Here is a 68850-nt window from a genome sequence, read left to right as displayed (position 1 = left end):
GGATGAATGAATAAGCAAAATGTGCTACATGCATATAGTGGAGTATTATTCAGCCATAAAAAGGAATGAAATTCTATACATGCTACAACATGCATGATCCTTGAAAGCGTTATGCTAATTGAAATAAGTTAGACACAAAAGGACAAATATTGTATAATTTCACTATATGAGGTACCTTGAACAACCAAATTCATAGAGAGAGAAAACAAAAGAGGTTACCAGCAGCTGTGAGGGGAGAGAATTATTATTTAATGCATATAGTGCTTCTGTTTGGAATGATGGAAAAGTTCTGGAAATGGATATTGGTGGTTGCTCAGCATTGTGAATGTACTTAATGCCCGTGAATTGCACTCTTAAAAATGGTTAAAATGATAAATTTTATGTTATGTGTATTTTACCATAATTTTACACCTCCCTCAAAAAACAGGAAGAAAAAAAGAGGAACTACTAGAAGAGTAAAGGCCAAAGATCAAAATAAGAGTTAAGAATTTAGAAAATATGTATTTTTATTTTACATTTTTGGATAGGGAATACAATATCTGATTCAAAAGCCAGAATGATGTAAAAAGATACACAGGGAAGAGCCTGACCCTTGGTCCTTTCTCCTGTCATGCCCTTTCCACCAGCCGCTCCCATTCCCACCTGCCCATCAGAGACCAGTGTGACTGCTTTCTGTATTCTTCCAATGCTTCTGTAGCAAACAGAAGCAACTACAAGTAGATAGTCTCATCTTTCCCTCTTTCTTACACGAAAGGTAACATACTCGGTTCATTGTTTGGCATCTTGCCTTATATGTGAGTCTTGAGGAGTGAATGAAATATTTTAAATGCAAACTCAAAACTGATGATTTCACACATTTATAGACGAAAAGGACACAAGCATATTTTCTTTATCCAAGTTGCACTTTTTAATAAGTGCAGAGAAGTTCACTTTTTACTTTGTTAACAAAAGTTAAAAAAATAGAGAGAGAAAAGAAATTTTAACTTCAAGAAGCATTAAGGATGGCTGACTAGGCCTGGGAGAGAAGTTTACAATGTGCAAAGCCCCTTTCAAAGCAGCCTTAGTTCCATAGGCAGCTAAGAGATTACCACCTTGTAAAAAGAAAGGAAGAGATGAAACCTCCCCACCTTTGAGTTATCTGTCCCAGAAAAGGGAACACTTGGGGTGGGGGTGGTCTCTAGATGACCACTACTGTCTGGTTTCAAGGGCAAGGCTCTGTTCTTTTTAATTTAAGAAATTCACTGGGCATCCCAGGAGACTGTGTGTTGAACTCCATGAATCGTTATATCCCTGGGTCTCCTTCTCTTCTCCCGACCTTTCCTCACAAAAGATAGACAAAACAAGCAAAACCTAGCCCATCATCTTCCCAAACTATTTTGGTCACAACAACTTTGGCCATTAAAATCGAGAGAAAGAGAGAAAGAGAAAGACACCAGAAAACCAACTGCTGCCTTTTAAGGTTCTATTTGAAAACCAACAAACAACAAAAAAACCCTTTCTGTTTCCTCAAGATAAATCCAAAATTGAGAATTGTGACAATGGTAGTGATTATATGTTAAGGTAGGTAACATATATTAAAATAATCTGGTTCCAACCTTTAAAAAAATCTTAGCCACTTAAGCATTGCATTCATTCAAGTCATTCATGTATTCAATGCTTTTTATTCAAGTACCTTTTCGAGCATCTTTTATATGCCAGAAATGGGGACACAACAGTGACCAAGGCAGCAAATAAATTCCCTGTGTTCATGGAATCAGCTTTCTGGCTGGAGAGACAGACCACAAAGAAGTAAACAAATAGACACATATATTTAGGCAGTGACAAGAGCTGTGGAATAACAAAATAAAGCAGGATAACAGGATGGGGAAGGAGGAAGGAGGAAGCTCTCTTAGATATGACGGGGAGGAAAGGCCCCTGTGAGGAGGTGACCAACTCCACAAAAGGGAGAGGGCCGGTCCCTGGAGATTGTGAGCAAGGGAAATGAACCTGGGAGAGAATGGCAGAGGACAGACAGGCTGGACCAGGCTGAGGGGAGACTGAGGAGGGGAAAAGGTCAGAGAAGCATGAAGGGGATAGACAAGTGTGGTCTAGGTTAGGTTAGGGATCAGCAAACTGTGACCCAGAGGCCAAATCTGGCCTGCTGCTTGTTTTGGATGGCCGGTGAGCTGAGATTGAGTTGTACATTTCTATTTTTTTAATTTTTCTTCCCTCCCCCACCCCCAACTTGGGTTGAAGCCGTTGTTTCTCAGTCTAGTTGTGTAGGACGCAGCTCTCTGGCCCATGCTGGTATTATGAGCCTTGTGCCCCCCCGCCCCCCCCCCCCCCCCCCCCCCCCCCCCGCTGTGGCAGTCGGTCACCAGCGGGCAGCTCACAGCAGCTCACGCTATCTTCCGGTGGCTCACTGCAGCCCAGCTCCAGGTCGAGCCGTTGTTCACCATCTTAACGGTAGAGGGCGCAGCTCACTGTCCCATGTGGGAATCGAACCAGTGACCTCGGCGTTAGGAGCATGGCGCTCCAACCACCTGAGCCACCGGGTTGTACATTTTTAAATAGTTGGTAAAAAAAAATTAAAAGAAGAATTTATGACAAGTTTCCCCATAAAAAGTCATGACATTCAAATTTCAGCATATTTACTCTTTTTTTTTTTCTGGTTGCTTTCGTGCTACAATGGCAGAGTTGAGTAGTCGTGATTGAAATCAGAGGGCCATGGATCTCTACAAGCACTCTCCTGGTGTTCCAATTTTATGTGTTTGGCGTGGAACACTTTCTCCCTGGTGGTGGCAGTCTTCTGCTGGTACAATTCTTGTCTCCCTTCTAGACTGCCCTCTTACTGGGAGCCCTGCCTTGCCATTCCTGTTATATTCCACCAGCACCCAGCTGTGTGTGGGGTACAGTAGATACTCAATTAATATTCAGTTCATTGATATATACTTTAAAAGTATTAATATAACTTAGTTATCACTACACTTAAGGTATTCTATATAATAATACATTCATGTGTCTCTAAAATTTAAAAGGGTATCAGTGAAAAATATCCCTAACTTTCTTACACTTTTCTTACACTTACAATATAATAGTTTGGCATTATTTTGGAGAGCCAGCAATACTCATCATAGTCCAGACCCACAACTAGATATCTTAAGGAAACTCATACATGTGTATACCCATAAGAACAGTCATAGCAGCATTGTTCTTAATAGCCTCAAAATGGGGGGAAAAAAATCAAAACCCAAATATGCATTGGCATTAGAATGACTAAATTGTGGTATATCCAGGATGAAAAAGAACTCTGTATAATGGTAGCTCCCCCAAAACGGATGACTCTCGCCATGCTGAGTAAAAAAATCAGGCACAAAAGAGTATACATTTTGTATGCTTCCAACCATATCGGGTTCCAAAACCGAATCATATTGTTTGAGAACATGTGTAAGTTGTAAAAGTAGAAAGAACAGCCAAGAAATTATTATCATAAAGTGAGAATAGTGATTACCTCTGAACGGGAGAATGTATGATGAGAAAGGAGCCCTTAGGGGTTTCTGTGGTGCTAGCATTGTTGGTTTTGTTTTTTTAACTAGAGACCATTACCTGGGTGTGAGCTTTATAATCATTTGTGAAAGTATACATACAGTTGATATTTCCTATATGTAGTTCACAATGTAAAAAACGTAAAGAAAAAATTTCCCTACCTTTCCCTTCTCTTTCCCCCAGATGCCCCTCTTTGGAGGCAACCACTGTGTGTGTGTGTGTGTGTGTGTGTGTGTGTGTGTGTACACAACACACACATCATATATATATATGTATATACTTGTGTGTGTTTCTTGTTTTTTTAATATACAACTTATAGAAAATATGTCACTTTGAAGTAAAAAGGGAAAGGAACAACCCATAAAGATGTAAGCTATGGTTACTGGCCAGTTATTTTTCACTCAGCAAGTGGTTACTACCATACGTTCTCCCTGCCCCATGTACCGCTCACTTATCTAGAATCTGCTGTGTGTCCGAGTGTTTCCATAAGCTTAATTTCATTTAATTCTGTTTTTCTAACAACCCAAGTGAGGCAGGCACTGTCATCATCACCATTTTACAGGACAGGAAACTGAGGCTCTTGTGCCTTTGCTTTGGGGCTTCCTAAGCGTCACACCGATGGCATTGAGACCTCACCAAGGGTTGTGTTGGAGGTTGTCACGTTGCTGCCCCTGACGTGGGCGCTCTGACAAGCCCCTTTCTCATTCCAGGTGGCCCTTTGCACCCAGGTGGCCCTGGGCATGGAGCATCTGTCCAACAGCCGCTTTGTGCACAAGGACCTGGCCGCTCGCAACTGCCTGGTCAGCGCCCAGAGACAGGTGAAGGTGTCGGCCCTGGGGCTCAGCAAGGACGTGTACAACAGGTAGAAGGACATGGGTGGGGCGGGGCAAAGGGCAGAGGACAGATGTAGTCTGGGGGGTGTGGGAAGGGCTCATGTCTGCTTAATCCAAAGCGAGAGATGGTCCAGGAAGGGGCAGAGCCTTCTCATCCCCTCCAGAGGTGTGGCAGGCGTCCCAGCCAGTGGGCCACACGTCCCTGACATTTTCACATTTTCTCTAGTGATAAAAAATGATAAATCCTTTCTAATAACTAGTCAAATTTTATAACAGTTTATGTATAATTAAACTATTCATATGTTCCCTCTATACCTTCCTGAATTCAGTAATTATTATTTTGCAGTAATTATTATTTTGAAGTCTATGATTTAAAGCTCAGCACCCATAGCCAAAGATTTGCTCTGGAATGCCTACACACACTGCATACTGCCTCCAAAAACTTCCCCTCAAGTCACCCCAGTTCTGAGTCACCCCAGTTCCTCTGACTATTGCTTTAGTCATGATTGATTTATCACTAGTAAAGCTTTTGAAAGTTTCTTTCCATGTAACGTGTTCTCCTTTTTCACCTTTTTTAAAACCAATACTGGAAGTGTGTGTGAGTATTAGCTTTTTTATTTACATGAGCATCTAGGCAAAGTTTGATTCTTAACAGAATTTGTAACCATCAAACCCCACACGACGCCTCCACATTTCATCCACTCTACCTCCGTGCTCAGCATAAATGCTGCCGATTTCTCCGAGTGCCCTGATGTAGAAACGTTGGGTTACGTAGAGCTTGGGTGTGAGACCCAGATCGAGCCTGAGAGTGGGATCCCAGGCCCTGTTCCTCCCCCACTGTGTGAGCCACAGGGGCTCCACCCCAACCCCCCCGTGTATGGTTTTCTTCTGCAGTGAGTACTACCACTTCCGCCAGGCTTGGGTCCCGCTGCGCTGGATGTCCCCTGAGGCCATCCTGGAAGGTGACTTCTCCACCAAGTCTGATGTCTGGGCTTTTGGTGTGCTGATGTGGGAAGTGTTCACCCACGGAGACATGCCCCACGGTGGGCAGGCCGACGATGAAGTGCTGGCAGGTAGGCAGTTGTGTTTCCAGATGTTCTCCAGGTGGAGCGTTTGCTTAATGTCCTGGGGCTGGCTCAGCCTTCCTTCCTTCTCGGGGCTGCTATTAGCAGGTACAAAGATATGACCACTCCAGTTGTTGAAATACTGAAATGCTTTCATGCTGGTTGGTAAATAGTCCTTGCCCCCATGCATTGGCTATCTTCTGCGCTGTGTGGACGGACCCTGCCCCAACCAGGCCGAGAGAGCTGGGGCCAGGGGAGTTAACCAGTTTGGTTGTAAGATACCTCCAGTATACCCACTCCTTGAGTTAGCGCCCACCCACCACTGGCCTGTCACCCCACCGCGAGTCGCCCTCCCATGGCGGTTTATGGGAACTGTAGGCTCCACAGACAATGGACAGGTGGTTACAAGTTTTAACTAACACTCCTCCCGCCACCTTCCTGCAGACTTGCAGGCTGGGAAGGCCAAACTCCCACAGCCTGAGGGCTGCCCTTCCAAGCTGTACCGGCTGATGCAACGTTGCTGGGCCGTCAGCCCCAAGGACCGACCCTCCTTCAGTGAGATCGCCAACACCCTGGGAGACAGCCCCGCGGAGAGCAAGCCGTGAGGAGGGAACCCAGGCAGCCTGTGCGTCAGGATGGCGTGGGCCGGGGAGGGCGTCCTGAAGGGTGCCCGCAGCATGATGGGCCCTGTCCTCCTTGGCCCTAGGGGCCCCACCCTGGCACCACAGGCGCTGCTGAGGTCTGGGCAGGGCCTGGGCTTTCCTCCCCTTCCTCACTCTCGGCCCTCTGGGAGGCCGATGGGGACCCAGACGGGGTGACTAGAGCTTCGGGCTGGGCAGCTTTCTCTGCCACCCTCCCCCCATCAGGGACATGTGGATGCCTCAGGTAACCCTAGTTCCTGGCCTGGGCTTCCTCCCCGTGACCAGGTCCAGTTCTGCCACTCATCTGCCCACTTTGCCCAGGGAGGGCTAGGCTGACGATGAGCTGGGTTTGAGGTGTTTCTCAATATACTCAACTCCTGGGTAGTTCTGGCCCACGAGGCCCACGTCAGGGTCTGTGCCGGGATCACGGAGGACAGCCAGTGAGTCCTCCCTGCATGGACTTGTGCACCTGACCCAGACCCATGCTCCTCCCCACCCTTCTCCCCTTTCCTCATCCTAAGTGCCTGGCAGATGAAGGAGTTTTCAGGAGCTTTTGACACTATATAACCCGCCCTTTTTGTATGCACCTTGGGCGGCTTTTGTATGTATTTGCAGCGTGGGGTGGGTGGGCTTGGGAGGGAGTGGTGGGCCCTGGAGGAGATGGGGAGGGGGGCCACCCCTGCCTCACACCTTTATTGTTGTTGTTATTTGTTTGTTTGTTTTGGTTTTGTTTTTTTTTTTTTACACTCGCTGCTCTCAATAAAGAAGCCTTTTTTACAACTCGGTTCTGACTGTTAATTCCCTGCCATTGTCCTTGAATCATGTCCTGTCTTCCCTCACATATCAGAAGGGGCCATGTGCCTTCACTGAGTCTGGTGGGGCTGAGACAGGGATAACTGGCAGATGCGGGTCCTTCTCTCTGGTTCGGGAGGCAGCGAGAATGTGGGCTCAGGAGGCAAGGCCACCTCTTGTCTGCAGGACCCTGTGTGGCTTCTGACTGCCAGCTACTTACTGCTGCCTAGCCTCGTCCTGGCGCTCAGGTGGGGAGAGTGGAAGTGTGAGGTGGGACAAGTTAGAGTAGGACAGCAGGAGTAATGACAGATTCAGATCTCTGAATCCCTTTAAGACTTGAGGTAGATGGAGTGGATAATATCGAGCAAAGGCATGACGCTAGTGCCTCGTTGCTCCCGGGCCCTCAGCTGGTTTGATTCGTGCCTCTCAGTTACCTAGACTTTGTGGCGTCAGTTATATTCTACCGTATTCCCGTAACTTCAGCCTGGTTCCCCATCCTAAAGAAATGAGTCCTTGACTCGGAAATTGCTCTAATTAATTCTGTTCCTTACTAAACTTCGCAGCAATTAAAAATAACAGCTAATATTTATTGGATACTTGCTCTGCCCCAGTCACTTTGCTAAACACTTAACGTGCATTATCTTATTATTATCTCATTATCTCATGTTATCTCCGTGACTACTCTGTTAGCCAGATGTTACTGTTCTCATTTCATAGATTAGGAAACAGGCCCAGGGAGGCCAGGTAGTTTCCCCAAGGTCACACAGCAAGTAACCGAGCCACTTACTTGATATACAGTGTGTTACATCCCTCAGGTGTGTTGGAGTGAAAAAAAAAAAAAATTCTCTAGAGCAGTTGTTTTTCAAACTGGGGGTTGCAACCAGTGTTTTAAAAACATGATACATGATAGAAACTATCTGAGTATATTGTATACCTTAAGGGTAAGCTGTTACAAAATGTTGTTGGTAACATTTGATACATGTTTGTGTATACTGGGTTACATAGTAGTCATCGATTGGGGTGGTGATCCTGCATGATAACCCCCAAATCTCAGTCACTTACAACAATTTATTTTTCTCCCTCATGGATCTGCAGATTGGTGAGGTTTAGCTGGTCTTGGCTGGACCTAGCTGAGTTCAGTTGGGGTTGGCTCCAGGCTGTAGGACTAATTTGGGTCTATTCTACTGGTCTCGGCGCATACTCTCATGCAGGGGAAGCAGCACAAGAGGTCAAGCCAAGGCACATAGGCACATTTAAAACCACAAGTCTGTTAACATTTTATTGGCCAAAGCATGTCACGGGTCAAAATGCAAGCAACAACAGTAGTAGGTTTTGCAAAGTCACATTGCAAAGGGTGTGGTTGTTTAATTCCAACACAGTGTGAAGAATTGGAAGCAAAAATCGGATTCACCACAGGTTGCGATGTAACTATGATTTCATAGCATGGGTCGCAGTTGGAAGTATTGGGGAGTCACTGCGCTAGGTCATTAATCCTTGATCCTTGTCTCACTCGTGGTCTTGCTTGATCACACTGCAGCAGCCAACGTTGCTGGCCACAGCTGCCTTTTGTAGACTCCCCTCTCTTGACTTGGATGATGGTATGCATGCCGTCTCCCCCTTCTCTGACCAGGCCAGCCCCAGCTGAGGCTTCCTTCTTCTGCTTGCCCCAAAGATTGTTGTTCTCTTGAATTCTGTCCTTGGCCTTCCTCTCTCTACAGTCTCCCCTGCAGGAATCTCATCTCTCCTCCCGTGGCTTTAATTGGCCCTGTAGTGTGTGGATAGTTCCTTCCCAAAGTATTAGCTGCAGTTCCAGCCTCCGCCTCAAGCTCCAGACACACACTCCCCATTTCCTACAGGACATTTTCCTCTGCTTGTTCCTGTGGGCCCAAACTGAATTTCTCTCTCTCTCAAACCTGTTCCTCTAGCCAAGTTCCCTCTTTCCAGGAATGGTACCAGTGTTTGGAGGATAGTCACCCTTACTCAAAATCTCAGTCCATCATGAGTCTTCTCTGTGGATCCCGCTCCCCATCCAGTCCGTCACCAAGAACCACACATTGGACCTCTGCCCTGTTTATAGCTTTGCTTCATTTTAAGAGTAAAAAAATGTATGAAAGTAATACTGATCATGGAAGAAGTCAAGTGGTACAGATTTCTATCTAAGCAAAGAACACACTCCTCTAGTCCCCAAACTCCTCTCCAGTGGCTGCTTACCACAATTAGTGTTCAGAGAATGGCTTTCCAGATTTTTCCTAGGCACACTGATGCATGACCCCTTTTCTTTTTTTTCCTTTTTTTTTTTTTTTTTTAGTTTATTGGGAAGACGATTGTTCACGACTCCTTTTCCTTTCCATTCCCTCTAATGCTGCTTTCACCGTCGAGAGCTCTTCTATGTCAAGTTAAGAATAACTGCATAAAGGTTAACTCCAAATGAAAATAGTTTTAGAGTGTTGGTAATTTCTTTATAGTACTTTTTAAAAGCAATCCATCGGTTTGGTTGTGATATTATTTAGGTGACAATAATCAGGAGAAGGAAATGAAGGTCAGGGTGGGATCTGGCTGGAATTCTGCTGCCCTTCTGGAGGTAGTGCATGATCTGGGGTGGATGTGAGCTCCCATCTTCCAGGGGATGACGTGATTTAGGCCTTATCTGAGAGGCACCAAACTCACATTCCAGAGAGGCCAGGCAGGGGATTATCTGAGCTCAATGGGCTGTAGGGAATCTAGTGAACCTGAGAGCAGATGCCTCTTCTATGGCCACCATTCATCTCAGCGCTAGGCTGTCATTCTGTGGGTACATAGGCCTGGAGTGGCTAAAAATTCCAATTTTTTGAGAGAGACTGGATATTCAGATTTTTATGTAAAATCTGATTTAAAGATATTATACAAACAAACAAAACACATCTATGAACCAGTATCTGATTTTGACTTCATCCACATCCAACAGTTTCGGCTCCGGAATTGCAGTAATCCAATATAGTGTGGGTATAGGTCCCCTCCCCGCCCCTGCTCCCCAGTGGTGACAAAGAGCTGTGAACATGATGCCATCCCAAGAAGGTGAAGGTGCTGTGGCACTCACACTGGTGTGCAGTGGCCCAAGGGTTGGGTGAAATCAGAGAGAGAGCAGCCTATTTGAAGGGAAGCTGAGAACTGTTCTCTACGCTGTAGACGCAGCAGGCAGCAGTTGTCCCCTGGGGTGCCGCTGCTGAGGGGGTCTTTAAGCTAGGGGTCTCACACATAAACGTCTTTAGAAGCCAGGTAGGAATGGACCCCAGGGCTGTGGTTGTAAGACTGTGCTGCTCAGACAAATCACGGTCCCAAGTACCATCTGTGGCCCCCGAAGCCCTTCTGGAAGCTATTTATCTATTTGACCTGTTCTTTCTCTTGGGCTAACACATTCCATATGTTTAAGTACCTGTTGTGTGGACTAAATTAGGAAAACTGTTGGGAAATGGGGAAGAGGAAGGCTCTTAATTCCTGTATTTTGATGAATAAGCCCATTTTAAAATATATATATATATATACATATATATAACACACACACATATCACAAATCACTTGAACATACTTTATTTCAGTATTTCTCAGTCTTTGCATTGTGACTCACAGTAAGATAGGCAGTTGACATTGTCATCCAGTACACATATACATTGAACCATGTGAAATTTACACTAACCCACCCTTTTTACCTATAAAATGGAACTTTTATATCGTATACCTGGAAATAATTCAAACAATTTTTATGCAACAATATTTACGCTTGCCTTTTGTGATACCCATTAATTTATTTTAAATGCTGGTTGCAGTACACTAAATTTTCACGACCACTTCATCTTCCCAACAATTTTTAAGGTAGGAATCCTCACCCTTTCCCATCCTATTAAACCCCAGAGGGTGTTTATCCCAGGAGTGAGGTGATTGTCCCAGGTAGCTCCTATTAACTATTCACTGACCACTTACATACTCGGCGCTTTAGTCTGTATCGCATTTAATCTGCCTTAAGAATCCCGTGGGATGGGTACCAACAATGAGGAACATGGCGTTTGGAGAGCTCAACACTTATTTCCAGCACGGGGCTAAGAAGAAGCAGATTCCAGATTTGAATAGTTTCTGTAAGAGCAAACCCCAAGCTATCTTCACAGACTTGGAGCTCAGATCCAGACCTAGACCCTGAACCTGGCCTTTTCAGCACCCTAGTTTTTTTTTATCCTGTGGGCTTTCCTTGGCTTTCCAGAGAAGGGCGCGCGCGCGCGCGTTGCTTAAACTTTCTCCTCGGCTACACTTTTTCCCAGGCCTTTGCACCGACTGAGGGGTGGGCTTTCTCCCTGGAACCACCCCCTCCCCCAGCCGAGCGCGCAGCTGGAAGTCTTCACTGATCTCCATCTCTTCTCCCTTCCCCCAGCTGGGACGGGGAGGCCGACTGTCTCTCCGGTCTTTTCCAGATGTACGTCTGCCAGAGACCTACCCAGTATAAAGGATGATGAATGAGGACCGGGGAGCCGGCCTGGTGGGAAAATGTCGCCTTTAAAAGAGACGGAAAGGGAAAGGAAGTCGGGGGGGAGGGGAAGGGTTGCAGCCGAGTGGCGGGGGCGCGACGAGTCTGGACATCAGGGACCCAAGCCCCCGCTACTCGGCGAGTAACTTTGCCTCCTTCAGGAAGGAGTGGGTGAGTGCTCCAATTCCCGCACCCCCTTGGAATTTGGGCTGTATATCATTTACTGCAGTCCGCACATTCCACTCAGGAACTACACCAGTGTTTGCTTCCAGCCCTTCCAAAGCCCAGTTCCCAGTGCTGCTCTCTCTTCTCCGCAAGATTGCGCTCCAGTCTCCTCCCAGGCTTCCTCACCGTAGCTCCCTCCCGATTCTCTCTGGTCAGGGGGGCGGAGTCGTACCTCGTCTCCTGTTCCTTTAAGAGGCGTCGGCTCCTCCCCTTTCGGAGTCGCCGGCTGACGCGGGATGACTGCAACGAGTTCGGTATGTCTATGCAAATAGGCGCCCCCTGTGGGCCAATGGGGAGCGGAGTTGCCGGAACAGCGGACCAATGGGGCGGGAACGCAGGGGCTCACCATATAAGGAGCGGCCTCGCCATAAAAGGAAACATTGTATCTCTTTATATGGGGGGAAGGGTCGGGGGATCCCTCGCCGCCTGCGCGTGGTCCCGGCCCCCTCCACCCGCCGTCCCCGCCGCGGCCAGCAGCCTCTGCCCCCGGGGGGACGCTGACGGCCGCCGGGCGCGCCGCCGTAGCATACGGACAGGGGGCGCTCCGCGCAGCCTGGGGCAACCCGGGCCACAGGGGCAGGAAAGTGAGGGCCCAGGTCGGCCGGGGCGTGCAGGGGCCCCGGGTTCGCAGCGGCGGCGGCGGCAGCGATAGCGGCACTAGCAGCAGCGGGAGCGCCGGATTGAGCCGGGAAGCCGATGGCGGCGGCGGCGGCGGCTCCGATTCCTCGCTGACTGCCCGTCCGCCCTCCTGCATTGAGCGCCATGTTACCGAGCCAAGCTGGGGCCGCGGCGGCGCTGGGCCGGGGCTCGGCCTTGGGGGGCAGCCTGAATCGGACCCCGACGGGGCGGCCGGCTGGTGGTGGCGGCGGCGGCGGCGGCGGCGGGACTCGCGGGGCTAACGGGGGCCGGGTCCCCGGGAACGGCGCGGGGCTCGGGCCCGGTCGCTTCGAGCGGGAGGCTGCAGTAGCAGCGACAACCACCCCGGCGCCCACCGCGGGGGCCCTCTACAGCGGCAGCGAGGGCGACTCGGAGTCGGGCGAGGAGGAGGAGCTGGGCGCGGAGCGGCGCGGCCTGAAGCGAAGCCTGGGCGACATGGAGATCGGCATGGTGGTCAGTGGGCCCGAGGCGGCGGCAGCAGCCACCGGGGGCTATGGGCCGGTGAGCGGCACGGTGAGCGGGGCCAAGCCGGGTAAGAAGACTCGCGGCCGCGTGAAGATCAAGATGGAGTTCATCGACAACAAGCTGCGGCGCTACACGACCTTCAGCAAGAGGAAGACGGGCATCATGAAGAAGGTACCGGACCGGGAGTCTGGCCGACCGTGGGGGACCGGGAGGGTGGGGACTCGCTGGGGGAACCGGAGAGGAAGGCAGAGCCGAAGCGGAGGTGAGAGGCGGCGAGTCCGCAGGAGGTGTGTGGGAGGGGATGACTGTTACCCGGGTAGGGTGAAAGGGGAGGGGCCGCCAGGGAAATGTGGGGAGAGGGGAGATGCTGCTAACGTCCGGAAAAGAGGGTAAAGGCGCCAAGGTGGGAGTGACGGGGCCGAGAGAGGAACAGAGCCCTTGCAGAGTGTGAAGGGGTGAGGAAAGGTAATGAGAGACTGCGAGGCTGCCCCGGGGGTGCTTAACGAAACCCCTGGGTCAGTAGGTCCAGTGGGCTCTGGTGTTCCGGGAAGGGCGCTGGAAAAGCTGGTAGCAGAAGAAAAGGTATGGAGGTGAGGAGACTGGAGCAGTATAACAACAATGAGTGAGCATGTGTGGGAGGAAGGTGGGCACTACTGAAGTAGTGCTGGCTGGAAGGACAGGCAGGGCTGATGACGGAATGGGGCTCAAGAGCCCCAGGTAAGGGAAACAGGGCAGGATAACTGATGCTGCCTAGAGAAGCAGGTCCAAACCCAAGTCCTGCTGTGGCCATACATCTTCCACGCATCCACTGGAAGCCCGCACACTGCCTGCAGGACAGGCTTCAGAATCATCTGTCTTTCAGACAAGTGGCATTTCCAGCCCTAGCGAGAATTGGTGCATGGAGTTTCGTGGGAAGGCAGGGAGTTTGCTGAGGTATGTAGAAATCCTCCTCTTAAGTAGTCGATTATCCAGTGGAAAGGGGTGAGGAAAAGAGTTGTCTTAGGGTGTATAAGATATGGGAAGGCATGGAAGCAAAGGAACTGGGAAACAAGAAGCTAGAACCCTGGGAACATTGGCTGGTGTTTATCTGTCCCATATAGAAATCAGAGCTGCTTCCAAGGTGGGTTGTGGAACTTTGGTGGGAATGAGGATGCCATCTATGGGGAGCCCTTGAAGGTCCCCTTCCTGGGCTCATGGCAGGGCAGTAGCTGCTAATCTAGCCCCCAATTCCCATCACTCCAGACATTGTTGTATCAAGACAAAGGAAGAAAAAAAAAGGGTAGCGTAGTATGATAGGGCACAAGGACAAAATGGCAACAGGTTAGCACCTATGCAGTTTCTGGGAGGAAACAGGGCATTTTAGAGCTTGGGTGGCCCCTTATCCCTAATGTCTTATATGATTTCCGGTATAGTAGTGAGTTCATACTGGTCCCTGTGACAGTGAGGAGGGGGTGGAAACCATCTCTCTGTGAGGGCACCAAGTTGTAGTGAGAAGCAGCTACCTGGGTCTCTGTGTCTCCTGAGGTTAGATGTCACCAGGGGACTGTGAGTGTTTGCTTGCAGTATCTGCAGGAGCTGCTCCAAAACATGGGGTTTTTGTGCTTTCCATCTTACTGTCAGATATCCTGATAGGACCCCCTCAGAATCACTGGAGAGGAAGGTCTTATGGGAGTGGGGGCTTGAAATCACTGTGTATTTCCTCTCCTATTTCCCAAGGAAGGTAGAGGTGAAGAGTTTTGCTGACCTATACCCGTCTCCTCCCCCTACCCCCAGGCCTATGAACTGTCCACGCTGACAGGGACACAGGTGCTGCTGCTGGTGGCCAGTGAGACAGGCCATGTGTATACCTTTGCCACCCGCAAACTGCAGCCCATGATAACCAGCGAGACTGGCAAGGCCCTGATTCAGACCTGCCTCAACTCGCCAGACTCTCCGCCCCGCTCAGACCCCACCACAGACCAGAGAATGAGTGCCACGGGCTTTGAAGAGACGGACCTCACCTACCAGGTGTCGGAGTCCGACAGCAGTGGGGAGACCAAGGTTTGTTTGGGTCCCCTATCAGGGGAAGGAAGGGGAGGGACTGGACTGGACAGGTGATAAGTGCCCACTGATGTGGAGTGGAGCCCGGTTAGTACCCCTCATCCTCGGGGACAGGTGTCCATCCTCGCTCTCCTGACAGGAGGCTGGCCCCCTAGATAAGCGGGCGGCCTCCGTGCCCATATAAGGCCGGCTCCGGCTCCACGCCGGCCTCCCGCCTGCAGCCCGCCTGCCTGGCAGGGCCCTTGCATTCCTCCCGCCAGCTGTCTCCCCGCTGGGGGCGGGGGCGTAGCTTAGCCCTGCCCTCCCGGCAGGCCGGGTCACTGGGGACTAGGAAGTGAGCACTCCTGGGTCCCAAGGTCCTAGGAACCCAGCACTGTCGGCAGGAGGGCTGGCTGACTGGGCTGCAGACGACCTTACTAACCAGCCGTCTACCTCTTCAGGATGTCCGGGCCCGGGCACGTTAGGGAGTGTATTCCCGGCTGCTAGCGATACCGGCCCTAGTTACGCCTCCCCCTTCCTTTTCCCGGTAAGGAGAGGGGGCGGGGCTTCCTCCCCAGCTCCTCGGGGGAGCTCCACCTTCCGGGTGGCCCTTCACTAACTGGCCAATTGGAGGAAGCGGCACTGTTTGCCTTAGCAACGCCTCCGCCAATCAGGGGCTTCAAGCTCGCCTGCTTTGCAAACATCCTGCGCTGACCCACCCCCAGTATTTGAGCCCCCTCAGTCCTCTGGGCCTGGTTCTCAGCTCTTGGCTTCCTCCTTCTCCTTGTAAGAACAAAGGCTCCCTGAGGGGAAAGTCAATGCTCTAGACTCCTTCCTCTCAGTTCATATCATCTGTAATAATTTTCAAACTCTTTGCAGTAGGGCTCATTTATTCCCAGGAAATTTTGCTGGGTGAATAAATTCCTTTGATAGTTTAAATCTTAAATATTTGGCATAAAGTGCTTCATTGCCAACCCCCTAAGATCTCTCTCAAGCCCTAAGTTCCCTGAAAAACTCTCGGTCCCTATCACAGGAGCCTGGCAAATCTGAGCCAGAAGGACCCTTTCAAAGAGGGCATAGTAGCCCACCCCCCTCATGTTTACAGAAGAGGAAAACTGAGGCTCAGAAAAGAGTAGTAATTTTCCCAGGGTCACACACGTGGTCATTGCCAGAGCTGGGAACAGATCCCAGGTGTCCTGATTCCCCAACCAATGTGATCGCCACAATCTACTGGGGGAAAGAACTCAGGCAATTATGATGATGACATTATCGTCGTCATAAGAGCAGCAGATACTTACTGCTCTTTTAATGTGCCAGGCACTATTCTATGTGATTTAGATACGTTAACCTATTTAGTCTTCACAAGACATATGGGGTAGGTATTATCCTCCTTTTACAGACAGGAAACTGGAGCTCAGCAGCTCAACAACTCGCCGAAGGGCCAGGCAGCAGGTAAATGGCAGAGTTGAGCTTTGAACCCAAGCACATTGGTTCCAGTCTGTGCTGTCAATCCACACTAAGCTTCTGCAGGGGCAGGGTCTGGTAGAGGCTCACCGCTCCATCTCTACTCTGGGTGTAGGACTCACTGAAACCGGTGTTCACAGTCACCAACCTGCCGGGTACCACCTCCACCATCCAAACCGCGCCAAGCACCTCTACCACCATGCAAGTCAGCAGCGGTCCCTCCTTCCCCATCACCAACTACCTGGCACCAGTGTCTGCTAGTGTCAGCCCCAGCGCTGTCAGCAGTGCCAACGGGACTGTGCTGAAGAGTACAGGCAGTGGCCCTGTCTCCTCTGGGGGCCTCATGCAGCTGCCTACCAGCTTCACCCTCATGCCTGGTGAGTCACAAGGGGTAAATTGAGCATGTGAACAGTGGGTTTAGGGCTGGCACAAGGAGAACCTCTTCCCCTGCTCAGAAGGAGGTGAACAGGGGCCAGGGCCTGAGAGAAGCCTCTTATGTCCCATTGGCAGCATGCCCCTCCCTACTCGTACTCTTATTGTTCTTGTCAGTAAGTTTCAACCACATGCTTTGGCCTTGTCTAGCCAGCCCAGCTCTGTACCCCCATTGCCACAGGGACAGTGGGCATTCTACCACTTCCCTACCTTGACTGGAGGGCAGATCATGTCCTTGATGGGTCAGTGGCAGCTCCCTGAAGAGGGCAAAGGCAAGGCCTGGGATGTGAGGACAAGGGAAGGGCAAGAGCAGAGTGTAGAGCCCCAGAGAGAAGATTCACGACAAGAGGGCTTCTTTTGGCTCCCAGGAAAGATAGCAGTAGGAGTCGGGGAGCAGTGTGCCGGACCCTGGGCATGGGGGTGTTTGCGGGTGCTAGGCTGGATAGGACAGAGCATGAGTAAGTCTCTGTGTCTCATAGGTGGGACAGTGGCCCAGCAGGTCCCAGTGCAGGCCATTCAGGTGCACCAGGCCCCACAGCAAGCGTCTCCCTCTCGCGACAGCAGCACAGACCTCACGCAGACCTCCTCCAGCGGAACAGGTATAGCTCGAAGCTCTGTCACTTCCCTGCCTCCTGCCTAGCAGCAGGTCCCCCCCAGCAGTATCCCTCCTATAACTAAGGTCAGAGAATCTCTTATTGTGGAGACTGAGGCTTTTGGCTTAACCCTTATCCTAATCCTTAGGAGAAACTCAGGTGAGGATGGCTGGGTTTGGAATTCTGCCCTGCAGTAGGGCTGTGGATTCTAGGAAGACATTAGGGACCATTGAAGCTACTCTCCTCATTCAGATGAGAAGCCTGAGGCCCAAAAGGAGAAGTTACTTGCCCAAACACATACATTTGCGTAATTATGAGGAAGGATTTTATAGAGCAGTTGTCTCCTTGTGGGAGGGTGTCCGAAGTTTTGAGTAGCCAGTAATTTCCCTCAGTGTCTCTAGTCATTTTAGCAATGATGAGACACTTTCAAAATAAAATGACTTTTAAGTTCTTGTTATTTACAAACTTGTTATACAAAGTGTGGTCTATGGAGGGTCAGCATCACCCTGGAGCTGGACAGAAATGCAGACCCTTAAGCCTCACCCCAAACCCATTGAACCTGAATGTGCCTTGTTTAACAAGAACCTCAGGTGACCGAATGTGCATTAACATTTGAGAAGAGCTTGTTTAAAAGATGAATTTGTTAGCCACACAGTTGGGAAGAGGGAGTAGAATGAGAACAAGTGATAAATGGCATAATGGAGTTCTCTGAAAGAGGAGTATCTGAGTTTCCCTAGGTTGGGTCAGTCACTGTAATCTTTGTTTTTCCCAGGGCCTTAGGGTCTTGGAACAGAATTCAGCAGGTAGACCATCGAATAGGGCGATGTAATAGAATACAATTAGAGGCGGGTGCTGTCATGTTCAAGAAAAGAAGTAAGGCTTAGTCGAGGACAGGGAACAGCGAAATGAGTCTTGGGTAGCTTCTAACCTGGGAAATGTCAAGAGGGCTCTGGAGCCTTGGAGGTCCTGGGGGTGGGAGGGGGGATATTAGTAGGGACCAGTACGACCTCCCTGACATGTGTCTGTGTTTGCCAGTGACATTGCCTGCCACCATCATGACGTCATCTGTGCCCACAACTGTGGGCGGCCACATGATGTACCCTAGCCCCCATGCGGTGATGTATGCACCCACCTCTGGCTTGGCTGATGGCAGCCTCACTGTGCTCAATGCCTTCTCCCAGGCGCCATCCACCATGCAGGTGTCCCACAGCCAGGTCCAGGAGCAAGGTGAGTTGGGGGGCAAGGCTGAGGAAAGGGACCGTTGCCTCCCTTATACACACTCAAAGGCCCCCACACCCACTCAGATATGCACACACACACACACACAAACTAGGATGCCCGCACATACCTACGCATACGCGTATACCCGCAGATCGCACACGTGCTTCGACACCCATGCTTGTCCACTTGGACACTCATACCCACATGCACCCTCGGACCCAGTTAGACACTCACCCTAGGGCACTTATATCTGAGACTCACCCAGTCATTTGTGCATTTATCAGCACTCCTCTAATACGGGAAGTTTCTCTTGAGCAAGCAATTTGAGTATCTCCTGTGGTTTTCCAAAGCAGGTGGCGTCCCCCAGGTCTTCCTGACAGCACAGTCTGGGACAGTGCAGATCCCTGTTTCTGCAGTTCAGCTTCACCAGGTAGGTGGGGACCCCTTGCACCCATCCCAGCCAGCCCACTACTTCTTTATCTTGACCTTGGGGATTCCATTACCAGTTTTCAAAGCCAAAATCCCTAGTCAGGAGGCCCATCTGTTTTCCTGGGCAGACCTGTGGTGGGGCAGGCAGGCAAGCAGGAGGAGCCTGAGCTGGCTGAACCCTTCTGACCCTTACACATGCCCTTCCCTCCAGATGGCTGTGATAGGGCAGCAGGCCGGAAGCAGCAGCAACCTCACCGAGTTACAGGTGGTGAACCTGGACACCGCCCACAGCACCAAGAGTGACTGATCCGCCCTGCCGCCCTGGACAGATGGCCCAAGGGATGGCACCACTTATTTATTGTTGCCTTTTCACGTTTTCTTTACACACATGTTGACGGGCTGCAGGAGGGAGGAGGGGAGGAGCAGTGGGCAGCCACAGGACTGAGCCCTCTCACTCCAGCCAAAGAAATGGGCCAGCCTGCCCTCCACCCCGTCCTCCCTCACCCTCCCCTCCTAGCTCCACCTCCCACTTCTGTTTGATGGGAGGCTGTCCTCCCTCCTCAGACTCCCCTTGCCAGCTTGGCTCCATGTTTGCCATGAGTATTAGCTTACCCAACGGGACCGTGCTCCACCGTCCCACAACAGGTTTCTGTGGGGTTAGGCACCGTGTCCCCCCTGAGGAAGCAGTTGGGGTCCTCTGCTCAGCCTCCTTGCTGACCCATGTCAGCAGTGTGTCTGCCACAGGCTGGGTCAAAAGAGCCCTCCCCCTGCCCCTCAGGGAGCCAGCTGGGGAGATGGGGCTTCTTTCCTCAACGCTGCCGCCCGCCCGCCCCTACAGCTCCTGAGTAGCTGGGCCTGTGCACGGAGCAGGTTCCTAGGGCCACCTGCCCTGCCTTGCCGCTCCCTTTGGAACTCCAGGGGCTCCTGGGTTGGAGGGAACCACCAGTGTTCCCTCTCCCCGTCTTCCCCCTTTTCTCCCAGCTGCTTTACTTAAAGTTGATTTTGAACTTTTTATTTGAGGAGACGAAGTGAAAACAAATCTATAAATATATATTTTTAAAATATTTAACTTTTTTTTATGGCGTTTTTCTCGTCCCCCTCCCTGCCCAAGCTCCCCTTCCCTGGGGAGCCCTGGGGCTCCCCGGAACTGGCTGGGCCTCTGGGGACAGAGCCACCCCATGAGCTCTGGGTCCGCCAGTGTGTGGGGGAGATTCTGGGATTGCCCGGTCCTGGGTTGTTTCCAGGAGAAAACCGGGGGAGGGGCCCTCAGGCCATGCCCCAACGGGGTGGGGAGGGTGACCCACAGCTCTGGGCCTCTTTTTGCCCTTTAGGGCTGTTGCTAGGGAGAGGGAAGAGGGAGACCAAATGTGGGGGTGGGAGTGGGAGGGTGTCAGGTAGAAGAAACTGACTTCATTTGTGCCACACGCATGGGCATTGCAGCCTTGTGCTTCTCCAGGCCTGCAGCTGCCTGGGGCCCAAGTTGCAGTGAGCAGGGTGGGGTCTGGGAGGGGGTGAGAGGCTGGAATGGGGGTCAGAAGAAATGGGAGCAGCTCTTGGGCTGAGTGCAGCGGTAGGGGAGCCAGAAATGGGCAGCTCTCCCAGGGAGTGAGCAGCTACTGTAACTTTTTAAAATTAAGACAAAAAGCCTTGAAGAAAATGACTTTATTTTTCTAAGTGTAACCTCAGTATTTATGTAATTTGTACAGGGGCTGTGCCCCACCCCCCTCTGCCCCCTTTGGGGTAGACCTTCAGGGTGGGCCAACATAAGGGGAGGGTCTTTTACCCCATGTCAGCCCACCTTCACCACCAGTATCCAGAAAGGAAGCTTTTTCAGAACACGGGCAGTAGTTGGGGTGGAGTTTTATTAATTCTATGATTGACTGACTGCCTTTAGTAGGAACAAGCCTGCTTCTGTGATTAGGTGAGGGGTGGGGGAAGATTTTACGCACAGCCTAGTTATCAAGGGGATGATTTGCCACGTTTGAGAACCCCTAACCTCTCACCCTTGTTGCTGTCTTGCCCCAATTTTGGGTGCCAAGATGGAAGTCACCTTTCTGGGCTTTCTCCTGGAGACAGCTGGGGTTTTTGGGTGGCTTGCAAGGCTGGGGCATGGCAAATCAGGGGCCAGAGAGTGGGGGGGCTTGGGACTCAGGTCTGTAACTGCCCAGCCCCTTTCTCTGCTCGTTTCACTCCACCCTCACTCACTCACTCCCCACTCCCCTACTCAGGGGAGGAGACCTTGATGAATTCCTTCTCTCCTTCCTACAAAAGACAGACCCAGTGAGTGAATCAGGCAAAGTGCTTATAATGTGTGTTGTGTGAGGGTGGCCTTGGGAGAACATGCGTGCATCAGGGATGAGGTGGCATTTATACGTGCAGCAACCCTTGGTGTTTCCCTTCCTTGGTGGCTCTGGGGTATGTATGTGTGTGTGCACGTCTGAGTGAATGTGTGTGTGTGTGAATGTGAGGTGTGTATGTCAGTGGTTTCTACTTCTCCTGGGATGCTGACCCAGGAATAGTGGACATGGTCACAGTCCTATGTACAGAGCTTTCTTTTGTATTAAAAAAAAAATACTCTTTCAATAAATGTATCATTTTTGTGCACAGACTGTGGGGTCTTTGCCTCTGTTTTTCCATATAGGGATGGAGAGAGGTTATGAACACGAATCAAACCCCAAAAGTTGCTGCTCTTAGAAGCAAGCCTGGCTGCTTGATGAAAACAACAGCTATGCTAAGGGGTGCTTTGGGCTCTTGAACTCTACGAATTAAGGAACATTACTCTTTGTGCATTGCTTTGCTAGGTGCTTAGGTAAAGACAGAGAGATAAGCAATTTCAATTAATAGAAAGTGCCAACCAACTCAAAAGAATTGCAGAGGGGTTTGGGAAACATGGCCATGTGACCTAGAGGAAACTCAGCCCTGGGGTAGAGACGGTGGGTTACTGGGTGTCAGGGGGATGAGGAGGGGAGACCTACGAAAGAGGAGGGGGGGCGGTCTTCAAAGTTGATTGTGGATGCAAAGGGCTGCCTACCGCTGCAGACACAAGAGCAACGTGACCACGATCTCGGGCTCCGTCTGCAGCGCGCCCCCCACGCAGCCGCCCGCCGGTACCACGCATGCTCCCCTCGCGCGCGGTTCCGCAGCGCTCGCCTGTGGGCCGCGGTGGGACCCGTAGATGCCCCGCAGGGCGTGCGCTCGCCGTGCGACCCGGAAGGGAGCTGCTGAGGAGGCGGGGCCAGGACGGCGGGACCGGCCGCCGGGTCCCTGCGAGGGCCTAGCCGGGCTGTGGGAGGTGAGAGGAGAGTTTTGCGCCTTCCTGATCCGTCTCCCGTCCCCTCCCCGGTCCCTTACCCATTCTCTGCGGGGCTGACGACGGGACCCAGGTCTCGCTCCCGGAGATTCACTCGGTGATGTCAGCCTCCTCGGACCGCGCCCCCCCAGCCCGTTCCCATTGCGGTTCTGGCCTCGTGCACCTCCCCTGCTGGTCTGCAAGCTTGGGCCTGACCTTGCTGCCGGCTCCTACCTGCAGTCTCGTCCCCGCGTTCAGACCTCACCTGCACACCTCCGTTTATTGGTCCTGTTCTAAGCCCACGATGGCTACCCCCTCCCCCTCAACTCGGGCCTGTCCCGACGGTTCTGCTGCTCCCCCCGCTCATCAGCTGTCCATCGCCACGTCTCCGGTTACCTCCCCGGCTTTCCCCCCTCTCCCCTGCCCCCGCGCTAACTGTGGACCCCATGGAGGTCCACGTCCTACATTTCCCGTCCCCTTCACGCTTTTCTTCTTCTCTCATCTTCTCCCCCGGTGCCTCGTCGTGACCGCATCCGGATCACCCTTTCGGCCCGGGCGCACCTTCCCTTCTTATTCTCACCGTTCCGCGCTGCCCCCACACCGTTTTATATCACACGTCTCTTTGCTTCATCACTAGCGTAGCCATCACCCCTCTCCCCTTTGTAATCTTCTGGTTTAATGTTCCATTTATGGGAGGACTGCCTCTCCCTTCTCCATCTAAGAAGAATAGCAATCAGATTATGTTTACTGAGCACTCACTGTTAGAGGCTGCTCTAAGGGCTTTCTATCTGTGATCTTACGTTTTCACAACTTTATGGGTTGGGTATGACTGTTATTACCATCTCGCAGAGGAGGAAACGGAGGCTCACAGTAACTTGTCCAAAACTACCTACATAGTAAGGCAAAGAGCCAGACTTCCGAGGAACGTTTATCTTACTCTGAAACCCGCACTGTATTGCCTCCCTAATACCTCCACCATCAGCGCCTGACCTCATTCCCTACTCTTCGACTCCATGATTACTACCTCCATCTATTTCTATGTGACTTAGACCCTCACCATACATACCGCGGAAGTGCAGGATGGGACCTGGCCTTTTTCTCCCATGATTTTATCTGCCTCCTCCCCCTCCCCCTCCCTCTTTCACAGTACTCTCATCTGCTTTTCCCATCTGGATGTGGGGGCCCATAGCCCCGCCTCTTTCACCTCTATATCTGCCATGGCCCACCCCTTTATAGCCACACTCCAGCTTTACCCTGTCATTTATACCCCGTCTTGCCCCTCCCCCATCCTGACTTTTTTCACTTGTTCTGATCTTACATGTTGCTGTCCTTCCTGCTCATCCATATCATTTTCCCCCCTTCTTCCACCTTCCCCCCCCCCCCCAGTTCAAGCCATTGTTTCTCAGTCTAGTTGTGTAGGACACAGCTCCCTGGCCCATGCTGGTATCATGAGCCTTGCGTTCCCCCGGACTGAGGCAGCCCTTGGCCAGCCGTCGGTTGGCTCCTCACAGCAGCTCAGGGCAGCTCTTGCCGGCTGCCATATCATTCTTCTGAGTCCTGATCTGTATTCCTCAGACGCCCTGCTGTTCTGCCTAGATGGTCCTGCTTCACTGTCACCTCTTTGTTACCTTGCCTATTCTCATCTCTCTCTCGTAACCTCTTCCATTTCTTAAACCTCTTCAGTTTCATCCTGTTTTCACTTAATTTTCCTTCTCTTATAAATCCCAAAGTTTGTTCAAATTATTTATTTCATCCTATACTTGGCCCTTCTATTTGGCCTCTAAATTCCATCATGCAACCTACCAGTCACCGCCTATCCTATCTGTGTCTCGAGAGTCTACCCCCTCCATGTGTAATCCTTTCGCTTTCCCATTCTACCTTTATCTTTCCCTTGTGTGTCCCAGGACGTCAGGATGGTGGGGGATCAGCGCGCTGGGGACCTCATGGTGCCCTTGGGGCCCCGGCTGCAGGCATATCCTGAAGAACTCATTCGACAGCGTCCTGGGCATGATGGGCATCCTGAATACCTGATCCGATGGAGTGTCCTGAAGTGTGGGGAAGTGGGCAGAATGGGTGTAGAAGAGGGCAAGGCAGAGCACATTCTCATGTGGCTGTCAGCCCCCGAGGTCTACGTCAACTGCCCCATGCTGTTAGGTGAGCAGGCACTATCTAAGGGACCTCAGCACGAACCGGCTGGGGGTTCAGGAAGCTTCCCCCGAGATCCAGGGGGCCTGGATAATGTGGCAATGGCAGAGATGGAGGCTGATGTACGGGCGCTGGTGTGCAGAGCTGCCAGGCAGCTGGCCGAAGGTGGGACCTCGAGCCTCACGGCCGCTGTGCTCCACACCATCCATGTGCTCAGTGCCTATGCCAGCATCGGGCCCCTCACTGGGGTCTTCCGGGAGATGGGAGCCCTGGACCTGCTCATGCACATGTTGTGCAACCCCGAGCCTCAGATCCGTCGGAGTGCGGGCAAGATGCTACAGGCTCTGGCAGCCCACGATGCTGGTAAGAGACAGCCAGGGGTGGAAGGAGAGAATGGGACCAGTAGGAGTAAAACCAGAAAGAGGAGGGCTTTCTCCACTCTACGAACACCTAGTGTTTGGTGAATATCAATGTAATGCAAAGGAAAATTATGCATGAGTAAGGTATTCGAGGTACGTAGACAGGATCCAATGATAGCGCCTGGTTTATCTGTCCATTCTCAGTGCAGTGGCTGAGACGAGAATAGGGTAGCTTTACATTTGTAAACTGTGGGTTAAGATTCATTAGTTAGTTGCGAAACCAATTTGGTGGGTTATAACCAAGATTTTTACAAAATGCAAAATATCAACGTATAGTACTTAGTAAGGTAAGTTTTGTAGCATGAAATATGAGTGTATGTTTCAGTTATATATGTATGTATACATTTGTATCAGGTTACTGTAAAATGTATATCTTACTGGGAGTCTCAGTCACAGAAGTTTGAAAGCCTCTGGGGTAGGGCATAGAGAGTATAGGACAGGCAGGAGGAAAGTGTTGGGGATTGAGGAGAAGATATGGATTGGGTGTGGATTACAGGGAGTCGGGCTCACGTCCTTCTGTCACTGAGCCAGCAAGATGGCATCGAGCAGCACATGGATTTTGACAGCCGCTATACTTTGCTGGAGCTGTTTGCAGAAACCACGTCCTCTGAGGAGCACTGCATGGCCTTTGAGGGCATTCATCTGCCTCAGGTACCTGCCAGCTGTGGGCAAAATGCTGGGAATAGGCCTAGAGAATCATTTCTGCAGATGTGGCTCCCTCAGCCCCAGAGCCACCTGGGGAGCTTGTTAAAATAAAAGTTCACGCTCCCTCCCCAACTCAGAATTTCTGAGATCAGAACCCAGGAATCTGTTTTAAGGCGCTCCTTGTGTGTTTCTTATATAAACGACATTTTGAGAACTACAGGTAAGGGGGTGAGGCCTCGATACTTTTCTGCAAAGGATGGTATCGAGGGGACAGGAGAGGGGCTAAAGCTGGGAGACGATGAACCTGCACCATGGACTGTGTCCTACAGATCCCAGGAAAGCTGCTCTTCTCCCTGGTGAAACGCTACCTACGTGTCACGTCCCTGCTGGATCAGCTGAACAACAGCCCAGAGCCAGGGGCTGGAGACCGAAGCTCCCTGTCCCCCGGGGAGGAGTTTGGCCAAGAGAAAAGCCGGGGGCAGCGGGAGCTGGAGTTCAGTATGGCTATGGGCAACCTCATCGCGGAGCTGGTACGGTGCATGGGCTGGGCCCAGAACCTCAGCGAACGGGGCACGTCGCCTGCCCGGCCGTCCCGGTCCATCTTTCTGCCCTGCATTTCAGGGCCCAGCCTTTTACTCCCCACCATGGTTGCCACCCCCAGAAAGCCAGGGCGGGCCTTCCGCCAGCGTTCCGAGTTCTCTAGCCGCAGCGGCTACGGTGAGTATGTGCAGCAGACGCTGGTGCCCGGCATGCGAGTGCGCATGCTCGATGACTACGAGGAGATCGGTGCTGGGGACCAGGGTGAGTTCCGGCAGAGCAACAACGGCGTGCCCCCCGTGCAGGTGAGCCCGTGCGTGGTGCGGGCACCCTGTGGGGGTCTTTTTGGGTGACACATAGCTGGGGCTTCCATTCAGAGGCTCTGACAGGCTACTCAAGGAGAAAAGGCGCAAGGCAACTGAAGTAGTTCAAGGAGGGGTCAGCAGTTGCTGGTGTAGGGGGGCCTTTGGAGGGCCGAGAACGTCTGGGGCGAGTGGGTGGGCTCTGAGGTCAAGGAGAGACTCCCACCCAGGAAACAGAACTGATACATTGAGACGCCACCACTGCAGCCCACCTGTGGAGTTCGCTGCTAGGGAGTGTAGGAGCAGAGGCCATCAGGGTGAGGAGGGGATGAGAGGCAGGAAAGGCAGCCTTTTGCTGCGTGGAGGTCTTCCCAAGCCTGGGCAGATGTGTATCTGAGGGCTATAGGCCCCAGGCCTGGGCCCAGCATGTCCTCAAGCCTGCACGACCCGGGACTCAGAGGGCGAGCCCTCTCTATTCTTCCCTCTTTCTGCCTCCCGCCCTCCACACCAGGTCTTCTGGCAGTCGACAGGCCGCACCTACTGGGTGCACTGGCACATGCTAGAGATCCTGGGTTCTGAGGAGACTGCAGAGGATATGGCTTCAGCCGCTGTGGAGAAGGGGGCAGGAGCCACTACACTGGGCGCAGGTGAGCCTTGGAGGGGGCACCGTCAGCCTGTCTGAACGGAGGAGCCCTGGCTGGGGCGAAGCCACGCTTGACCAGGAGCTGCCCCAGATTCAGAAATCCACCCTATTCCTAGTGGGTGCTGAGACCCCTGTGCCTGTATTCTCAGCACTTCCCTCCTGGGGCTGGACGTCTGTGGATGGGCTCTACTCTTTGCCATACCTTCAGCCCGAGCCTCAGAAGAAGGAGGCATTGGGATATCTGACTCAGGCCGAGTGGTGGGAGCTGCTCTTCTTCATCAAGAAGTTGGACATATGTGAGCAGCAACCAGTTTTTCAGAAGCTTCGGGAGAACTTGGATGAGGTATCACAAGCCTGAGCCACGTGGGGAGTTTGTAGTGGGGTCAGAGGTGGGGGTCAGAGGTTGGGTTGTCTAAGGGAGTTCTAGATATGGGACCGCTTAGGAGGAGGCTGGAGCTAGAGGTTAGAGGGTATGAGGGGTCCTACTGGGGGAAGGGACAAATGCTGTGAGGGTCTGGTATGCGGAAGGTGTGCAAGGCATGGTGGGCGGAGGTCACTTCCTAGTCCTGTCCCCAGGGCCTTTGTGTCTGCTTGTCCCTAAAATGCATGCCCCCTTCTGTTGACAGACCCTGGATAAAAAGGCCCTGGGGGACATCTCCGTACCCGTAGAGTTGGCTGAGGGTGTGCTGCAAGTTCTCAGTAATCGCTTTGAGGGCAGCGCCCTCAGTGAGCTGCTCCACTCTCAAATCTACACTAAGTATGGGCAGCGACCTGGTGAACGAAGCAGCTCGTCTTCTTCACGAAGTCACTCCTGTACCCCAGATCCAGAAGAGGAGTCCAAGTCGGAGGCCAACTTCTCAGAGGAAGAGACTGAGTCCCCTAAAGCAAAGGCTGAGCCCCCTCAGGCAGAGGCAGAGCCTGCCAAGGGAAAAACTGAGCCCCCCATGGCCCAGAGTGACTCGCAGTTGTTTAACCAGCTTCTGGTGACTGAGGGAATGGCTCTGCCCCCCAAGATGAAGGAAGCAGCTAGTGGTGAGTCAGGTGTTGGAAGGGGAGGGCAAAGAAGTTGGAAGAAGTCCTGGGTGGTCCCCAGAGAAGTGGGTAATCAGGGTAGAGGGAAAGCCGTGGAGTAAGGTCAGGTTTACACAGGAAAATGCTTTGGAAGCATGCATCCATTTTCCTTTCTTTGGCCTTGATTATACCCAATCAATTGTGGCTCCCTTTCTTCAGTATCCCTGGATAAAGGAGGGTCCGTTTTCCAGAGTATCTTTATCTTCATTGTTTGATTATTAAATCCTTTACACAGACGTGGAAAAGTTCTGAATGCAAGTTACAGTAATGAATAATGTATTAAAATGTCAGTAGGATAACTGGGCTTGACCTTTAAGGACTTCCAACTTGGTGCCACAATTTTCTTGAGCCACTGCCTTTCCCTCATCCATTTCAGAAATGGCTAGAGCCTTGCGGGGTCCAGGTCCACGCAGTTCCCTAGATCAGCGTGTGGCAGTGGTCGTGGCCACGGTGCAGATATCCAGCTTGGACACAAACCTGCAGCTTTCAGGGCTGTATGCCCTTGCTCAGGCTGTGGAGGAGGTCACTGAGCGGGATCACCCCCTGGTCCGCCCCGACAGATCCCTGAGGTTGGAATGGTGGGGAGGGAAGAGGTTATGGTTTCAGTTGTCAGCGGGGGAGGAGGGTATTCAAGAGAGAAGGAGCTAGAAGATCAAGAATTAGAAAGGAGTGGAAGACGCGTTAGCCTGAGGAGCAGCAGAGCAGGAGGGTGGAATATTATCATGGAACACTTACTCTGCCAGGCTCTGCTCTTAAGTTTTACATGCATCCTCTCATTAAATCCTTCCATCACCTGAGGAAGAGTCGCTGCTGTTTTTCTCCCATCGTATGGGTGAGAAAACCAAAGCTTAGAGAATTTAACTGACTTGCCCAGAGTTTGACAGAAAGCAGAACCAGGATTCAAACCCAGGTCCTTTTGGCTCTAGAACTTGAGTTGTTTTCTTTTTTCTTTTCTTTTCCCTTCTTTTTTCCTCTCTCCCAACTTTCTATCTTAAAGGTTTTTTTTTTACATATTCCTTAATTATGTAAAGAATACACAAATACATTTTCATTTTTAAAGATCTGGAGAGTATAAAAGAACATGCAATGAAAAGCTAAAGTTCCTTTTCACCACTGTCAGTCTGGCAGTAACCTTTCCACCTCTAAATTTACATTTGTTAGTGTGTGTGACTGTAGAACATTTTTTGAGTTTGTGTTTTAATATATATACTCATATTCTGTGTGTTTCTACAAGTTTCTCCCACACTCAGACTGTTTAAGAGGGCTCTCCGTATCAGTCCACAGAGAACTGCCGCGTTATTTTCACTGCTGCATAGGACTCTGCTATGTAATTATGTCCAAGTTCAAATACACTGTTCTAATGGATGTGTAATATCCTGCCAATGCTGGATATTACCATTAAAAAAATCTTATCAGATTGGCAAAATATAAAATGATTGGTATTTCTTTGTTTTAATTTCTTAGTTCTAGTGAAGTTAGGCATATTTGCATGCATTTGTTGTGTTTCTTCTTCTATAAATATTCTGTTCTTACCCTTTACCCACTTTTTATTGGGTCTTTATCTTTTTCTTATTTATTTTTTTTAAAGATTTTTTATTGGGGAAGGGGAATAGGACTTTATTGGGGAACAGTGTGTACTTCCAGGACTTTTTTTCCAAGTCAAGTTGTTGTCCTTTCAATCTTAGTTGTAGAGGGTGACATTTAGCTTCAAGTTGTTGTCCTTTCAGTCTTAATTGTGGAGGGCGCAGCTCAGCTCCAGGTCCAGTTGCGGTTGCTAGTTGCAGGGGGCACAGCCCACCATCCCTTGCGGGACTCAAGGAATTGAACAGGCAACCTTGTGGTTGAGAGCCCACTGGCCCATGTGGGAATCGAACCGGCAGCCTTCGGAGTTAGGAGCGTGGAGCTCTAACCACCTGAGCCACCGGGCTGACCCCTCTTTTTCTTATTGATTTATAGGCATTCTGCATATTAATCTGTTATTTATGTTTCAAATGTTTCACTTGCCTTTTCTTTCAAAATCATGTTAACTATTTTCCGAATGTAAAATAATACGTGCTCACTGTAGAAAATTTGAAAATTACGAAGGTAAAAGTCATCTGAAAACCCTTCATGCAGAGATAATCACTTAACATTTTGGTAAACGTCCTTATGTTTCTATAACTATTCACACGTATTACCTATGTGTACTACCCTGTTTATAAGAAATCATGCCCACAGAAGGGGATGTTTGTTTAAAGCGTACTTAATGCACTGTGTAGTCATCTTAAAGCTCATGAAAAAGACAGAGAAAAACAGAACTTTCCCAGTACCTTTATTTGCCTTCTTTCCCAGAATTTCTCCTTTTGTGTTCCTTTCCTGCATAGTTCTCAGGCCACCCTCTCAATATACATCTCTGTCACTGTAGAGAAAGATGTCAATCCTGGCTTTTTTCCCCTTGGGATGCTCGCTGTGATTTAGGGACTCTGGAGGGACTTCCTTTTTCCCCTTCCCTCACGATCCGCATTTCCGCTAGACCCTTTTGCTAACTTCCGTCGCTCATCTCATAATTTTGTGGATAGTGTCTTTCATGGTGCTAAAGTTTTAGATTTTAATGTTGCGATATTTTTTAAACTTTTTTATGGCTTCTAGATTTTGTGTCCCACTTCAGAGGGTCTATTCTATTCCAGGATTATAAAAATATTTTCTAAAAATATCTTATGATTTTGTTTTTTACATTTATTTCCAAACCTGTTTGCAGTTTACTTTTACAAATACAGTGAAGCAGAGTTCAGCTTTTTTTGTTGTTTTTCAGATAGATAGCCAAGTGTCTCCATGTCACGTTTTGCGTGGTCCTTCCTCTCCTTACTGGCTGAGATGCCACCCTCTCTTCTCATCTATTGATCTGCTTGGCTACCCTGTATGATTTCTAGAGTTTTAATTATTATAAGTTTGTATTTATATTTTGATAACCATTATACAAGTCTACCATTATTTTTTTCCAAACATTTCTTGACTATTTTTACATATTTTCTCTTCCTGTGCCTGAATCTGTCACCTTTTTTTTTTAAAACCTAGTAGGCATTCTGATTAGAATTAAACACTGGATTTATAGATTTACTTGAAAAAATGAGACAGAGTTCATAACCATTTTGCTCCACTGCCTCCTTCATGAAGGCAGTTCGACTGTAGAGGAGAGGGGATCAGGAGTGAGCCTAAGGCAAGGGGAGCAGGTTGGAAAGGGATGGGGTGACGGACTGGATCTTGGTGGATAGGGCGGGGCCACGAGTTGGGCGTGGCTCTTGCGATGGAGAACTCCCCTGGGTCTCTTCCCTCAGAGAGAAGCTAGTGAAGACGCTGGTGGAGCTGCTGACCAACCAGGTGGGAGAGAAGACGGTGGTGGTGTTGGCCCTGCGCCTCCTCTACCTGCTCATGACCAAGCACGAGTGGCGTCCACTCTTTGCCAGGGAGGGTGGCATCTACGCTGTGCTGGTTTGCATGCAAGAATATAAGACTTCCGTCCTGGTGCAGCAGGCGGGGCTGGCGGTGAGTGGACCGGGCCTGGCAGTGAGCGATGGGCGGGAGGGCCGGGTGGGGGGCTGCTGGTCTTGAGGAGGTACTGGGCTGATTTAGATCAGGGAGGAGACCTGGGGACAGAAAGGTGCGCATGGATTCAAGAGTTCCAGCTGGACAGTCTTGGACATTGACTGCATGTTTGGGGAAAGGGAGAAGGATGTTTTTAAGGCTGTGTCTCCAGGTTTAAAATTGATCAGCAGGATGGATGAGGTAGCCACTGATTACCGCGTTCCCCGAAAATAAGACCTAACTGGAAAATAAGCCCTACATGATTTTTCAGGATGACATCCCCTGAACATAAGCCCTAATGCATCTTTTAGAGCAAACCTTAATATGAGACCCGGTCTTATTTTCAGGAAAACACGGTAAGTGGGAGAATTTGGGGGGAGGAAGAGGTATGGGGAGAAGATCAGGAGTTGAGTTGAGTTTTTAGACTAATTTTCTAGATGCGACAGTTGTTTTTTACCCTTTGATCTTAGTGGTACCCTTACACAGGAACTACCCCCTCCCCAAATGTGGGTAAAACAAAGCCAACATTGCCATTGCCTTGCCACCCTGGGTCCAGAGAGGGGGGAAGGGAGGCCCCTATCCAGGGGAGCCTAACAGAATTGACTTCCTGACTACTCCCGACCAAAGTGCTGGCCGGTAGGAGGTGTGTGTGGGTGTGCTCTGTATAGCCTGAGGGTCTTTGAGGGGTCAGGTAGGCCTCAGTTCTGGGAATGGATTCCAACAGCATAAGGGCAGCAGCGTGGGCAGGATCACGTGTCCTCTTAGGCCAGGAGGCTCTTTCCTCTATGGGCCTATTAGGTGATGGTCCTCCCGGGAGCAGCCAAGCATTCATAGTCCAGGCCATGTCTGCTTCAAGAATTCCCTGCTCCTTTCAAACTGCGTCACCAAAATGCAGCATTTGCCTCCAAATTCAAACTCTTGCCCTGTAACAAAATTGCATCAGTTTGTGTATAACTAAGATCTACAGAATTCAGCTAACTGGGAGAGTGGAGTAGCCAAAGGGAGAAAGCCTCATGAGGAGGGTCTAGTCCTCATGAGGGGCGTTGTCCTGAGAATGATTTCTAATTCCTAGAGTGTTTCTTCTCAAGAGTCAACCCTTTTCTTAAGAGAAACATTCTCTAATGGTACTGTGTTCATCTTCATTTACTTTTTCCCGTCGTACTAGCAGACTAAAAGATGTTACGAGCATCTTTTCCTACAATTCCAACCACTCTGCCTGTGAGACAACCCAAGTAGCCTTGTCGAGGAGGGCGGGCTACTGGCTTCGGAGGCCAGGGGACATAGATTTCGGGGTGTTGGCATCTAGGTGGGAACTGAAGCTCTGGGAGTGGACACTGTTGCCTAGGGAGGGAGCGCAGAGTGAGAAGAGATGGGGGACAAAGAACATCTGTGTTTAAGGCAGAGGAACTCCATTGGGAGGGCGTCCAGGAAGACAGGAAGTCATGGAACTCCAGGGAAGAAAGGTTTCGCAAAGGGAGGAGTGGTCACACGTGACGGGAGACAACTTCAAGGAAAGCTTTGATGACCACTAGATGCCCTGAAAGGGACCCTCCCAAGGGGACGCGACAGGAGGGGCAGCTCTCCCACGTGGCTCGCTTTGGTGCTGGTAGAGAGACGTTGTGGACTGATACTACCACCGCTGAGCCTTAGATTTTATCGTTTGCTGTGTTTTGTTCTGTTCTTTTTTGTTGTCTAGCATTTGCTGTCCCATCACTGCCCCTCCCATTTCCATTGCTTGCTTGACCTCTTTGCGAATAGCTCAGCTTCCCGAAGGTTTGAGATCTAGGATGATGGCCTCGCCGTCCCCTTCCTCGGCTGGTGGCTCTGCCCTCTCCTAATCACTTCCGCCTCCCCCTTGCAGGCACTGAAGATGCTGGCCATCGCCAGCTCCTCGGAAAGCCCCCCTTTGGTTACCGGCCGAGACTCCGCCCACCCGTTGTTTGATGCCCAGATGACCAGAGAGATCTTTGCCAGCATCGACTCAGCCACCCGCCCCGGCTCTGAGAGCCTGCTCCTTACTGTGCCTGCCGCTGTGACCCTCATGCTGAACACGGAGGGGTCAGGGCATCCCCCTCCACTCTCCAAAGTCCTGCTCAATCCCAAGCCCTCTGCTCTTCTGCCCAAGTCTCATGTGCTCCCCAGAAATCCCCCTCATGTTGTTACCTCTGGGTGGTACATCGGTGACCCTCTCCGACTCGTTGGAGGAGAGGCCAAGTGGTTGGGGGTGGGGTGACTCCTAGAGAGCAGAGATACCCTGACCTTCCTTCCTGGAGTTGGGAGGAGTGACCTGAGGTCAGGGACCCCTGGGACTCTTTCCTCCCCAGCTGCAGGGCTTCTCCCCTCTGCATGGGCTTCCTGTTTCCATTGCATTCACTCTGTCAATTTCTTCCCGGGACCACCCCATTCTCCCAGGTGCTCCTCTGCAGTGAGAAATGGTCTGCTCCTGCTCAATCTGCTTTTGTGCAACCACCACACTCTGGGAGACCAGATTATAACCCGAGAGCTGAGAGACACCTTGGTTAGGCACGCAGGGATAGCACCGGGGACGGAACCCGTGCCCACCACGCGTACCATCCTCATGATGCTTCTCAATCGCTACTCAGAGCCGCCGGGCAGTCCTGAGCACACAGGTACTATTGTGGAGGGGGTGGTTCTGCTGAGGAATCAGTGCCACCCGGGGCCAGGAAGACTATCATTTACGTCCTTGCACCTTACTGGAAGGGCACAGGGAACCTTCAGGAAATGAGTGAGGGTTTTGGTGCTCAAGTTAGGTCTTCATTAGAACTTTCTGACCCAGAGGAGAGGGAGACGCTAGGACAGGTACAAGGAAATAAAGGTAGAAGGATTGCCGTCTGTTTGGTCTGGGTTCAGCCCAGTCTCATTAGCCATGGAAGGGTTGGTTGAAACGACTTCCAGAAAGGCTTTCTTTAGAGGAATTATAACTCACGGTACAGAAAGTTTGTGAGTAAAAACACGAAATACTGATGTCATGGGGAAGACGCCCTTTGTGTTTAACAAACAGATGAAAACCCAGGAGTGGGGGGTAATTGAAATAAGCACTACATATCTTTTAATCTGTATATCTAAAGCCCCCATGCTAGGTAGTACAAGGATGTATTATAATTATAACATCTAACGTTTATTGGTTTGTGTAACAGTACAGCTACCATTTAATAATCAAATGTAATTATATGAGCATAGGTTATTAAAGATGTATCAACTTGACAGTGTTGGCCATACTAGACTTTTTTTCAGGCGTCTCTAGGTATGTATTTGGGAACAGAAAAGGAAATCCCCCAGTTTAGTAGAAACTGCAGACATCCTCCAAAAGGGAGGAAACTTTGGGCGTGATCTTCAGGAACTGCCCATGTCTTGGTTTGACCAACTTGTATGACTCCTGTTCATACTTGTTTTCTTCTTCCTGTGTGTCTGTGCAGCACCAGTGGAGACCCCCGTTGCCCAGGGCCAGGATGGTTCCCCTGAGCTGCTGGTCCCATCCCTGGTAAGGGGCCCATCTGTGGAACTCCTCCTGGACTTGGAGCGTGTGCTGTGCCGTGAGGGGGGCCCGGGGGGCGCTGTGAAGCCCCTCCTCAAGCGCCTCCAGCACGAGGCCCAGCCCTTCCTCTTGTTGCTGCGGACTCTGGATGCCCCTGGGCCCAACAAAAGTCTGCTGCTCACCTCGCTGAGGTGAGGGGCCTGTTTGGGCATCTGGGCATTGGAGGCAAGGGGAGCTGGAGGATTGCAGGAATGTCACTTGTTTCCATTCCCTCACCAGGGTCATGACCCGGCTGCTGGAACACTCGGAGGCGATGGTCCTCCCCTGGCATGAGGTCTTAGAGCCCTGCCTCAACTGCCTGACTGGCCCCAGCAATGACTCTGAGGTACCAACCAGAGCCCTGGCGGGAGGGGAGGGAAAGGCAGCCTTTGGGGCACCGGCTACCTGTGGAGGGCTCCGCATAGCCTTTCTGGATGGGTCTGGACACTGGGAGGGTCGGTAAGAAGACGAGTAATGTCATCTAAGAGTCTCCAGAACTGGCACCTTGAAAGTCCAGGCACACCTTAGAGATCTTGTGGGTTCGGTTCCAGACCGCCACAGTAAAGCGAGGATGACAATAAAACGAGTCGTCATCTTTTTGCTGGTAGAGGGTCTCGCCTTTGATTTGTAAAAAATAACGCAGTATCTGTGAAGCGCCATAAAGCGCAGCGCCATACAACGAGATGCGCCTGTATAAACCTTTTGGCTGTACCTGGATTTTAGATTCTGGGTTTAGGAGAAGCCCACATTCAGCAGTCTAGACATTCCTTGCGCTCCACCCTTCGGAGTGTGTGCGTTGTGAGCGAGGCTTGGGCACTGAGTTTGGCTCCTGAGGTAGCTTGGCCCCGGCAGGAAGAAGCCTGAGAAGCCGGGCCCCGCTCCGGCCACCTCACTCGGGAATCCCAGCACCCCAGTCTTCTGTTCCAGCCTGTCTTGGGTAGTCTCCTTTCCCTGGGCTTCGGAGTTTCTCCAAAACCTCAGCCACCACATTCTCTTTACTAAACCCACCCCTCTGCCCTGAGCCGGCCTGCCCTTGTTTCCCATACGTTTATCTCTGTGGCTCCGGGCTCAGATCGTCCAGGAGCTGCTCTGCTTCCTGCATCGCTTGGCCTCGACGCACAAGGACTGCGCGGTGGCGCTGTGCTCCCTGGGCGCCAGAGATGCACTCTCCAAAGTCCTGGACAAGCACTCGGCTCAGCTGCTGCTGGCCTGCGAGCTTCGGGACCTGGTGACGCAGTGTGAAAAACACGCCCAGCTCTATAGTAGCCTCACGTCCAGCATCCTGGCTGGCTGCATTCAGGTAAGGAGGCTCCTGGGGCGGAACTAAGGGAGACTAAGCCGGGAGCAGGGGAAGAGGGTCCAATGTGTGTCCCCATTTGGTACCCCAGTTGGGCATGAGTGGTAGCAGATCTGGGGTACTTGTTTCCCATGTGGGGGTACTTCCCCCACATGGCCCTGTTCTGCCAAAATTTGGGGAAAAATGGGTTGAGTTTCCTGTTGCTCCTTCATTCTTTCTCTACATATGTCTCTGTGTGTTTTTCTGTGTTCCCCGCCCCTTCCCTTTCCTTTTCTCACTGGTGTTCCGGCTGCAGATGGTCCTGGGTCAGATTGAAGACCACAGACGAACCCACCGACCCATCAACATTCCCTTCTTTGACGTGTTCCTCAGGCATCTCTGCCAGGGTGCGTGCCCCCATCTGCTTTCCCATGGCCCCCACCCCAGCGTCTGTTCTCCCTTTCTCTTCCCGCGCCCCAGTCCCTTTCCTTTTCTCTCTCAGCTAACCAGGCTGTGACAGCCACCCCTTCCCACTTGCCCCCAGGCTCCAGTGTAGAAGTGAAAGAGGACAAGTGCTGGGAGAAGGTGGAGGTGTCCTCCAATCCGCACCGGGCCGGCAAGCTGACGGACCGCAACCCCAAGACCTACTGGGAGTCTAACGGCAGCACCGGCTCCCACTACATAACCTTGCACATGCACCGTGGTGTTCTCGTTAGGTGTGGACATACCCACATACACAGCCCCATCTGAAAGCCCCGAGGAACATAACTCAAATGTTGTGCAGTGAATAGACAGACACACAGTGGGCCTGCCTTTGTGTGCTGGGTATAGACAGCCCTCCCCTCCTGAGCCAGGTGACGTGCTCCCCCAACAGGTACAGACAGAGGCCACTCCCTGTGCTTGGTGTTGAGGGAGCTCAATAACTCACTTCCACTCTTCCTGTGGACATTGTTTAATTATGCTCAGTGCCAGGCTCTGTGCAAGGGTCTGGGCCACAAGAGCAATAAGATACGGGCCCTGTCTTCAGGGATCTTACAGGGTAGCTAGGGAGCCAGGCGGGAAAAGTCAAGAGCATAGAATAGGAAAAAGCTTTGTGGTCGACGTGCGCACTGGACCACAGGCCAACTGAGAGGTTAGAGAAGGCTTCCAGAAGAAGGAGTCGACTGAGCTGAGTTTGGAAGTTGAAAATAGCGGGCTAAAGAGAGGGCAGTGGATACTCCAGGCAGAGGGACAGCCTGCGTGCCACATGGAAGTAAGAAAGTTTTGGGGAAGCTGAAGTAAATGTGTTAGGCTGGAATGAAGGGTGTGTGGAGCAAAGAAGCAGATGAAGCCAGAAAAGTAGACCACACCAGACCACAAAGAGTTTTGTGAGCTAAGAAGTTTGAACTTTATTCTGAAACTTGGGGCTCCATTGAAGGGTTTTAAGAAGGGAAGAGACAAAACCGGTTTCACCTAGGAAACTGACTCTGGCAGTGATGGGAGTTTGCGGTGGGTGCCAGACGAAAACGTTGGAAGATTTATGCAGAGGTCTGGTTGAGAAATGATGAATGTCTACAGGTAGGCAGCGGGGATGGGAATAGCCAGGGAGTGATGGACTGCGAGATCTAAGAGGTGGAGACAGGACTTGCCGTGGACCGGATGAGACAAGTCCCAGTGACAGTGTCGTAGTTTGAGTCCGGGGTGGATGGCAGTTTTCTTTCCCGAGAGACATAGGAAGAGGAGCAGGTTTCTGTGGACAGCTGATCGTTCCCTTCGGGCATGTTGACGCTGAGGGGCCTGTGAGCCTGACATGGAAATGTCTGTGGGATGGACAGTGTGAAAGCTCAGGAGAGGGGGTTAGGAGAGAGAGGTGATTGGGAGTCATTAGGGTGTTCATTTTTAGTTGACAGTATGGGTTTAAATGAAGTCACTTTGGGGGAAGATACGACGAGAGCCGAGGGTCTGGGGAAGACGGACGCTTAAGCAGAGGGACGAGTCTGAAGGGGACGTGGGGGGTTGAAGTCATTTTGAACTAAGATCAGGGTCCTGTTTCTAACCTATTCCTTTCTCCTCTCCCAGGCAGCTGACTCTGGTGGTGGCCAGTGAGGACTCCAGTTACATGCCGGCCAGGGTGGTGGTGTTTGGGGGTGACAGCCCCAGCTGCGTCAGCACTGAGCTCAACACGGTGAGGGCCCTCGTGTCCACTTCCCTTCACTTGCCTCCCCATCGTTCTGTTTGTTTCAGAGCCTTAGCAGAAGGACCCGATCCCTGGGGAATTCCCATGTCCCTTCCTCCGGGGCAGGCACTGCCTTGGAAGCAGAGTGGAATTAGGGCTGTGGAGCCGTGTAGGTGCAGGGGTCCCGTGCAGGAGCAGTGACCCGCACACACCAGCACAAACTTGGTTGCTGTCAATCGTCTTTCCGTCCCCATTTCTGAAAGTGACAACTGTGTCTCTCCTCCTCCACCAGGTCAACGTGATGCCCTCCGCCAGCCGGGTGACCCTCCTGGAGAACCTGAACCGCTTCTGGCCCATCGTCCAGATTCGCATAAAGCGCTGCCAGCAGGTGCGGCGAGGGAGGAGGCCGGGGGCGAGGGAGCCGGCTTCTGCAGCATCTGGGGGCCGGGCTCAGGCCAGGGTTCCTCCTTGGTCTGCTTGGCGACGGGCTGGGAACCTACTGAGTTCCACAGATGTCGGACTGTGTTCAGTAGCTCTGGAAAACTCCGGGTGTGAGGCCTGCTTTGGTAGAGCCTGGTGACTAACCGAGTGGCTCCGGTGACAAATAGGTCTGTGCTTCTTACAGGGCGGCATCGACACCCGGGTTCGGGGTGTGGAGGTCCTGGGCCCCAAGCCCACCTTCTGGCCACTATTCCGAGAGCAGCTGTGTCGGCGTACATGTCTCTTCTATACAATTTGGGCGCAAGCCTGGAGCCAGGACATAGCCGAGGACCGCAAGCGCCTCCTCCAGCTCTGTCCCAGGTGGGTGGGGCAGGAGGCGGGCAGGGTTGAAGGAGGAGAGGAGGTGGTTAAGGGGAGCAGGACGTTGGGCGGGAGACTGGCTCCTGTGGGAGTCTGAAAGGTACAGCAGCAGCCAGGACATGAGGGGAAAGTGAACAGCGGTGAGAAGTGTGTGCTGCTAGGGGAGAGCTGGGAAGGGACCGAACGTGGGGCGACTGGGAGGTGACTGCCCTTGAGTGGAGGCCTCAAGGGAATCGGTGCCTTTCATCTTCGACCACACTCTCTTTGTTCCCAGACTGAATAGGGTTCTGCGCCACGAGCAGAATTTTGCTGATCGCTTCCTCCCTGACAACGAAGCTGCCCAAGCCCTGGGCAAGACCTGCTGGGAGGCCCTGGTCAGCCCGCTGGTGCAGAATATCACCTCCCCCGGTAACCATCCCGACCCCGGTCCCACTAACCAGCCCCTGTCATTATCCCCCGGGACTGCTTCACGTATTGCTCTTGGTTCCCGTCCTTATCCCTGAAGGCTGTCACCTCAGAGTTCCTTTCCTTCCTGCCCCAGGGACTGCTCCCCGAGACTCTGGTATTTGAATCTTTCCCTTCACCCCACCCACAACCTGTTACCATCTCCCCAGACTCCAGCTGAGGCAAACCTTGGTGAGGGGAGGACTAGGGCCCTGCTGCCCCCTTTTTGTACAGTTGTTCCTTCTCTGTCCTCCTCCCGGGCTGTCCATTCCCCATTTCTCACGGAGACCTGTTTCTGATCTGTCTTCTTTCAGACGCGGAAGGTGTGAGCTCCCTGGGATGGCTGCTGGGTCAGTACTTAGAGCAGAGGGAGAGCTCTCGGAATCCCCTGAGCCGAGCAGCGTCCTTTGCCTCTCGGGTTCGTCACCTCTGCCACTTGCTGGTGCACGTGGAGCCTCCTCCTGGGCTGTCTCCTGAGCCATGCACCGGGCCCCGTAAGTCCCAGCCATGGCCGGGCAGTGGTGATACCTGACTCCCTTCCTCCTGGATTTTACTCTGCCGTGCTGCTTTGTTACAGGCATTTCTGGGGGTCAGTACCCAAGACCCCAGGACTCCCCCAAGGCCCGAGATGAAACTCCTCCCTTTGCCCTCTGTCTCCACAGTCAATAAGATGAGTAAGGGTCGGGATCGGAGCCCTGGGCCTTCACCTGTTCTTCCCAGCAGCAGCCTGAGGAACCTCACGCAGTGCTGGCTGAGTGTGGTACAGGAGCAGGTGGGCAGAAGGAAGCTGAACTCTGGGGGTGGGGGTTAGGGGGTGGGGAGGTGTCTCAGCTCGGCCGTCCACATTCCGGGACTTTCTTTGATTTCTTGCCTTTTCTCCTCAGGTCAGCAGGTTCCTGGCTGCAGCCTGGAGGACCCCAGACTTCGTGCCGCGTTACTGTACGCTCTATGAGCACTTGCAGAGTGCCGGCTCAGAGCTCTTCGGACCTCGGGCAGCCTTCATGCTGGCCCTGCGCAGTGGCTTCTCGGGCGCCTTGCTGCAGCAGTCCTTCCTCACCGCCACCCACGTGAGTACCAACAGCTTCCCAGCGGGGAGTGGGGGGGCTGTGGGCTCCTGCTTTAGGCTCATCTTCCTCTGCCCTTTATCCTTCCACTCCCCACTCTCCTTCTCCACAACCTCTTCACGGTTCACTGGTGCCCTTTCCATTGCCCCAGATGAGTGAACAGTTTGCCAGGCACATCGACCAACAGATCCAGGGCCGCCTGATTGGTGGGGCCGCTGGCGTGGAAATGCTGGGGCAGCTTCAGCGGCACCTGGAGCCCATCATGGTCCTGTCTGGCCTAGAGCTGGCCACTACCTTTGAGCACTTCTACCAGTGAGTGCAGACCTGGAGAGGTAGGGATGGGAGGCCGAGAGTCTAGCGAGGGTGAAGATGTAAGCCTCAGAGGGAAGATGACATGTTGAAGGAGGTGGGGTGGGGGTTAAGATCCAGAGATGGCCGTGGCATTGGTGGAAAGGGAGTGGAAAGGAAGGGGTAAGGTAGGGCCTGTGACTCAGGCTGGCTGCAATAGAGGGACCTACGTTCTGGAACAGGAGGCTGGGCTATGCCGAGCGCCCACACTGAGGCTCTGCCTGGGCTATGTGTGCCGTAGGCATTACATGGCGGACCGTCTCCTGAGCCTGGGCTCCAGCTGGCTGGAGGGGGCCGTGCTGGAGCAGATCGGTCCCTGCTTCCCCAACCGCCTCCCCCAGCAGATGCTGCAGAGTCTGAGCACCTCTGAGGAGCTGCAGCGCCAGTTCCACGTCTACCAGCTTCAGCAGCTTGACAAGCTGCTCTTGGAGAAGGAGAGTGAGGAGGAAGAGGGCCTGGAAGAAGAGGAGGTAAGAGCAAGGGACAAGAGTGGGAGACTAGGAGAGCAGGAGAAGACTAGACCAAAGAAGGGAGCCCTTGAAATCCTTCTATCTCTCAGGAGGAAGAGGAGGAAGAGGAGACTGAGAAAGAACTGTTTATCGAAGATCCAAGTCCAACAGTTTCTATACTGGTCCTATCACCACGCTGCTGGCCAGTCTCGCCACTCTGCTACCTGTACCATCCCAGAAAGTGCCTTCCCACAGAATTCTGTGATGCCCTTGACCGCTTCTCCAATTTCTACAGCCAGAGTGAGGAGATAGGGACAGGCAATTGGAGATCGGGGTGAGATTTGGGGTGGCAAGAGAGGACTAGGAGAGGACCTTTGGAGAGGAATATGTAGATAAAAAGAAGCATAGGCTCTAGGGATAAGTCTCCTAGGGGAGGGTGAAAGAGTGTGGGTTAGATCTTCTTAATTTCTCTTATTTCTTTCAACTTTGTATGAATTCATTCTATTTTTCTGACTTCAAGTTGCATGCTTAGTCTTTTCAGACTTCCTTCTAAATAAAAGTATTTAAGGCTAATAATTTCCCTCATAATATTGCTATAGCTGCATTCTGTAAGATTTTTGGGTTTGTTTTTTAGATTTTTTTTATTGAGATACAGTGTTCAGTAAAGTGCACAAACCTTAATTATGACTTAATGAATTTTATATCCATCTGTACTACCATAACCACCCCCCAGATCAAGATGCACGCCCAAAGGCTTTCCTCTTCATGCCCCCTTTCTCGTCAGTATCTTCTTCTAAGAAAAACTAGTCTTCTTCCCTTTGTCACCATAGATTTTTGCCTGTATTTGAACGTCATGTAAATGGAGTCACAGAGTATGTATTACGCCATGTCTGATTTCCCTCACTCAACCTAATGTCTGTGGAGTGATCCAGCTTGTCAGTTGTATCATTACTTTGTTCTTTTGTATTGCAGAGTCATATCCCATTGTAGGAATATATTTATCTTTTCTGCTGCTGATGGACGTTTGGGATGTGGAATGAGATTTATTATGTAGTATTTTTATTATGGTTTAGTTCAAAGAATTTTCTAATTTACATTATTATTTCTTCTTTTATTTATTAATTTTTTTGAAGTAGATTTTAAAAATTTCAAGCAAATTTTGTTTCATTTGTTTAGTTTTCTTTTTGTTTTAGATTTCAACCTTCATTCCATTGTGGCCAAAGAATATGGTTTCTATTTTCTGAATCTTTGCAATTTGAGACTTCTTTTTTGGCCAAACAGATAGATGGTCAAATTTTATAAGTGTTCCATGCGTTATTAAGAATGTATATTTTTCAACTGCTGGACACAGGATTCTACATATTTCACGAAATCGACCCTGTTAATTATATTGTTTAAATCTTCTGTAACCTTACTTATTTTTGTTTGCTTGATCTATTACTAAGAGAGATGTGCCAAAATCTACTTTTATAATAGTGAATTTTTAAACTTCTAATTACATATATTTTGCTTTATGTATTTTTGATTGTTATTACATAAACTTTAAAATCATTTAACAGTGCTGTCCAATATAACTTTTTGCAATGATGGAAAAGTTCTTTTCTGCTGTGTTCAATATGATAACCATTTGTTGCTATTGAACATTTGAAATGTGACTAGTTCAATTCAGGAACCAAATATTTAATTTTATTTACTTTAACCAGTTTAAATTTAAATAACCATATGTGGCTAATGGCAACCACAATGGACTATGCAGGTTTAGAATCATCATGGTTAATTGTTATGAAGTGACCTTCTTTCGAGGAAAGCTCTTAAAATCTATTTTTATCTGGTAGTAATATTACAGCTATCTTTCTAGTAGATCTTTTTCTATCTTTCTACTTTTTGTTTGGATTGATAAATCTTTTAGGTCTCTTTTATTGTAAAATATGAATAACAAAATTTTCTATTTTAACCACTTTAAGTGTACAATTCAGTTATATTTTTACCTAAAATTTTTTTAATTTGGAAATAATTTCCAACTTATAGAAAACTTGTAAGATTAATACAAAGAACACCCACATACTCTATCCAAGTTTACATTTTGTTAACATTTGTCCCATTTTGCTTTTGTCATTTGCTCTTTGTGTATATATGCATACATATAAATGTGTGTATATATATAAATGTGTATATATGTATGTGTGTGTATGTATGCGTGTGCTTGTGCGCGTGCGCACACACACACACACACACACACACACACACACACTTTTTTTCCCTGAACCATTGAGAGTAAATTATGTATATGCTGGCCTTTGCCCCTAAATACTTTAATACATATTTCCTAAGAATAAAGGTATTCTCTTACAGAATTCATTTATCGATTTCAAAAATTTAACATGGATGTAATACTCAAATCTACTTTCCATATTCCAGTTTTGTTAATTGACTCCATAATGTCTTCTCTCTCTCTTTTTATTGTTTTCAGTCCAGTATCACCCATTACGTTCAGTTGTCATGTTTCTAGTCTCCTTTAATCTGGAACAATTCCTTAGCCTTTGTCTTTTATGACACTGACATTTTTGGAGAGTACAGTCCTTTAAAATTTTCTAAATAGTTTCTCATTTTAAATTTGTATGGTATTTCCTTGTGATTAGATTCAGGTTATGCATTCACGGCCAGAATACTAAGTAAGTGATGCCGTGTGCTTCTCAGGGTATTACATTTGGAGCACACAATTTCTGTCCCTCTTTTGTGTTGTTCATTTTGACAACCTGGTCAAGAAGTTGTTTGATTTCTCCACTGTATAGTTAATATTGTTTCCCTTGCTACTATTTATAAGTAGTCTGTCGGGATAGGTACTTTAAAACCATGCCAATATTCTATTCTCATCAGAATTTCCCCCAGTATCCATTTTCTTTTAACTTTGTCATACTCTTATATTTTAGGCATGAGTCTTGTAAATACCAGCATCTGTTTTGTATTCAGCCTAACAGTCTCTCTTTTTCAGTTGTCAATTTTAGCCTATTTATAATTACTATGAGTAAGGATAGTAAGGCTTTTATTTTAACCCTTTATTTTGTGTTTTTGTTTACCTTTATATTTTAAATTTTTAGTTACTTCATATACACAAAATATATAAAACATATGTACAGTTAAAAGAAGAGTAATAAATTAAATACCTTTATAGGTATGGTTCTACCCTGGGTTTTTGTGCTTTTATTCTTCTTTTGGATTGATTTTTTTTTTTAATTCCTTTTTGTCTCTCTCAGTTTTGGAAGTCATGCATTCTATTTCTATAGTTGATTACCTTTATATTTTTAACCTATATGTTTGACTTGTTAATAATATCACTTCCCACCTTCCTGAACAATAAAAGGACCATAGAAAAATCTTAATTCCAATTCTAACTTCCATCTTGCTTGTTACTGTTGTTCAGTGTTTTAGAATTATCTATTATTATTCATTGTTATTATTGTTTTATTCAGTGGATGTTTAGATTTGCCATAATACCAGTTGCTTTAGTCAACATTCCTTTTTCATCTTGATCCTTCTTTTCGAATTCAATTCAAAATTGAAAAATTGAATTCAATTTTTCCATCCTTTAGAAATTTCTCCATTGAGGGGGTATTGGTGGAAAACAATATTAGCTTTTGTTTGAGAATGGCTTATTTTCACCCTCATTTAAAAATATTTTTATGATAGACTTCAGACATCCACAAAAGTAGACCCATTAGATTAATAGTGTATCAATTAATAGATAAACTCCAATATCTAAACTCCATCCATGGCCAGTCTTGTTTCATCTATGAGGATATTCTCACCCATTTCCCCAGCGTTCAAATTTAAAAGATAAAGACTCTTTTTAAAAGCAAGAACACTGTAATTATTAAACCTTTAGAAGTTAATAGTTTGTAATATCATCAAATACACAGTGTTCATATTTCCCTAATTATCTCATGTTTTTAAGATTAGTTTTTGTTTATTGAGGATCCAAACAAAACCCACACATTGCATTTGGTGGAGTTATATCTTTCATCTCCCTTAATCTGTAGGCTCCTGCCTCTCCCTCCTGCACCCCCGTGACCCAAAATTGGTTATGGAGGAAACTGGGTTGTTTGCCAAATGGATTTGTTGACAGGCTGGATTTTGCTGATTATCTCATCCACATGGAGTCCTCTAGCATGTTCCTCTGTCACCTTTATTTCCTGAAAACTGATATTTAGCCATAGAAGCTTATTCAGATTTGGGTTTGATTTCTTGGGCAAATACCAAGGTGGTATTGTGTAACACACCTTCTTCCAGGAGGTGTGTTACGTCTAGCTGTCTTTCTTTGTGATAGTAAGATGGATCAATGGATTTCAGTGTTGTCAGTCTGATGTACACATTATATCTAGTTTCCCATCAACTTTTCACTGTGCAGCCATTCATTATTATTGCTTAGGTCTATTATTTCATTAGGCGTTACAAACTAGTCATATTCTAGTTTTGTCATTCCTTCTTCATGTATTAGCTGGAATGCTTCCTCTATAAAGAGAAACTTCCTCTCATCAACTTTTTAGTTACCCTGAAGTACAGTTGATACAGGAAAGGCTTGATTCTTTGCTCCTCCCTTTATTTTGAATCACTTCTCTAGCAAATTCCAAGATGACCAATGAGATCTTTTAAAAATATATATCATTATGAACTCATAGATTTTAAAAATATTTCATGTGTTTCAATCCATTGCAGGTGTTATTTTTTTGACGTTCAAATTGTCCCTTTTTTGGCCAGCGAGTACCTTTCAGGTTGGCTTCTTTTGATGCTCTCTCCTTTTGACACTGTCCTTGCTTCCTAGCATGAGCAAACATCCCAGGCTCACCTTTGCCGGAACTGTGATACAGGAGGAGGAAAAACCCAGCCTCATGGGCCTTTACAACTGTCAGCTCCTTAAGGAAGGGCAAAACTCAGGTCTCTCTGGTGTGTCACAGAGGAGGCTGAGCTCTGGAAGCTTAGCACCTCTATGTCTGTAACTGCTGAGGCCCTCCTCCCCACAGAGACTAGCAGGAACAGATCTTAACTAAGGGTACACCTTCGCCCGAACCCCTAACTCCCTATTTCCCCTGCTCTTTGTCTCTGCCTTTCTCCTCCACACTTTCCCAGGTCAGAACCATCCAGTCCTGGACATGGGACCACATCGGCGACTGCAGTGGACATGGCTGGGCCGGGCTGAGCTGCAGTTTGGGGACCAGACCCTGCATGTGTCCACCGTGCAGATGTGGCTGCTGTTGAATTTCAACCAGACAGAGGTGCCTCTGCTCCTCAGCCTCTCTGTCTTTTCTTCCCCCTTGTCTGCCACCGTTCTCCTTCACCCTGTTCCTTCCTTCCATTCTTTTTTCCCTCATATTTTCCTGGCCCTTGACTCTCTCCCTCTGACTGGCCCTGTTCCTCTTCACCAGGAGGTGTCAGTAGAATCCTTGCTGAAGAATGCTGCCCTCACCCCGGAGCTGCTGCGCCAGGCACTTCTGCCCCTCACGTCTGAGAAGGGCCCTTTGAGCCTGCATGAGGGTCAGGACTTTCCACATGGGGGTAGGTCAATGGGAGCTGACCGTGACGCTGCGCATAGATGGTGGGGCTCTCAGGGTGGGGGGTAGTGTAGTAGGGAATGAGAATGGGGTCTCCTTCGCCCCCTCATCTGCCCCTCCTCCTCCCTGGGTACTGGGAGTGCATTCCAGGTGTGTTGCGGCTTCATGAGCCTGGGCTCCAGCCCTGTGGGGAGGCCCGGTGGCTGATACCTCCCCAGGAGTACCTGGACGTAGAGAAGGACGAGGGCCGAACTCTTGAACAGAAGAGGAACCTCCTGATCTGCCTTCTTGTCCGTATTCTCAAGGCTCATGGGGAAAAGGGCCTCCACATTGATCAGCTGGTTTGTATGGTAGGCAAAGAAGTTAGGGGAGGGAGGGAGTCATGCTGGGGGCTGGGGGTTGGAGCCCAGGGTCACCATAAGGGAAGGTAAACGCTCTCAGTGTGACACCTTGCAGGTAACATTTCTGTCTGGGTTTTCTATTCCTGACAGGGTAGTGAGACGGAAGGCAGAGAGGCAGGACATGTGTGTTTACCATATGCCAGGCCCTAAATCTAAGAGTTTGCATTATTAAGTCATTTAATCCGCACAATTCTATGAGATAGGGGGTGGTATCATCATCATCATCATCATCATCATCATCATCGTCATCATCATCCCCATTTGACAGATAAGAAAAATGAGGCATGAGAGAGTTAGTAACTTATCCATAGTCGCACAGCTGGTACGTGACAGAGCGGGGCATTGAACCCAGGCAGACTGGCTCCTGTAGGGAAAAGGGGCCTGCCTGTTTTCTCGCCTCCCATCCAGGTGCTAGAAGCCTGGCAGAAGGGTCCAAATCCCCCTGGAAGCCTGGGCCGCACGGTGGCTGGGGGCGTGGCTTGTACCAGTACGGATGTCCTCTCCTGCATCCTGCACCTCCTGGGTCAGGGCTATGTGAAACGCCGTGATGACCGGCCCCAGATCATGATGTACGCCACCCCAGAGCCCACGGGGCCCTGCCGAGGTCAGGCAGAGGTCCCCTTCTGTGGCAACCAGACCACCAAGACTTCCAAGCCTAGGTAGCCACCCCCAGCCTCATCCCCCTGCTGCATGTGCTCCAGCCAGTAGAGAGGGATGGGCTCCCCATGACAGATGGCACCGCAGTAACCTGGGAGGATCTGTGTGCCAAAGCCAGGCTCCCTTGTGGGGAAACACTTAGTTTCTTTCTTTGTCTATCCCCATTTTGTCTCTACTTGTTATTTTTTCCCATTCTGATCGTCCTCATTCCCCCTCCCAGTGCCGTCACCCCCTTCTTTTCCTTTCTAATCAAGGGCCTTGCTGTCCCCATCCTCTTAGGAGCCTCTTAGGTAAGGGATCCAGACATGTAACCTCCTTTATAGGTCTCTCTCATTCTGAGCAAATATGAAATATTCTGCCGTGTGTACTGAGTGCTAACTGTGCACTCTGCTCGGTGAAATATACACACTAGTTTTGGGGAAGCCTGTTCTACAGAGGAATTTGCCATAGGAGTCCCGTAGTTGGCTGGCACCACTAAAGCTTTTTACATCGGATCCAAGGCACTGGTTTGATGCCTGCTGTGTGCATTAGCTGTACAGTGAGCTCTCCCGAGACATCTTGCTCCTCCTCCCACATGCGTGCCATCACCCGGGGATCTTGTTTAAGTGCAGATCCCGATTCAGTACCTTCAGTACAGGACCTATGATACCAACTGCTGGGCCCCAAACTACACTTTGGGTAGTAAGGCTGTGGACTACCCCTTCTCACCTGACACGCTAGTGGCATTTTGGGTGAGACCCACAGTGGGACTGTCCATCCAGCCGCAGGTCAGTCAGCATCCTCACCCCTGCCGTGCCCTGGATCACTGCAGCCGCCACCTACAAATGCCCTGCTACAAAAGGGCCCCGCTCTGACAGTTGGTGTGGGTGAGGTTGTCCTCGGCTGGTGAAGCAAGCACGATGGGAGCTGGGGGCCAAGCTGGGGTCCAGGTGGTAGGTTAAATAAGCAGGGCAGGGAGACTGACCGCTGCCTCTTCTCTCCCCCCAAGCCCAGAAGCTGTGGCTGCCCTGGCATCTCTTCAGCTGCCTGCGGGCCGCACCATGAGCCCCCAGGAGGTAGAGGGGTTGATGGAGCAGGCGGTATGGCAGGTGCAGGAGACGCTGAACCTAGAGCCAGATGTGGCTCAGCACCTTTTGGCTCACTCCAACTGGGGGGCCGAACAGCTGCTGCAGAGCTACAGTGATAATCCTGAGCCACTGCTGCTGGCGGCTGGGCTGTGCGTGCCCCAGGCCCAGGCCGCCTCCGTGCGCCCCGACCACTGCCCTGTGTGTGTCAGCCCCCTGGAGCCCAGCGCCGACTTGCCCTCTCTCTGCTGCATGCATTACTGCTGCAAGGTGAGGCCCACCAGCCCTTCTCCCGCCCCAGCTTTCTGCTCAAGCATAATTCCTTGGGAACTATTGGTTCCGGCGCCAGCGCCGACCCTAGGCAATGTTGGGCAAGGCTCCTAGTCTCTTACATGAGTTTTGTCATCTGCCTTGATATTGTGAAGCGTGGTGGTTAGGATATATACACATCCGTGGTTCTCAGAACTTTTAATTTGCGTTTTATAGTCACTGGCGGCTTTTAAAAATCCTCACGCTCATACTATACCCCAGGCTAAGTAAATCAGAATCTCTGGAGGTGAAACCCAGGCATCGGGAGCTTTAAAAGCTCCTCAGGGGATTTCAGTGTTCAGCCAAGTTTGAGAGCTACTGGTACACGCATGCATGCATGCACGCATGCACACACGCACACACATACATGCACACACACACACACACAGCATACATGAAGGCACTTTGTCAATGGGAAGTGTTATTCAATTGGTCCTGCCTGTAACTGGTGGTTTCCTTATCGCCATGCACGTCTCTCAGAACATCATCACTTTTGTGTATACTCTCACCTGATACACAAATAGAAAGCAATGTAGTAAACCTGAAAATAGCACCTAAGTGGAAGGCAGTTTTGGGAAGGCAGGGCCTGCTGTCGCACAGGTGAAGCAGAGAAGGCTGCAGGTGGGGGGTGAGTCCTTAGTCTTCAAAGGCAGGAAGGGGTAGGGGAGGCCCCCGCACTAGAGTGCTGAGTGTCTGGGGGCACAGGAGACTCAACACAGGCATGGAGGTGAGCAAGTGGAGCCAGGAGGAGAGGTCACAGGTGTTTGCAGCGTCCAAGGCCAGCCACCAATGGGGAAAGAGGGACCCATCTCCCAGGCCTCCTTTCTCTCTGACCTTGCTCTCTCCAATTCTTTCGTAGAACTCGAGTCTTTCTTTCTCCTCCTCTTCTCGTCCCCCTCTTCCCCCCACCCCCTTCATTCAATTCACTTTACCCATTCCCTCCACATCAAGCCCAACAATAATTATAATTAGGCTGCTATCCTGGCCCACACATCCTCAAAGACAACTGTAATTTGGGCCAATCCAGGAAAATGCATGGAAGCCAGAAAGATTAGGGTCAGTTTTGAGGTCGATTTAGAAGCCGGCTTGTTTCTGGCCTTCTGCGTCGTTGGGAAGGGAGGGCTGCTAGATTACTGCCCAGGACACCACCTCCCCGTGCTGCTCCCGCACTGTCCCTGAGCGCCCCTCCGTTCCCTCCCAGTCTTGCTGGAATGAGTATCTAACAATGCGAATCGAGCAGAACCTTGTGCTGAATTGCACCTGCCCCATCGCCGACTGCCCTGCCCAGCCCACCGGAGCCTTCATTCGTGCCATCGTCTCCTCGCCAGAGGTCATCTCTAAGGTATCCCCTCCCCTGAGAGAGGCTCAGTGCACAGCCAGATGGGCAGGCCCCAGGGAGTGGGCTGGCATTCCGGGTGCTGGGGGACCTGAAGGTGTGGCATCCTGGCAAGCCAGGCCCTCACTGGGTGGCACCTGTATCCCACAGTACGAGAAGGCCCTCCTGCGTGGCTATGTGGAAAGCTGCTCCAACCTGACCTGGTGCACCAACCCCCAGGGCTGCGACCGCATCCTGTGCCGTCAGAGCCTGGGCTGCGGGACCACCTGCTCCAAGTGTGGCTGGGCCTCCTGCTTCACCTGCAGCTTCCCCGAGGTGGGCCCCCACCCTGGCCCTGATGCTCAGCCAGGATCCACACCCCTCCCTGCCCCCCCCCACAGATTCTGCCTTGTTCGCATCCTCGGCCACCCAGTTGAGCTCTATTTCTCCCCCCCCACACACACCAGCGGGGCTGCCCTCAGTAAGGACTCTGCTATGTCCTCCCCGCCCCCTCCTGCTCTAGGCACACTACCCTGCCAGCTGCGGCCACATGTCTCAGTGGGTCGATGACGGCGGCTACTACGATGGCATGAGTGTGGAGGCCCAGAGCAAGCACCTGGCCAAGCTCATCTCTAAGCGCTGTCCCAGCTGTCAGGCTCCCATCGAGAAGAATGAGGGGTGTCTGCAGTAAGAAAAGGGCCCTGAGGGAGTCCGCAGGCACGGGCGAGGGTAGGAGACCTGCTAGTAAGAAATGGGGCTGACCAAAAAGCCGAGCAACAGGGGCAGTTACTCAACCACCTTTTCTTGGCATGCTCCAGGGTGATGCCTGGGTTTTATGTTCCTTCCCCCACTTTTAAGTCTACATTGTATGGGGGAATTCAGAAGCAAGGGTGCATTCAGTAGTGAGCGGTAAGTGTAGGAGACTAAGGGCATGGAGGGGCCGGGGCATCTTCAGAGGTGCCTTCAGGCCCCTGGCCTTCCTGCTGTGGCCCTTGCCCGAGGCAGGAGCCCTCTGACCAGCTAGCTTCCTCCCTAGCATGACCTGTGCCAAGTGCAACCATGGATTCTGCTGGCGCTGCCTCAAGTCCTGGAAGCCAAATCACAAAGACTATTACAACTGCTCTGCCATGGTAAGGGGACCATTGCCGGGAGGAGGGTGGGGGCCAGGGGCAGTCAGGATGGGACGCTGTTGCGGGGTCTTGGGCAAAGAGGGCTCTGTGTCCAGAGCAACCGCACAGCTGTGGAGACAAAGGCCCAGTGGGGAGAAGACAGAGCCACCTAGGCCGGTAGGTGCTGGGAGGTCTGTGCACAGCCACCTTCAGCCCCAGAGTAGGACTTCTCATACCCAGGTGGGCTGGGGCGAGCGGGGTAGAGCGGGACAGAGCAAGGACCCTGAGCCCGAGCCTGACCCACCGCTTAGTGTGGCTCTGCGTCCGCTTACCTGTCCACACCTCGGCATCCTCACCTGTAAAATGGGCTGATAACATGACTCCCCTCACAGTTCTGAGGATTAAGTGAAAACGTCTGGGTAGTGTTGAAAGGCCTCTGTGAACGGGGTCTCGTCTGAGATGAGCCCCATTCTGTCCCAACAAAGCCCAGTAGCCCTGTCAACACATCCTTACAGGTAAGCAAGGCAGCTCGTCACGAGAAGCGGTTTCAGGACTATAATGAGAGATGTACTTTCCATCACCAGGCCCGGGTGAGCAGGGAGGCAAGAGCTGGGGCGGTGAGGAGGTCACGGGGTGGGGGAGATGGCCTGGGTGGGGCCAGAGAGCCCAGTGGGAGGCTGCTGTTCTGATTGGCTGGGGCTGCAGGTGCCGGTGTATCACTGACCCGCCCCCCGTGCGCAGGAGTTTGCTGTGAACTTGCGGAATCGCGTGGCTGCCATCCATGATGTGCCCCCTGCCAAGTCCTTCACCTTCCTCAGCGATGCCTGCCGGGGACTTGAGCAGGCTCGAAAGGTGGTGGCGGGTGGGGGAGGGCAGGAGGGGTATGTCGGGGCGCAGTGGGCCGGGCCACTTTCCTTGAACCTGCCTGGATGGGGGGGATGAGGAGGAAGCAGGTGGGAGGGCAGCTGCCAGGCCTCGGCGGGGAGAAGCCTGACTTGGGCTCCCCTAGGTGCTGGCCTATGCCTGCGTGTACAGCTTCTACAACCAGGACACAGAGCACATGGACGTGCTGGAGCAGCAGACGGAGAACCTGGAGCTGCACACCAATGCCCTGCAGATCCTTCTGGGTGAGGCTTGGCCCCTCCGAGCGCCCCATCCCAATAGACAAGCAGGTGGGCGAAACAGTGCCCACCCAGCCCCCAGCCTTCACTCGGACCTCTTCCTCCTAATTCTTCAGTCACGTCCCCAGCGGCCTGTTACAATTCCGGTGTGAAGACTATAGTACATGCTGTGAGTGCCTAAGGGCACAGGTCCCCCAGGCCTTTGATTTCATTACGATGTGTCCCCACCATTAAGGTGTGAGCCCCATGAGAATGGATGGTTAGAGCTTGGCCTGGCAGATGTTGGTAGAACTTGGTAGGCGTGTGTTGAAGGAAGGAATGGAAGGGATGAAAGAAGGGAGGGAGCCCCTGTGCCTGCCCCCTCTGTAGAGGAGACCCTGCTGCGGTACCGAGACCTGGCCTTGTCCTTGCGCCTCCTGCGGGCAGACAGCCTCAACACGGGCCTGGAGCTGCTGCGGCGGATCCAGGAAAGGCTGCTCGCTATCCTGCAGCACTCCACCCAGGTAGGCTCCCCCAGCCCTGGGCCTCCGTGCCCAGCGCAGCCCCTGCCCCGCGGGTGTCCAGGAGCAAAGGCAGTGAGGGTGAATGAATGTTCAGCTCCTGGGCCAGCCTGCTGGACGCTGTGGGCCCCTGTCACCTGACCGCGTTTCCTACAAGATAAGAGAGTTAACCCACATCAAGGGTATTTGGCCAGATGCTTGCTCCTCGGGATCAGCTGAGGAATGTTTTCAGCCATAACTCCCAGATGTGGGTTCAGAATGCAAGAGTAGGGCCCAGGGGCTCGGGGTCCCCTGGAGTAAGGGATCTCTGAAGTTGTTTCCAGTCCTAATACGCTGATACTGGGTCTAAACTATGAGTCTTGCCTGCGGGAGCTTACGGACTGGTGAGTCCCTGGGGTAGAACAGACGCATACATACACTGTAAGCTCCCGAAGCACAGGGCTGGTGGCCTCACCATTGTGTCCCGTGTCCCTGGAGGCCACCTCTGAGTGAAACCACACAAGGCAGTGGTTGGAGAGGGGCTGTGGGGAGGGAAAGAAGGAGGGAGGGAGGGAGGGAGGGAAGGAGAGCCGGTGGGAGCCTTCCTGCCAGGGCCGTGGCACCCAGTAGGCCCACAGAGCACACCAGCTGAAGAAATGCTGGGCACAGAGACCCAATGGCCTCTCCTCCCCTCCTCCCCACACCCTCCCGTCCCCTTGCCAGGATTTCCGCGTTGGCCTCCAGAGTCCGTCGTTAGAGGCCCAGGAGGCGAAAGGGTCCAACGTGCCCAGCAATCAGTGAGTAGGGTGGGCAGAGCTACTGGGGGGAGTGGGCCGTGCCAGGCTCCCTCGGGGGCTGAGTGGCGCTCTCCCCCTAGGCCCCCAGGCTCCTCGGGGCTGGAGGAGGAGGAGGAGGAAGACGAAGACGAGGAGGATGATGTGCCTGAGTGGCAGCAGGACGAGCTCGATGAGGAGCTGGACCACGACAGCTTCTCCTATGACGAGGAGTCTGAGAACCTGGACCGAGACACTTTCTTCTTTGGTGAAGAGGAGGAGGATGAGGAGGCCTACGGCTGAGGGCAGGGGTCAGGGAGCAGCTGGTACCGCGGGCCACCACAGCACTGTCACGGGTGGGGGGAGGGGCGAGTCCCAGCGGCCGCAGCACCTCCTGTTTATTGAATAAACCTTTCCACAGACGTCTCTGAAGCAGGCTGGGCAGCCCCCTAAAGGCCTGCTTCAGCTCCCCCCTCCCATACACCCAGCCTTGCTCATTCTTTACTTTTCTTCAGACATTCAGACTCTTCTGTCACCATAGAAGGCCCAAAGGTGACCCCTTTGACTTCAGCGATAAAGGGGAACGAAGGTCCGTCTGGTCCAGGGCCAGGTGCAGACTTGCCCACTTGCCCCAGATCCAGCCATGTTAGAGCCCAGAAGAGATGGGGAACGGCTGCCCCCAGCAACCCTCGCCCCATGATTGGCCTCCCTCTAAGCTACTGAATGTTCCTAGAAGACGCTGAAGGGCAGCAGAAAGTGTCCGCTGGGGGGGCCTACAGACTTAAAGGGTCTCTACATCTTGCAGTGTAGTGGGGTGGGAATACTCTGAGGGCTGGCCCTGCCCCACCACACATACACACATTAGGATTGTAAACATACCTTTTAATTTGGTACTGGGGCTAAGAGGTCAGAGTGGTGCAGAGCAGAGTCTGCGACCAGAAGAATTTCAGACAGTGGGGCCCAGGCAAGCGGTTGGGGCAGGGGAGGAAGCCACCTGCTCGGGAGGAGGAGCCTCAAAGTATCGGTCAAGCATGGCCTCCACCTCTCCCTCTTCGTAGTCCCACACCTGGAACCGTGAGCCATCTGCTGCTCCCCGGATCATGGCTGAAAGCACTGGGCAGGCGGAGGGAGGCGAGGATGCTTCCCACATCCCCTGCTCCGTTCCCTTCCCCAGCCCTTATTGGGGGTGGGCACTGTACTCAGAGACACCACCCCCCCCCAAGGCAGGAGTTTGGGCTGGGTCCTCAGAAAGCTGAAGAGAGAGGGAGTGGCCATCCAGGGCTTGATGTGCTCACCTCGGCCAGACTGCGGGCGGAACAGGCACAGGACTGGCTTCTTGAGGGCCACAGCCCGGCCCAGCTCGTAGCCTACACCCAAGGATGGCTGGGTCACTTCCGCCACGACCACTGGGAAGAAAGAGGAGGCTCAATCTCTGGGCTTGTAAGGAAAAGATGGCAGGGTGGGTATGGTGAAGAAGCTCTAGGGAGGCCTAGGTGGGCAGGCCAGGCATGTTTGGGGGACCGAAGACCCTAGAGGAGTTCACAGGTAGGAGGGAGGGCCACTCACCATCTGCCTGCTGCAGCCAGGCCATGTCCCGCTCATGGATGAGCCTGTCGCCTCCGGCAGCCGCTTCCCCTGTGGTTGAGGGAAAGCTAGTCCAGGCTTCGCCCCCACCTCGGGCCTCAGTACTCAGTACCTCCCCACTGTGTCACTCCCATATCCATACTGCTCAGGGTGGGAAGGAGATGTATGAGATGATGTCTGAGGGCCTAAGAGTCCATGAAAAGGAGTAAGGAAATGGAATAGTCACAAGAAAAACTCAATCCTGTGAAAGGAAGCATGTGTGATTAGGGCCAGATGAGTGATACAGCCGAAATTAAGGGAATGACTAACTCATGTGGGTCAGTGATTAGAGAAGAAGGTAGAGCATCCCAGGTGGGGAAATGTCAGGCAGGAGCAAGGACTGGCCCATGCGAGGAAAAGATGGAGAAAGACTAGACTAGAGCCTACCAGAGTGGCTCTCAGGCTTTGGTGGGTACCAGAATCACCTGAGAACTTGGTAAAACTACAAAGACCCAGGTGTCCGAGTCCAGCTACTTCATGAGCTCTCTCCAGGGGATTCTCATACCCACTAAAATTTGAAAACCACTGCTGGAAGGAACAGTGGTGCGTAGGAGGTGATGGGAAGGAAGGTAGGAGAGGCATACTGGGGTCTGAGGGCAAGGATCTAAGCGTTCCAGCTTGATGAAATGTTATCCGTCAGGGCTATAAGGCTCACAGCCACCCACATGGGAGCAAAAAATCACTGGAGAACTTGTCAAAAAGAGATTCTACGGCTTCCTTCTCTCCTCTATGAGAATCTGCATTTTAAACGCTCCCCAGATTATATACTTGAGCACACTGAAGTTCAAGAACCACCAGGCAGAAGTGGACATACCGTGAAACTGACGAGCCTTAAGCTTCAGGCTCCCTCACTTGCACAGGCCCTTTCCAGTGCCCTAGCAATTTTGTGATTTTGGCTTTTTAAAGAGGTCTCCCAGAATTGCACGAAGTCCCACAAATCCTGGATCTGCTCCTGGATGGGGCAAGGAGAACCACTTAAAGTTTTCTGAGCAGAAGTATAAGAGTTCTAGGCACAATTTTCAAACTAGAAGAGTCACTGAGAGTCCAGACCAACTGGTCAAAACCATGTTTTAGAAAGACCCAGCACTAACAATGAATTTTCTGAAAATGAAATAAAAAGTGCAATCCTATTTACAATAGCATCAAAAACAATAAAATACTTAAGAATAAATTTAACCAAAGAGATGAAAGATCTCTACACTGAAAACTAAGAGACAGATGAAAGAAATAATCGAAGAAGGCACAAATGGAAAGGTATCCAGTGTTCATGGATTGGAAGAATTAGTATTGCTAAAATGTCCATACTACCCAAAGCCATCTACAGATTCCACGTAATACCTATCAAGATGCCAATGGCATTTCTTATGGAAGTAGAAAAAAAGCAATCCTAAAATTTATGTGAAACCAGAAAAGACTCCAAATAGCCCAAGTAATGCTGAGAAAGAAGAACAAATAGATTTCAAGCTATATTATAAAGCTACAATAAACCAGTAGTGTGTTGGCATAAGAACAGACACATAGACTCATGGAGCAGAATCGAGAGCCTAGAAATAAACTTATGCATATACAGGCAACTAATATATGATGAGGGAGTCAAGAATATTTGGTGGAGAAAAGACTGTCTCTTCAAAAACTGGTGCTGGGAAAACTCACATGTAAAAGAAGGAAACTACATCCCTATTTTATATCACTCACAAAAATTAACTCAAAATGGATTAAAGGCTTAAATATAAGACCAGCAACCATAAAACTCCTAAAAGAAAACATAGGAAAAAGCTATTTGACGTGGGTTTTGGCAGTGTTTTTTTGTGGATATGACACCTAAGGCACAAGAAACAAAAAATAAACAAGTGGCACTACATCAAACTAAAAAGCTTCACAGCAAAAGAAATGATCAACAAAGCAAAAAGCCAACCCACTGGATAGGAAAAAATATTTGCAAACTATGTATCTGATAAGGGGTTAATATCCAAAACATATATTTAAAAAACTCATACAATTCAATAGCAAGAAAACAAACAATCCAATTAAAAAATGGGTAAAGGAACTGAATAGACATATACCAAAGATGTATGAATGACCAACAGGTACATGAAAAGGTGCTCAACATCACTAATCATTAGGGCAATGCAAATAAAAACCACAACAAGATATTACCCCACACCTGTTAGGATGGCTATCATCAAAAAGACAAATGCTGGCGAGAGTGGAGAAAAGGGAACCCTTGTTCACTGTCGGTAAGATTGTAAACTGGTACAGCCACTATGGAAAACATGGAAAAAGTATGGGGGTTCCTCAAAACATTAAAAATAGAACTACCATATGATCCAGCAATCCTGCTTTGGGGAATATAACGAAGGGAAACAAAACACTATGTCAAAGAGGTTTCTGTACCCCATGTTCATAGCAGCATATTTACATTAGTCAAGATATGGAAGCAACCTAAGTGGTCAGGAGTGGATGAATGGATAAAGAAGTTGTGATACACACACACACACACACACACACACACGCGCAGACACACACACAGATGGAGAGAGAATGGAATACTATTCAGCCGTGAGAAAGAAGGAAATCCTGCCATTTGGGAAAACATGAAAGGGCTTTGAGGGCATTATGCTAAGTGATACAAGCCAGAGAAAGACAAAGCAACAGTGTATGATCTCACCTATATGTGGAATCTAAAGAAACAAAAACCAGAAAAACCCAAACTATGAAAGAGATCAGATTTGTGGTTACTAGAGGTGGGGCTTGGGGTGGGGCTGTGGGGGAATCGGGTGAAGGTGGCCAAAAGGTCCACACTTCCGGTTATACGACAAGTAGCAGGGCTGTAAAGTGTATGGTGTCTGCAGTCAGCATGGCGCTGTGGTTATTTGAGAGCTGGTAAGAGAGATCCTGGGTTCTCATCACAAGGAAAAAATACGTTTTTTTCTTTTTTTGTATCTATATGAGGTGATAGCTGTCACCTTACTGTGGGAATCCTTTCACAACATATGTGAGTCAGGTCACCATGCTGTACCCCTTGAACGTATACAGTGCTACATGTCAATTATATCTCAATAAAAGGGGGGGTGAGGGGGGGGAGGGCGCGCGGCGGGGAAGACCCAGCAGCCAGGAGCAGGACACATTAGTAACATCTTGAGCAGAGGGCGTGAGAGGGCAACTGGTGGTGGTGGAGAGAACTGGAGCTGCCCGGTCTATACTTGGATGGCAAACCAGAAAGCAGAAGGATAAGCCTTGTCTTAGGCTGGGAAGAAGTTGCCAGCGGGTGACGTGGGAACCCAAGCAGCCCCTCCCACGCCTATGCTGCCCTCCCTGCAGACGCCCTGGAAGAAAGTTCTCCAAGAAGGAACCAAGGGCCGAGAAAATAACTGAGGACGGAGACTGGGCTCACGCCGCCGCTGGACGCGCACACGTGCCGTCTGAGCCCGGCCCATTCCTGGGCGGAGGGGAAGGAGCCCGAGCCCAGCGCCCCCGGGGCCTCACCGCGCGCGCCCAGCTCGGCGGCCGCCACGTGCTCGGTGAGCACGGCTCCGAAGCGCCGCAGTCGCGACACGATCCGCTGGTACAGCTCCCGGTCCTGGCGCCCGCCGCGGATACTCCCGCAGAAGTACAGGGCCCGGCGGCCGGGCTCCCCGCACTCCCGCGCGCCGGCCACCGCCGCCTCCATCTCCGCCCCCACGCCGCTCATCTTCCGGCGCCAGGGGGCATGACCGGGGCGGGGCGGCGCCGAGCTCCGGTACCGGAGTGTCCATATCTGTGAAATGGGAACGAGTTGGGAGGATGGGCGACGACACCCATGTGTGAGGAACCCACAGCCTCCTGGACTTCTTAACTTGAACGCATCCTGGAGGAGCTCGTGGTCCTCCCCGCCTCACCCACTCCTCTCCCTGCTGCCCCTGGGTCCTCCCCATCTCAGCCAAAGGCATCGCCATCTATGCAGCTGCTCAGGCTCAAAACCTTGGAGTCATTCTTTTTTTTTTTTTTTGATTTTTTTTTATTATTATTGGGGAAGGGGAACAGGACTTTATTGGGGAGCAGTGTGTACTTCCAGGACTTTTTTTTTTCCAAGTCAAGTTGTTGTCCTTTCAATCTTAGTTGTGGAGGGTGCCATTCAGCTTCAAGTTGTTGTCCTTTCAGTCCTAGTTGTGGAGGGCGCTGCTCAGCTCCAGGTCCAGGTCCAGTTGCCGATGCTAGTTTCAGGGGACGAAGCCCACCATACCTTGCGAGACTCAAGGAATTGAACCGGCAACCTTGTGGTTGAGAGCCCACTGGCCCATGTGGGAATCGAACCGGCAGCCTTTGGAGTTAGGAACATGGAGCTCTACCCGCCTGAGCCACCAGGCCGGCCCCTTGGAGTCATTCTTGACTCTTCTCTTTCAAACCCTACATCCAATCCATCGGCAACTGCTGTCGGTTCTTCCTTCTAAAGATTTCCGGTTCCTGACACCCACTCATCACCTTCACTACAGCCAGGCTCGGCCAAACCTCCCTCAGCAGGCTCCGCACAGGCTCCCCACTTCATGCTACACAGTCTGGTCTCCACTCAGCAGCCGGAGTGACCCTGTGAACACATAGATAGGTCCTGACCCTCCTCTGCTCAAACTCTCTAATGGCACCCTTGTCACTGAGGGGAAAAACCAAACTCCCACAGTGGCCTGCCAGGCCCACATGATCTGGTGATTCTCTTACCTCTCTAACCCCAGCTCCACTACTCTCACCGGCTTTTCTGCAGCTACCCTGGCTTCCTGGCTATTCCTCAAGCATGCCCGCCATGCTTTTGCCTCAGAGCCTTTGCATTTGTTGTTCCCTGGTACACTTTTTGTCCCAGATGGTGGGAATTGAACCGGCAACGTGTTGTTAAGAACGCTCTCTCTAACCAAGTGATTCTTCTCGTTCAGCAGCAGCTAGTTGTCTTTAATCTAGTTGTGGAGGGCGCAGCTCACTGGCCCATGTGGGAATCGAACCAGCAGCCCTGTCGTTTAGAGCTCGCACTCTAACCAACTGAGCCATACGGCTGCCCCTGCTTTATTATTTTTGTTGTGTATCTTTCTATACCTACTAGTAGAATATAAGTCCCCAGAAAGGTGGGGATTTTTATCTGGTTGCTTCACTGTTATATCCCCAGCTTCTAGAACTGTGCCTGGCACATAGGAAATGTTTATCAAATATTTGTTGATTCAAAGAGTGGATTAAATGAGAAGTTGCATTTGACAGCTCCTTGTAATCTGCTCAGCCGTATAGCAGGCCGACAGAAGCAGGATCTTCAGGGAAACACACCATTGCTCACCGGTGATAATGATCTCCCCCTCATTTTATTATGAAAATAACACACATTTAGGACAAAATAATGTAAATGAAACAGAGAGTATGCAGTAGGAAGTGAGTCCTGAGACCCCAATCTCATTCCCCAGAGGAAAGCACTGTCCACGGTTTCTTCTGAATTCTTCCTGAATGACAACTATTAAAACACCAAAGTGTGAGGTTACAGAGCAGGCACAACAATAATTTTATTTTTAATGAAAAAACACAGAGAGAAGGCAAAGAGATTTTAGAATATTTCTGTCCACTGATGGGCCCAGCCGCAGATACAGGGACCATGGGGGCAAACGTGTATGCACGGGTGTGCACTGGTGCTCTTCAGGCACGCTCACACACACACCCACACACTCACACTCACACACGCCTTTAGTAAAAAAGCCTATGTGCCAGACGACTTGATGGGCAATCTTCTTCACCCTCATTAGCCATGCTCATAAGTTCCCTCCAGTTCTCCCCACAGGTGAGGACCGCACATGCACAAATACACACAAAGCATCTTGTTTCCACCTCTGTGTCTTAAAGAAAATACACCAGCCTGCATCTCCTTAGGGCCCACACCTCTGAGGTGGCTGGCGTCTCCTTTCCACCTTGGGCTGAAGGAGACAGAATGGAAGGGATGTTTTGTCTGTTTCTCCGGATGGGAAATAAATCGCTGAAATTGGTTCTATATCCACTGTTGATGAGGATGCAGAGCCAGCACCGTGATGGGATGGGGGAACAGAGCAGGGGGCGGCTTAATTGAGGCCACTTGATGGGGGAAGATATCTCACCAGGTGGCAGGAGGCCAGAATCGAATCCTAATTCAGTTACTAATTAGCTCTGTGACCTTGGTCAGGACCCATAAGCCCTCTGGGCTTCAGTGTCCTCATCCATAAAATCGGTGAGAAATGTTATCTTGCCTTCCTCACCTGGTTCGTGAAAGCGCTTTACAAAACACTAAGTTCTATACAAATGCAAGCCATCGCTCAAGCCAACAAATTGTTTTCATTATGGAAAATGGCAAACATATAAACTAACAGAGAAAATATCAGAAGACTACCTATTGTATAATTCCATTTAAGAGAAATGTCCAGAAAAGGTATATTTAGAGACAGAAAGCAGACGAATAGAGGCTGAGGCGGGAGTGGGCATTACCTACATAGGGCCCAAGGAAACGTCCTGGGGGGCGATGGAAATGTTCTAAAACTGGATTGTAGTCATGATTGCATAACTCTATACATTTACAAAGTATTATTAAATTGCATACTTATAATTAGTGGATTTTACTGATATGTAAGTTATACTTTATAAAGCTGTTTTTTAAAAAGCAAAAATAAAGTGCAGAAAATAGTAAATAGTATAATAAGCTTCAACAATTATCAATTTATGGTCAATTTTGGTCAATCTCTACCCATATCCAATTTCCTCACTGTACTGTTTTGATGCAAATTCAAGATCATATTATTTTATTTGTAAATATTTTAATGTCTCTAAAAGATACTTTTTTTAAAAAAAAGTAAGTAAAATACTGTTATCACAGCTAAAACATTTTAACAAGATTATTTTGTCCTCAAATATTCCATCAGTGTTCAAATCTCCAATTGTCTTAGAAATGTTATAAATGTTTACAGTTTATTTGTTTACAAGCAGGAGTCACATGAAGCCATATATTGTGATTGGTTGACATGTCTTTTAAGTCTATTTTAATCAACCTATTCCCCCTGCATGTTCTCTCCTCTCCCCTCATTTGTCCTGCAGTTTCCTCACTCTGTCTGGAGTTGGCTGATTATATGTCCTTGTACTGTCATTTAAAGTGTTCCTCTGTCTTGTACATGGGAGTTAGACCTAGAGATTTGATCAGATTCAAATTCAGTTTGGGGCAAGACCACTTCACATGTGGTGTGTATGCCCATGGGGCACAGAAATGTCAGAATGACTCTTTTTCTTTTCTTTTTTTTTTGTTTGTTTTGTTTATAGCACTTTATTCACAAGAGCCCCTCACTGGCAACAATCCAAATGCCCTTCAATAGAAGGATAAACTAATTTTACTCTGCTTATACAATAGAGTACCACTCAGCAATAAAAACAGAATGAACTATTCAACATGATTGGACTTCAAAGGGATGTCTCTGTTTTTTGATGTTAGCAACTACTGATGCTCAATGCCCAGATGCATTCATTCATTCATTCATTCATTCATTGGATATACTAACAAAAATGTGTTTATTATAAAATAAAAACCCGCTTGCACAAAACCACCTTAAAGTAAATGAATTATTATAAGACAAATACTCTTGTAACCACCACTTGTGTCAAAAAATAGATCTTCAGCCACCCAGAAGTTTCCATGTGCTCCATCCCAGAAGTTTCCATGTGCTCCATCCCAATCACAGCCTTCAAAAGTAACCATTTTCCTTACTGTTATAGAAAGATAAAAAATGGACATAAGTCAACTTCCTTATGTTTCTTTATGATTTTATCACCCAAATGTGCACCCTTGGACATATGGTTTAACCTTACTCATTTTTTATATGTCTTTTAAGTCTCTTTTAATTATAGCATCGGAGACACATTTCTTAAAGCATTTATTTTGTGTGAGACACTCAGCGGGCACTAAAGTAGGTACCAAAAGGAGTAAAGCAGAGTCTGAGACTTTAGACTCTGTTTGGCTTTGGGAAGCGCCGGGCTTAGTTCAAGAGTGGGAGAAGTCTAATCACTGCCATGCAGCAATGTGCAAAGGACTGAACTATTCAGAGAAGGCAGAAATCAAGTATGTGGAGGATTCCCTCTAACTTATCTTTACACTCCTGCTATTTAACACCCGGATCAAACATCTGTTTCCGGCCAAGAAGGAGTAGTAGGGACCAGATTTACCCTCCTGGGTTTTTGTTTGTTTGTTCGTTCATTTCAAATGTGACTTTCCTTTCTCAGATATGTTGTAGAGGAAACAGGGTCGAGAATTTCTGCCTTCATATATACTATAGCCACCTTACTTGGGTACATTCTTAATCTGATTTCTTCCCCATTCTAGTTGCTAGGATGCTTTTCTTGCTGGTGACATTATCCATGCTGGAAATTTTGTGAAAGGGGGAAATATCTGGACTCCTAGCTCACCTTTCTGTGTCAGGCATCTGTAGTGATCAAAACAGAGAATTCAGTCTAAGTGCTCCATTTTAGAGTTTCTTGTGAATAATTGTTAATTTTAAAATTTATTTTAAAATGTATCAAGTTTGAGAAAAGTATGGAGAATAGTATATCATATATCCATGTATCCAGTAGCCAGGTTTACCAAATCTTAAAATTATATCTATTTCAGATCTTTATATATTACATATATTATAATATCTATTATAAATATCATATTACCTATTATATACACATATTATCTGTTTGTATATAATACATATGTATGTATATATGTAATCTATGTATAATAGACATATGTGTATATAATATCTAAAATAGATACAACAGACACAGTATAATAGATAATATCACAGATCAAGCTTGTTATTTTTTATTTTTCAAATCTTCTATATCCTTACTATTATTTTGGTGACTGATTTATCCATTATTAAGATAATTTTGTTAAAACCTCCCTTTGACAGTGAATTTTTAATTTTTTCCTTACAAGTTTGCCTATATTTTTCTTTGTAGTCTGAAACTGCTATTAGGTGAGTACAAGCTTAGAATTGTTATATGTTCTTGGTGGTATACTTTTTGTCCTTATTATGTGACTCACTTGTTTTCCTAATAAATTCTTTTGAACTTGTGTAGTTTTGTATCTTTAATGTCAACCTGTCTGTATTCCAAGTGTGTCTCTAGTAAGTAGCATATACCTGCTGCTTTTAAAGCTGATGCTCTATTAATCAATGAATTTCATCCATTTATATTTATTGTGATCAATTACACATTTGGCTTTTTCCTGTTATCCTCTTTTGTGCTATGTCTTTACCATGGTTTTCCCTTGCTCCTTTTTTTGTTTGTTTGTCATGATTTTTCTTATGTGGATTTTTTAGAATCGAGATATAATTGACATATACCATTATATTAGTTTTAGGTGTATAACATAATGATTCTATATCTATATCTATATCTATATCTATATCTATATCTATATATGTGTGTGTGTGTGTATATATATATATATTGCAGAATGATTCCCACAATAAGGCTAGTTAACATTCATCACCGCACATCGTTACACAATTTTTTTCTCTTGAGAACTTTTAAGATCCACTTTCTTAGCAACTTTCAAATATGCAATACAGTATTATTAACTATAGTCACCATGCTGTACATTGCATCCCAGGACTTACTTATCTTATAACTGGAAGTTGTACCTTTCGACCACATTGACCCATTTCACCCACCCCCACTCCCTGCCTCTGGCAACCACCAATCTGTTTTCTGCATCTATGAGTTTGGTTTTATTTTTCTAGATCCCACCTATAAGTAATATGATACAGTATTTGTCTTTCTCTGCCTGATTTATTTCACTTAGTATAATGCCCTCAAGCTCCATCCATGTTCTCCCAACAGGCAGGATTTTCTTCTTTTATGGCTGAATAATATTCCATTGTGTATATATACCACATTTTTTTTATCCATTCGTCTACCAGCGAACACTTAGGTTGTTTTCATGTTATGGCTATTGTAAATAATGCTGCAGTGAACATAGGGTACTCATATCTTTTCAAGACAGTGACTTCATTTTTTTTTTTTTTTATAAATACTCAGCTGTAGAATTGCTGGGTCGTAAGGTAGTTCTATTTCAATTTTTAGGACCCCATACTGAGGACCCCATACTGAGGGTCCTCAGTATGGAGGACCCTCCATACTGTTTTCCACAGTGTTTTCCACAGTGGTGCACCAATTTACAATCCCACCAACCAGTGCACCAGGGTTCCCTTTTCTCCACATCTTCACCCATACTTGTTATTTCATGTGTTTTTGATGACAGGCGTGAGGTGATATCTTATGTGGTTTTACTTTGCATTTCCCTGATGATGAATGATTTTGTGCACCTTTTAATGTAACTGTTTGCCATTTGTATGTCTTCTTTGGAAAAATATCTATTCAGATCCTCTGTCCATTTTAAAATCAGTTTTTTTTCCTACTGTGTTATATGAGCTTTTTATGTATTCAGATATTAATCCCTTATCGTGTATATGATTTGCAAATATTTTCTCCCATTCCATAGGTTGTTGTTCATTTTATTGATGGTTCCTTTTGCTGTATACCTTTCATGTTTGTTTTTTTTAATGGGGAATATTGGGGAACTGTGTGTTTTTCCAGGATGTCAAGTCGTTATTTTTCAATCTAGTTGTGGAGGGGTGCAGCTCAGCTCCAACTCAAGTCATTGTTTTCAATCTAGTTTTGGAGGGCGAAGCTCATTGGCCCATGTGGGACTCTAACCGGAGACCTTGGTGTTATGAGCACCTTGCTCTAACCACTGAGCAAACCAGCCACCCACCGGTGGCTCAGCTCCAAGTTCAAGCTGTTGTCTCTAACCGGCCCATGTGGGAATCAAACTGGCAACCTTGTTCTTAAGAGCTTGCACTCTATCCAACTGAGCCATCTGGCCACCCCACCTTCCATGTTTAGCAACCAAAAAAACAGGGCAGAATATATGAAACAATAATGTTTGAACATTGGCAGTCAGGCTCATGGGACAGTAATCTTGGAACGACTGAAAACAAGCCAGGTGCGCTCTGTGTTCGCCCCAGCATGTTGCCTGCTGGGTTTCCAGGCTGCGATCAGGAGGAACCCAAGCTGAACCTTGGCTGTCTCCTTGACTTGAGGAGGCAGAGTGGGGGGTCCAGGGCGGCCAAGACAGCTCATTTGTATGCTAGAGCACAGGATAGGAGAGAGAGTTCTGGAATCTTCAGAGGGTTCCCCATGACAGGCAGCTGAGGACTGATCAGCATACATGTGTGAGAAAACTCTCTGAGATGGGAAATTCCTTATCTGAAAGGAGCAGAGCAATCAATCCTCAGAGCTCACTAAAAGATGGAAATAGTGCCTGTTCCCTCCAGCTGACATGGAAAACTATTTGGCATGGTTTCACCTCACAACTGTCAGAATGGCTGTCATCAAAATGCAAGACATAACAAGTGTCAGTGAGGATGTGGAGAAAAGGGAACGCTGGTGAACTGTTGGTGGGAATGTAAATTGGTGCAGCCACTGTGGAAAACAGTATGGAGGTTCCTCAACAAATTGAAATAGAGCTACCTTCTGACCCAAAAATTCATGGGGCAACTGGGTAAATTATACCAAAGGGATTTCCCTCAGTGGTGGGGAAAAATCAGCACTAGATTAGAGGGTGCTCAGGCCCTACCTAATAAAGACTTAAAAAGTAAGCCTTGAAAAGGTCAAACTGTTTCTAAGCAAATACATTGCATTTCTGAACAGAGCTCAAGAATATTTACTAAAATACAAAAATACCCAGGATCCAACTGGGAAAAAGTCACAATATTTGGCATCCATTAAAAAATTATGGTATGAAAAGGAACAGAATAATATGACTCATGCGGGGACTCAACTCCCGCTCCCCACATAAGAATGCAGGACATGGTGAGGCCAAAAAGGAGCACCAATGGAGCCATGGATAGGAGAGTCATACCGCAATAGTCTCGCTGGTGGCTGGTTGAGACACAAAGACAAACATCTGCCAGTACCCTAAAACAGGATCTTCCTGCACCCCCATCTCGCTGGCGGCCTGGCGAGACACAGGAAGTAGGATCAACATGATCTGCAATTCACAATCCACTTGCTAGCCACAATCTGCGCTTGCTAGTGTAGCCACGACAGTTATATCAGTGGCCAATGGCGAACTGGTTACAGCTGATGACCATCTACTACCCTGAGCCAGCACCTTTCCACGTGAGGTCGAGAGCCTGGAAACTGCTCTCTGGGACTCTGTCCCCACAATGACCCATAGTGAGATGAAAAATTGAAACTGTTCCAGAAATTATTCAAATAAAAAGATTAATAGACAAGTACATTAAAAGAATTATTATAACTCTTCGATATGTTTAAAAAGTTAGAAGAAAAACTGCCCATGGAAGATTTTTAAAAGACCCAGATTGAACTTTTGGAGAGATAAACTACAACGAAAAATACATTGGGGGCTGCCAGATGGCTCAGTTGGTTAGAGCACAAGCTCTCAACAACAAGGTTGCTGGTTCAATTCCCTCCGTGGGATGGTGGGCTATAACTAATATTGGAAACAGTGACTGGACTTGGAGCTGAGCTGCGCCCTCCACAACTAGATTGAAGGACAACAACTTGGAGCTGATGGGCCCTGGAGAAACACACTGTTCCCCAATATTCCCCAATACAATAACAAAAAAGGATGGGATATTACCAGATTAGATACTGCAAAAGAAAATAGTAACACATTTGAACACATAGCAGTAGAAACTATCCTAAATGAAACACAGTGAGAAAAAAGACAGGGGAAAAAATGAGCAAAAGCATCAGTGAGCTGTGGGACAATTTCAAGCAGCCTAATATACAGGTAATTGGATTCCCTGAAGGAAAGCAGAGGGCAGAATAAATGTTTGAGAAAATAATGGCTGAAAAATTTTTAGACTTAATGAAGCCTGTGAATC

The 68850-nt window shown here is 49.6% G+C and overlaps 4 protein-coding genes across 7 annotated transcripts in view; 3 read left to right on the top strand and 1 right to left on the bottom strand.

Moving 5' to 3' along the window:
- PTK7 (protein tyrosine kinase 7 (inactive)) overlaps positions 1–6842 on the top strand; it is a 55751-nt gene extending 48909 nt beyond the window's left edge. Inside the window, exons 18-20 of the mRNA XM_081045199.1 lie at positions 4236–4387; positions 5253–5431; positions 5867–6842. Of these exons, the coding sequence (XP_080901325.1) occupies positions 4236–4387; positions 5253–5431; positions 5867–6027 (492 nt within the window). The 3' untranslated portion in view covers positions 6028–6842. The remainder of the gene's footprint in view (positions 1–4235; positions 4388–5252; positions 5432–5866) is intronic.
- A 5352-nt stretch (positions 6843–12194) lies between these two features.
- On the top strand, positions 12195–21460 carry SRF (serum response factor). 3 transcript variants are annotated; one of them, XM_081038659.1, is made up of 7 exons: positions 12195–12865; positions 14468–14734; positions 16293–16554; positions 17089–17208; positions 18238–18429; positions 18777–18853; positions 19064–21460. In XM_081038659.1, exons 1-7 carry the CDS (start codon positions 12335–12337, stop codon positions 19157–19159), a joined length of 1545 nt encoding a protein of 514 aa, XP_080894785.1. In that variant the 5' UTR covers positions 12195–12334; the 3' UTR covers positions 19160–21460. The 3 variants fall into 3 exon arrangements, with proteins under 3 accessions (XP_080894785.1, XP_080894784.1, XP_080894783.1); XM_081038658.1 differs by having other exon boundaries at positions 18774–18853; XM_081038657.1 differs by lacking the exons at positions 18777–18853; positions 19064–21460 and having other exon boundaries at positions 18238–18748.
- A 575-nt stretch (positions 21461–22035) lies between these two features.
- Positions 22036–54796, top strand: CUL9 (cullin 9). Of its 2 annotated transcripts, none has more exons than XM_081044317.1 (41): positions 22036–22144; positions 24046–24649; positions 25202–25356; positions 25680–26192; positions 26701–26836; positions 26982–27175; positions 27459–27864; positions 28280–28472; positions 31218–31425; positions 33326–33522; positions 33877–34094; positions 34902–35151; positions 35240–35345; positions 36072–36299; positions 36592–36682; positions 36820–36991; positions 38334–38439; positions 38723–38818; positions 39056–39231; positions 39506–39639; positions 39990–40169; positions 40338–40447; positions 40560–40742; positions 40891–41051; positions 41329–41557; positions 41647–41836; positions 46661–46806; positions 46957–47086; positions 47233–47432; positions 47892–48142; positions 49129–49474; positions 50715–50855; positions 51000–51164; positions 51352–51515; positions 51865–51958; positions 52453–52527; positions 52679–52789; positions 52947–53064; positions 53428–53561; positions 54261–54334; positions 54415–54796. In XM_081044317.1, exons 2-41 carry the CDS (start codon positions 24055–24057, stop codon positions 54611–54613), a joined length of 7575 nt encoding a protein of 2524 aa, XP_080900443.1. In that variant the 5' UTR covers positions 22036–22144; positions 24046–24054; the 3' UTR covers positions 54614–54796. The 2 variants fall into 2 exon arrangements, with proteins under 2 accessions (XP_080900443.1, XP_080900444.1); XM_081044318.1 differs by having other exon boundaries at positions 53485–53561; positions 54415–54790.
- A 333-nt stretch (positions 54797–55129) lies between these two features.
- DNPH1 (2'-deoxynucleoside 5'-phosphate N-hydrolase 1) lies at positions 55130–59612 on the bottom strand. The gene is made up of 4 exons (XM_081044316.1): positions 59420–59612; positions 55877–55945; positions 55606–55716; positions 55130–55423 (listed from the first exon to the last, which is right to left on the bottom strand). Exons 1-4 carry the CDS (start codon positions 59601–59603, stop codon positions 55257–55259), a joined length of 531 nt encoding a protein of 176 aa, XP_080900442.1. The 5' UTR covers positions 59604–59612; the 3' UTR covers positions 55130–55256.
- Between the last annotated feature and the right edge of the window lie 9238 nt (positions 59613–68850).

The sequence above is a fragment of the Rhinolophus hipposideros genome (assembly GCF_964194185.1).
Source record: "Rhinolophus hipposideros genome assembly, chromosome: 3".
Taxonomy (NCBI): Eukaryota; Metazoa; Chordata; class Mammalia; order Chiroptera; family Rhinolophidae; genus Rhinolophus; species Rhinolophus hipposideros.
This window is presented reverse-complemented; position numbering and strand designations above follow the sequence as displayed.

Coding starts and splice junctions, on each gene's coding strand:
- DNPH1 (XM_081044316.1), bottom strand. CDS start 59,603: ATGGAGGCGGCGGTGGCCGGCGCGCGGGAGTGCGGGGAGCCCGGCCGC. Junction 55,946..59,419: donor CGCCGAGCTGGGCGCGCGCG/GTGAGGCCCCGG, acceptor CCTCAACCACAG/GGGAAGCGGCTGCCGGAGGC. Junction 55,717..55,876: donor CTGGCTGCAGCAGGCAGATG/GTGAGTGGCCCT, acceptor CTTTCTTCCCAG/TGGTCGTGGCGGAAGTGACC.
- CUL9 (XM_081044317.1), top strand. CDS start 24,055: ATGGTGGGGGATCAGCGCGCTGGGGACCTCATGGTGCCCTTGGGGCCC. Junction 35,346..36,071: donor GCCCCAGCAATGACTCTGAG/GTACCAACCAGA, acceptor CTCCGGGCTCAG/ATCGTCCAGGAGCTGCTCTG. Junction 40,743..40,890: donor CCTTCCTCACCGCCACCCAC/GTGAGTACCAAC, acceptor CCATTGCCCCAG/ATGAGTGAACAGTTTGCCAG.
- SRF (XM_081038657.1), top strand. CDS start 12,335: ATGTTACCGAGCCAAGCTGGGGCCGCGGCGGCGCTGGGCCGGGGCTCG. Junction 14,735..16,292: donor ACAGCAGTGGGGAGACCAAG/GTTTGTTTGGGT, acceptor CTCTGGGTGTAG/GACTCACTGAAACCGGTGTT. Junction 17,209..18,237: donor GACCTCCTCCAGCGGAACAG/GTATAGCTCGAA, acceptor TGTGTTTGCCAG/TGACATTGCCTGCCACCATC.